This window comes from Prionailurus viverrinus, chromosome A3 (genome assembly GCF_022837055.1).
Source record: "Prionailurus viverrinus isolate Anna chromosome A3, UM_Priviv_1.0, whole genome shotgun sequence".
NCBI lineage: Eukaryota > Metazoa > Chordata > Mammalia > Carnivora > Felidae > Prionailurus > Prionailurus viverrinus.
In genome coordinates this window covers 95,246,212-95,318,300 of record NC_062563.1, presented here as the reverse complement: position 1 = coordinate 95,318,300, position 72,089 = coordinate 95,246,212, and the positions used below count along the sequence as shown (strand labels likewise).

General features: G+C 39.0%; 1 long non-coding RNA gene across 1 annotated transcript; it reads right to left on the bottom strand.

Moving 5' to 3' along the window:
* Positions 1-39,666: 39,666 nt before the first annotated feature.
* Positions 39,667-62,678, bottom strand: LOC125161941 (uncharacterized). The gene is made up of 3 exons (XR_007150825.1): positions 62,667-62,678; positions 49,835-49,897; positions 39,667-39,724 (listed from the first exon to the last, which is right to left on the bottom strand). It is a non-coding gene; the product is annotated as an uncharacterized LOC125161941 (long non-coding RNA).
* Positions 62,679-72,089: the final 9,411 nt, after the last annotated feature.

Below are 72,089 nucleotides of genomic sequence, written 5' to 3'. Positions count from 1 at the left end.
CCTCCCAAAGCAGATCACCGAAGGAAAAGTGAGCTGAGCCTGCCCCTCCCACCCCTGTGTACCTTGCTGACCCACCCCAGCTAATACACCAGATCCCCAGCACCACAAGCCTGGCAGTGTGCAAGTAGCCCAGACGGGCCACGCCACCCCACAGTGAATCCCGCCCCTAGGAGAGGGGAAGAGAAGGCACACACCAGTCAGACTGTGGCCCCAGCTTGGGCTGGGGGCAGACATCAGGTCTGACTGTGGCCCCGCCCACCAACGCAAGTTATTCAAGACAGCACAGGGGAAGTACCCGGCAGTTCTGCACCACTCCAGGGACTATCCAAAATGACGAAACGGAAGAATTCCCCTCAAAAGAATCTCCAGGAAATAATGACAGGAAACGAACTGATCAAAAACGATTTAAACTATATAACAGAAAGCGAATTTAAAATAATAGTTATAAAATTAATCGCTGGGCTTGAAAACAGTATAGAGGACAGCAGAGAATCTATTGCTACAGAGATCAAGGGACTAAGGAACAGCCAGGAGGAGCTAAAAAATGCTATAAATGAGCTGCAAAATAAAATGGAGACAACCACGGCTCGGATTGAAGAGGCAGAGGAGAGAATAGGTGAACTAGAAGATAAAATTATGGAAAAAGAGGAAGTCGAGAAAAAGATAAAAAAATCAAGGAGTATGAAGGGAAAATTAGAGAACTAAGTGATGCACTAAAGAGAAATAATCTACGCATAATTGGTATTCCAGAGGAGGAAGAGAGAGGGAAAGTTGCTGAAGGTGTACTTGAAGAAATAATAGCTGAGAACTTCCCTGATCTGGGGAAGGAAAAAGGTATTGAAATCCAAGAGGCACAGAGAACTCCCTTCAGACGTAACTTGAATCGATCTTCTGCATGATATATCGTAGTGAAACTGGCAAAATACAAGGATAAAGAGAAAATTCTGAAAGCAGCAAGGGGTAAACGTGCTCTAACATATAAAGGGAGACTGACAAGACTCGTGATCGATCTCTCTACTGAAACTTGGCAGGCCAGAAAGGAATGGCAGGAAATCGTATATGTGATGAAAAGAAAAAATATACAACCAAGAATCCTTTATCCAGCAAGTCTGTCATTTAGAATAGAAGGAGAGATAAAGGTCTTCCCAAACAAACAAAAACTGAAGGAATTCATCACAACTAAACCAGTCCTACAAGAGATCCTAAGGGGGATCCTGTGAGACAAAGTACCAGACACCGCTATAAGCATGAAACCTACAAACATCACAATGACTCTAAACTCATTTCTTTCTATAATAACACTGAATGTAATGGACTAAATGCGCCAACCAAAAGACATAGGGTATCAGAATGGATAAAAAAACAAGACCCATCTATTTGCTGTCTACAAGAGACCCATTTTAGACCTGAGGACACGTTCAGATTGAGAGTGAGGGGATGGAGAACTATTTATCATGCTACTGGAAGTCAAAAGAAAGCTGGAGTAGCCATACTTACATCAGACAAACTAGACTTTAAATTAAAGGCTGTAACAAGAGATGAAAAAGGGCATTATAAAATAATCACAGGGTCTATCAATCAGGAAGAGCTAACAATTATAAATGTCTATGCACCAAATACGGCAGCCCCCAAATATATAAAACAATTACTCACAAACATAAGCAACCTTATTGATAAGAATGTGGTAATTGCAGGGGACTTTAACACCCTACTCACAGCAATGGATAGACCATCTAGACACATGGTCAATAAAGAAACAAGGGCCCTGAATGATACATTGGATCAGATGGACTTGACAGATGTATTTAGAACTCTGCATCCCAAAGCAACAAAATATACTTTCTTCTCGAGTGCACATGGAACATTCTCCAAGATAGATCACATACTGGGTCACAAAACAGCCCTTCATAAGTATACAAGAATTGAAATCATACCATGCATACTTTCAGACCACAATTCTATGAAGCTTGAAATCAACCACAGGAAAAAGTCTGGAAAACCTCCAAAAGCATGGAGATTAAAGAACACCCTACTAACGAATGAATGGGTCAACCAGGCAATTAGAGAAGAAATTAAAAAATATATGGAAACAAACGAAAATGAAAAACAACAATCCAAACTCTTTGGTATGCAGTGATGGCAGTCCTGAGAGGAAAATACATTGCAATCCAGGCCTATCTCAAGAAACAAGAAAAATCCCAAATACAAATCTAACAGCATACCTAAAGGAAATAGAAGCAGAATAGCACAGACAGCCTAAACCCAGCAGAAGAAGAGAAATAATAAAGATTAGAGCAGAAATAAACAATATAGAATCTAAAAACACTGTAGAGCAGATCAACAAAACCAAGAGTTGGTTTTTTGAAAAAATAAACAAAATTGACAAACCTTTAGCCATGCTTCTCAAAAAGAAAAGGGAGATGACCCAAATAGATAAAATCATGAATAAAAATGGAATTATTACAACCAATCCCTGAGAAATACAAGCAATTATCAGGGAATACTATGAAAACCTATATGCCAACAAACTGGACAACCTGGAAGAAATGGACAAATTCCTAAACACCCACACACTTCCAAAACTCAATCAGGAGGAAATAGAAAGCTTGAACAGACCCATAACCAGCGAAGAAATTGAATCGGTTATCAAAAATCTCCCAACAAATAAGAGTCCAGGACCAGATGGCTTCCCAGGGGAGTTCTACCAGATGTTTAAAGCAGAGATAATACCTATCCTTCTCAAGCTATTCCAAAAAACAGAAAGGGAAGGAAAACTTCCAGACTCATTCTATGAAGCCAGTATTACTTTGATTCCTAAACCAGACAGAGACCCAGTAAAAAAAGAGAACTACAGGCCAATATCCCTGATGAATATGGATGCAAAAATTCTCAATAAGATACTAGCAAATCGAATTCAACAGCATATAAAAAGAATTATTCACCATGATCAAGTGGGATTCATTCCTGGGATGCAGGGCTGGTTCAACATTCGCAAAGCAATCAACGTGCTACATCACATTAATGAAAGAAAAGATAACAACCATATGATCCTGTCAATCAATGCAGAAAAGGCCTTTGACAAAATTCAGCAACTTTCTTAATAAAAACCCTCGAGAAAGTCGGGATAGAAAGAACATACTTAAAGATCATAAAATCCATTTATGAAAAGTCCACAGCTAACATCATCCTCAATGGGGAAAAACTGAGAGCTTTTTGCCTGAGATCAGGAACACGACAGGGATGTCCACTCTCACCGCTATTGTTTAACATAGTGTTGGAAGTTCTAGCATCAGAAATCAGACAACAAAAGGAAATCAAAGGCATCAAATTCGCAAAAATGAAGTTAAGCTTTCACTTTTTGCAGATGACATGATATTATACATGGAAAATCCGATAGACTCCACCAAAAGTCTGCTAGAACTGATACATGAATTCAGCAAAGTTGCAAGATACAAAATCAATGTACAGAAATCAGTTGCATTCTTATACACTAATAATGAAGCAACAGAAAGACAAATAAAGAAACTGATCCCATTCACAATTGTACCAAGAAGCATAAAATACCAAGGAATAAACCTAACCAAAGATGTAAAAGATCTGTATGCTGAAAACTATAGAAAGCTTATGAAGGAAATTGAAGAAGATTTAAAGAAATGGAAAAACATTCCATGCTCATGGATTGGAAGAATAAATATTGTCAAAATATCAATGCTACCAAAGCTATCTACACATTCAATTCAATTCCAATCAAAATTGCACCGGCATTTTTCTTGAAGCTAGAACAAGCAATCCTAAAATTCATATGGAACCACAAAAGGCCCCAAATATCCAAAGGAATTTTGAAGAAGAAGACCAAAGCAGGAGGCATCACAATCCCAGACTTTAGCCTCTACTACAAAGGTGTAATCATCAAGACAGCATGGTATTGGCACAAAAACAGACACATAGACCAATGGAATAGAATAGAAACCCAGAACTAGACCCACAAACATATGACCAACTAATCTTTGACAAAGCAGGAAAGAACATCCAATGGAAAAAAGACAGCCTCTTTAACAAATGGTGCTGGGAGAACTGGACAGCAACATGCAGAAGATTGAAACTAGACCAATTTCTCACACCATTCACAAAAATAAACTCAAAATAGACAAAGGACCTGAATGTGAGACAGGAAACCATCAAAACCCTAGAGGAGAAAGCAGGAAAAAACCTCTCTGACCTCAGCTGCAGCAATTTCTTACTTGACACATCCCCAAAGGCAAGGGAATTAAAAGCAAAAATGAGCCATTGGGACCTCATGAAGATAAAAACCTTCTGCACTGCAAAGGAAACAACCAACAAAACTAAAAGGCAACCAATGGAATGGGAAAAGATATTTACAAATGACATATCGGACAAAGGGCTAGTATCCAAAATGTATAAAGAGCTCACCAAACTCCACACCCGAAAAACAAATAATCCAGTGAAGAAATGGGCAGAAAACATGAATAGACACTTCTCTAAAGAAGACATCAGATGGCCAACAGGCACACGAAAAGATGCTCAATGTCGCTCCTCATCAGGGAAATACAAATCAACACCCCATTCAGATATCACCTCACGCCAGTCAGAGTGGCCAAGATGAACAAATCAGGAGACTATAGATGCTGGAGAGGATGTGGAGAAATGGGAACCCTCTTGCACTGTTGGTGGGAATGCAAACTGGTGCAGTCGCTCTGGAAAACAGTGTGGAGGTTCCTCAAAAAATTAAAAATAGACCTTCCCTATGACCCGGCAGTAGCACTGCTAGGAATTTACCCAAGGGATACAGGAGTACTGATGCATAGGGGCACTTGTACCCCAATGTTTATAGCAGCACTCTCAACAGTAGCCAAATTATGGAAAGAGCTTAAATGTCCATCAACTGATGAATGGATAAAGAAATTGTGGTTTATGTACACAATGGAGTAGTACGTGGCAATGAGAAAGAATGAAATATGGCCCTTTGTAGCAACACGGATGGAACTGGAGAGTGTTACGCTAAGTGAAATAAGCCATACAGAGAAAGACAGATACCATATGTTTCACTCTCCTGTGGATCCTGAGAAACTTAACAGGAAGCCATGGGGGAGGGGAAGGGAAAAAAAAAAAAAGAGAGGTTAGAGTGGGAGAGAGCCAAAGCATAAGAGACTCTTTAAAAATGAGAAAAAAAGATGGCGGCTTAGGAGGACGCTGGGCTCACCGCACGTCCTGCTGATCACTTAGATTCCATCTACATCTGCCTAAATAACCCAGAAAACCGCCAGAGGATTAGCAGAACGGAGTCGCCGGAGCCAAACGCAGACGAGAGGCCCACGGAAGAGGGTAGGAAGGGCGGCGAGGCGGTGCGCGCTCCACGGACTGGCGGGAGGGAGCCGGGGCGGAGGGGCGGCTCGCCGGCCAAGCACAGCCACCGAATCTGGCTTGCAAAAGCGGAGGGGCCTGACGGACTGTGTTCCCACAACAAGCGCGACTTAGCGTCTGGGAGGTCATAAGTTAACAGCTCTGCTCGGAAAGCGGGAAGGCTGGAGGACAAAGGGAGGGAGAGCTGCTGAGCCCCCTGACAACAGAGCTCAGTTTGGTGGGGAACAAAGGCGCTCGCCAGCGCCATCTCCCCCGCCCATCCCCCAGCCGAAATCCCAAAGGGAACTGGTTCCTGCCAGGGAACTTGCTCGATCCGAGCAAACACCCAACTCTGCGCTTCTGCGGAGCCAAACCTCCGGCAGCGGATCTGACTCCCTCCCGCTGCCACAGGGCCCCTCCTGAAGTGGATCACCTAAGGAGAAGCGATCTAAGCCTGCCCCTCCTGCCCCCGAGCACCTTGCCTACCCACCCCAGCTAATACGCCAGATCCCCAGCATCACAAGCCTGGCACGGTGCAAGTAGCCCAGACGAGCCACACCACCCCACAGTGAATCCCGCCCCTAGGAGAGGGGAAGAGAAGGCACACACCAGTCTGACTGTGGCCCCAGCGGTGGGCTGGGGGCAGACATCAGGTCTGACTGCGGCCCCGCCCACCAACTCCAGTTATACACCACAGCACAGGGGAAGTGCCCTGCAGGTCCTCACCACGCCAGGGACTATCCAAAATGACCAAGCGGGAGAATTCCCCTCAGAAGAATCTCCAGGAAATAACAACAGCTAATGAGCTGATCAAAAAGGACTTAAATAACATAACAGAAAGTGAATTTAGAATAATAGTCATAAAATTAATCGCTGGGCTTGAAAACAGTATACAGGACAGCAGAGAATCTCTTGCTACAGAGATCAAGGGACTAAGGAACAGTCACGAGGAGCTGAAAAACGCTTTAAACGAAATGCATAACAAAATGGAAACCACCACAGCTCGGCTTGAAGAGGCAGAGGAGAGAATAGGTGAACTAGAAGATAAAGTTATGGAAAAAGAGGAAGCTGAGAAAAAGAGAGATAAAAAAATCCAGGAGTATGAGGGGAAAATTAGAGAATTAAGTGATACACTAAAAAGAAATAATATATGCATAATTGGTATCCCAGAGGAGGAAGAGAGAGGGAAAGGTGCTGAAGGGGTGCTTGAAGAAATAATAGCTAAGAACTTCCCTGAACTGGGGAAGGAAAAAGGCATTGAAATCCAAGAGGCACAGAGAACTCCCTTCAGACGTAACTTGAATCGATCTTCTGCACGACATATCATAGTGAAACTGGCAAAATACAAGGATAAAGAGAAAATTCTGAAAGCAGCAAGGGGTAAACGTGCCCTCACATATAAAGGGAGACCTATAAGACTCGTGACTGATCTCTCTTTTGAAACTTGGCAGGCCAGAAAGAATTGGCACGAGATTTTCAGGGTGCTAGACAGAAAAAATATGCAGCCGAGAATCCTTTATCCAGCAAGTCTGTCATTTAGAATAGAAGGAGAGATAAAGGTCTTCCCAAACAAACAAAAACTGAAGGAATTTGTCACCACTAAACCAGCCCTACAAGAGATCCTAAGGGGGACCCTGTGAGACAAAGTCCCAGAGACATCACTATAAGCATAAAACATACAGACATCACAATGACTCTAAACCCGTATCTTTCTATAATAACACTGAATGTAAATGGATTAAATGCGCCAACCAAAAGACATAGGGTATCAGAATGGATAAAAAAACAAGACCCATCTATTTGCTGTCTACAAGAGACTCATTTTAGACCTGAGGACACCTTTAGATTGAGAGTGAGGGGATGGAGAACTATTTATCATGCGACTGGAAGCCAAAAGAAAGCTGGAGTAGCCATACTTATATCAGACAAACTAGACTTTAAATTAAAGGCTGTAACAAGAGATGAAGAAGGACATTATATAATAGTTACAGGGTCTATCCATCAGGAAGAGCTAACAATTATAAATGTCTATGCACCGAATACCGGAGCCCCCAAATATATAAAACAATTACTCATAAACATAAGCAACCTTATTGATAAGAATGTGGTAATTGCAGGGGACTTTAATACACCACTTACAGAAATGGATAGATCATCTAGACACACGGTCAATAAAGAAACAAGGGCCCTGAATGAGACATTGGATCAGATGGACTTGACAGATATATTTAGAACTCTGCATCCCAAAGCAACAGAATATACTTTCTTCTCGAGTGCACATGGAACATTCTCCAAGATAGATCATATACTGGGTCACAAAACAGCCCTTCATAAGTTTACAAGAATTGAAATTATACCATGCTTACTTTCAGACCACAATGCTATGAAGCTTGAAATCAACCACAGAAAAAAGTCTGGAAAACCTCCAAAAGCATGGAGGTTAAAGAACACCCTACTAACGAATGAGTGGGTCAACCAGGCAATTAGAGAAGAAATTAAAAAATATATGGAAACAAACGAAAATGAAAATACAACAATCCAAACGCTTTGGGACGCAGCAAAGGCAGTCCTGAGAGGAAAATACATTGCAATCCAGGCCTATCTCAAGAAACAAGAAAAATCCCAAATACAAAATCTAACAGCACACCTAAAGGAACTAGAAGCAGAACAGCAAAGGCAGCCTAAGCCCAGCAGAAGAAGAGAAATAATAAAGATCAGGGCAGAAATAAACAATATAGAAACTAAAAAAACTGTAGAGCAGATCAACGAAACCAAGAGTTGGTTTTTTGAAAAAATAAACAAAATTGACAAACCTCTAGCCAGGCTTCTCAAAAAGAAAAGGGAGATGACCCAAATAGATAAAATCATGAATGAAAATGGAATTATTACAACCAATCCCTCAGAGATACAAACAATTATCAGGGAATACTATGAAAAATTATATGCCAACAAACTGGACAACCTGGAAGAAATGGACAAATTCCTGAACAACCACACTCTTCCAAAACTCAATCAGGAGGAAATAGAAAGCTTGAACAGACCCATAACCAGCGAAGAAATTGAATCGGTTATCAAAAATCTCCCAACAAACAAGAGTCCAGGACCAGATGGCTTCCCAGGGGAGTTCTACCAGACGTTTAAAGCAGAGATAATACCTATCCTTCTCAAGCTATTCCAAGAAATAGAAAGGGAAGGAAAACTTCCAGACTCATTCTATGAAGCCAGTATTACTTTGATTCCTAAACCAGACAGAGACCCAGTAAAAAAAGAGAACTACAGGCCAATATCCCTGATGAATATGGATGCAAAAATTCTCAATAAGGTACTAGCAAATCGAATTCAACGGCATATAAAAAGAATTATTCACCATGATCAAGTGGGATTCATTCCTGGGATGCAGGGCTGGTTCAACATTCGCAAAGCAATCAACGTGATACATCACATTAACAAAAAAAAAAGAGAAGAACCATATGATCCTGTCAATCGATGCAGAAAAGGCCTTCGACAAAATCCAGCACCCTTTCTTAATAAAAACCCTTGAGAAAGTCGGGATAGAAGGAACATACTTAAAGATCATAAAAGCCATTTATGAAAAGCCCACAGCTAACATCATCCTCAACGGGGAAAAACTGAGAGCTTTTTCCCTGAGATCAGGAACACGACAAGGATGCCCACTCTCACCGCTGCTGTTTAACATAGTGCTGGAAGTTCTAGCATCAGCAATCAGACAACAAAAGGAAATCAAAGGCATCCAAATTGGCAAAGATGAAGTCAAGCTTTCGCTTTTTGCAGATGACATGATATTATACATGGAAAATCCGATAGACTCCAGCAAAAGTCTGCTAGAACTGATACAGGAATTCAGCAAAGTTGCAGGATACAAAATCAATGTACAGAAATCAGTTGCATTCTTATACACTAACAATGAAGCAACAGAAAGACAAATAAAGAAACTGATCCCATTCACAATTGCACCAAGAAGCATAAAATACCTAGGAATAAATCTAACCAAAGATGTAAAGGATCTGTATGCTGAAAATTATAGAAAGCTTATGAAGGAAATTGAAGAAGATTTAAAGAAATGGAAAGACATTCCCTGCTCATGGATTGGAAAAATAAATATTGTCAAAATGTCAATACTACCCAAAGCTATCTACACATTCAATGCAATCCCAATCAAAATTGCACCAGCATTCTTCTCGAAACTAGAACAAGCAATCCTAAAATTCATATGGAACCACAAAAGGCCCCGAATAGCCAAAGGAATTTTGAAGAAGAAGACCAAAGCAGGAGGCATCACAATCCCAGACTTTAGCCTCTACTACAAAGCTGTCATCATCAAGACAGCATGGTATTGGCACCAAAACAGACACATAGACCAATGGAATAGAATAGAAACCCCAGAACTAGACCCACAAACGTATGGCCAACTCATCTTTGACAAAGCAGGAAAGAACATCCAATGGAAAAAAGACAGCCTCTTTAACAAATGGTGCTGGGAGAACTGGACAGCAACATGCAGAAGGTTGAAACTAGACCACTTTCTCACACCATTCACAAAAATAAACTCAAAATAGACAAAGGACCTAAATGTGAGACAGGAAACCATCAAAACCTTAGAGGAGAAAGCAGGAAAAGACCTCTCTGACCTCAGCCGTAGCAATCTCTTACTGGACACATCCCCAAAGGCAAGGGAATTAAAAGCAAAAGTGAATTACTGGGACCTTATGAAGATAAAAAGCTTCTGCACAGCCAAGGAAACAACCAACAAAACTAAAAGGCAACCAACGGAATGGGAAAAGATATTCGCAAATGACATATCGGACAAAGGGCTAGTATCCAAAATCTATAAAGAGCTCACCAAACTCCACACCCGAAAAACAAATAACCCAGTGAAGAAATGGGCAGAAAACATGAATAGACACTTCTCTAAAGAAGACATCCGGATGGCCAACAGGCACATGAAAAGATGTTCAGCGTCGCTCCTTATCAGGGAAATACAAATCAAAACCACACTCAGGTATCACCTCACGCCAGTCAGAGTGGCCAAAATGAGCAAATCAGGAGACTATAGATGCTGGAGAGGATGTGGAGAAACGGGAACCCTCTTGCACTGTTGGTGGGAATGCAAATTGGTGCAGCCGCTCTGGAAAGCAGTGTGGAGGTTCCTCAGAAAATTAAAAATAGACCTACCCTATGACCCAGCAATAGCACTGCTAGGAATTTATCCAAGGGATACAGGAGCGCTGATGCATAGGGCCACGTGTACCCCAATGTTCATAGCAGCACTCTCAACAGTAGCCAAAGTATGGAAAGAGCCTAAATGTCCATCAACTGATGAATGGATAAAGAAATTGTGGTTTATATACACAATGGAATATTACGTGGCAATGAGAAAAAATGAAATATGGCCTTTCGTAGCAACGTGGATGGAACTGGAGAGTGTGATGCTAAGTGAAATAAGCCATACAGAGAAAGACAGATACCATATGGTTTCACTCTTATGTGGATCCTGAGAAACTTCACAGGAACCCATGGGGGAGGGGAAGGAAAAAAAAAAAAAAGAGGTTAGAATGGGAGAGAGCCAAAGCATAAGAGACTTAAAAACTGAGAACAAACTGAGGGTTGATGGGGGGTGGGAGGGAGGAGAGGGTGGGTGATGGGTATTGAGGAGGGCACCTTTTGGGATGAGCACTGGGTGTTGTATGGAAACCAATTTGTCAATAAATTTCATAAAAAAAAAAAATAAAAAAAAAATAAAAATGAGAAAAAACTTAGGCTAATGGGGGTGGGAGGGAGGGGAGGGTGGGTGATGGGTATTGAAGAGGGCATCTTTGGGGATGAGCACTGGGGTTGTATGGAAACCAATTTGACAATAAACTTCATATATTAAAAAATAAATAAATAAGTAAATAAATAAGTAAATAAATAAATAAAAATAAAACAAACACACACATACTTAAAAAAAGAATCATATAAGCAGAAATAAAAGAGATCATAATAATGCCTAAAAAAAGAAAAAAGAAAAAAGAAAACAAAATATCATATTGCTCATCTACAACCCATTCTAGAATTCCCTTATTCCCCTTACTTGACCATTATTTCAACTTGTTTTTGTTGCTGGTGCATGACAACTCAGACTTCTATCCCTGAAAGCTTTGATGCCTCTGTTAGGCTATGATTATTGTAATTGCCCACTTGTAGTTATCATTAAACGAGGATATACAATTCCACATTTTCCAGACATGCTCTCTCCTGCCCCTTATTGTCTCATTTCAATTCAATCTCACCTCATTGGGTGGTGGGTGACATGATGACACTTCGGGCCACCTGATACTTATGCAGTTGTGTACCATGCGCTCACTATAAAACAGCTATTTAATTGGACTCTGTTACTTTTTTTCATATACATCCCCTGATATAAATGTCAACTTAAATTCTATATTCAACACCTCTTGAAAATCTGGATATTCCACTTTTCCTAGTATACAGTTATACTGCTGAATACCTGGGAATCTCTTTGGGAAAGTATTAGAAGAACTGCTATTGTATTATTTTGATACCATTATAGGGTTGTTTCTCAAGAAGACACAGAGACCACTTCAATAGATAGGCTCTAAATCTGAGAACTGTCTGATGTCTGGAAACTAAATGAGAAATTGTGATTTTTCCAGTAAGGTAGGCAACATTCACCTTCTACTCACCAGCTATTGAACATGTTTTGATTAAATGGGTCAATCAAGATTCTTGCTGACTAACTATCTGTCTCATTTCTAGGAACACCAAGTCCTACTCAGCACTGTCACAGATCCTTGTTCATTAGATGCTACTGTCTACCGTTATAACTTGCTGCCTGTTATGGCAATTATGTCCCCTTTGCATCTGATGTTTAAGAGTAGCCACCTGGCCTATCCCAATCTGGAAGCCTATTTATAAATGAAACTAGGTAAGCCAATTCATAGCAGAATTTTCTACCATACACCTGGGCTTACAGAGGACAACCACCATTGATCTTGTCAATATTGCTGGCACCCCCTTCACTAATGCATTCCTTAGTGCTTTGGTGAAGGGAGTCTCCACCAGGCTTCCTGAGGTTCTTTGGTCTTACATAATAAATGCATTCTAGCTTTCTCACCTCGCTGAGCTTTTTGGCCCCTTCATCCATACCCTGTATACTCCCAAAGGACGTTCTGGCATCTCCATCTCATATACTGTAGGCCATAGTTTTTCCCAAGCTCCAAGAAGCTGTTCCAAAAACATGTTAAGATTATCTACAGGGAACTTCCAGGACATTAAAATATGAGTCAAAGGAGGATGCCCCTGTATCAATAAACTCTGCTTATTCAGCTTTATACCCTTCCCCCCATTACTAGTCTAGCATCCTCAAGAATCATTCCCAAGTATTTTCTCTAAGTTCTATTGTAGTTCTTTGTGAATGATAAGAGTATTTATTTCTCAGGAAGGTCAAGCTAAAATTTGAGTCTAGCTATTGGTCTATAAATGAGAAAGTCTATCTTTAGGAAGACAAGAATTCTCTTTTGAGGCACCTAATTCAATGAAGCATTTTCACAGTCTCCAGGCAAGGAAGCCTGCTATGCTCCATCAAGGCGGAATGGAACATTTCTGCTGCAAAACAATCTGGAGGTTCAAGGTCCTAAAGCACATCTATTCAGATACCCTCATCCCAGATCTTAGGGCTCATCCCTTTCCATTAGGGTCTTTACTTTAGCATAGTAGACTTGCTGGGATTATGAATTTGCCTTCTTTGTAATCCAGCCACTCTTGAATCCAAGTATTAGGGTTGATATCCAGTGCAGTCTATTCTTGGTTTAAGGAGAGAAGGATCTCTTTAAATGATGTCAAGAAACTCTACTGCTCTATGCAATGCCCTGATTTGTCTAATCTAAGCCTGGGTTTTCTTCCCTTGAGGCATTTAACATTAACCAAGAACCCTGTGTTCATATCTCCCAAATACTGGAGGTATTAGGTAAACCAATGCATCCTCTGCCATCCAGTTCATCACAAGTAAGATTCTTAGCAATCTGATACAACAGCAGGCCAATGGTTATCACTACCTTCACCTACTACCAGAAATTCCTGCCACCTGTTCTGAAAATGATCTATTTCAAAAATTCTCTTCTGAGAATCTTTTCCTATAACCACACTGAATACCAATTTCCTTAGTTTGGATATTCCTAGAAGTGAATTCTAAGAGAAATGTTTGAGCCAGGTATTTTACTTATGATCTCAGGAAATACCCGTAGGAGAGTAAGGAGATGAGATGGGGAAGGAAAAGAAGTCAAGAAGGATTTGTTACCAGACACATTACCACTGTGGGTAATTGAAGCTTGAGCCCAATGGGACCAAAGTAGAAATGCATCTCTGAGACATTTCCACTGAAGAAGTTCAAATATTTATTACCCTAATCCAGACAGTCATTGCTTGAGAGGAATTCCGAAGGGCTGTTAATTCCTTAGCATTTCAGCCCTGCTGTGAAGGTAGTCAAAGCAAACCTTAGCAGCCAGAGAAGCAAGTAAATGAAGGTGCTGGCCCTTGGAAGTCAGGTTGACATACACCAAAAGAATAAGGGTGAGCTGGTAAAGATAGGACACCAAGAGTAACTGCTACAAAGGTAGTTGGTAACTTTTATGTTTGTTAGCCCTCAGTAATTTTCAAACGATTTTTAAAATACACAAACCAAGCCAAACAAACCAAAATAATTGTTCTCATTAACTGCACTTCTACCCATTCCACTTTGGATCTCTTTTTTCTGTAAGGATCTCTAAGAGAGTGCTAAAGTCCCGACTGACTACCGTAAATATCTCCCTTATTTACAACTCTAGTTTTTGTACAAAAACCAAAAATTCAGCTTTGGAAAAATCTGTCTGCTTCAAGGCTCTTTGACTTTTGTGTTCATGCCATGCTTATCCAAATGGATAGCAGCATTTACTAGAAGGTAGAAAAGAGAAAGTTTGCTGGGCTCTAGGCTTGCCTCAACCTTAAGGCATGTCTCACAATGCCTTCATTTTCAGGATGAATGTAAGACTTCCTAGGTGTGACAGTCTGACTTAACGATGTCCAGACAGTACTAGGCAGAGGATTTCCATTCCTCCAAAAGTCCAGGCAGGTTGTCTTGGCTCCAGATGGAACTGCTTTCTATTTCTCTTCTTGAATATCTCATTCCATCTCAGCTCTGGACTGAAAATATATTATCTTTACTAATTACTGGGGCTGCCTGACTCAGATTTATGAAATATTCTGGCTTTATTCCATATGTGGTGTGTTATCTGTTGCTAATATCTGTAGTGACTGGCGAATTTGTCTCCATCTGGCAATTTGGAGCAGAGGAGATTTAAGTAGTTGTGAGTAAAACTGGGGTTGTGATTCTTCCTTAGAACAATTCCCTAAAGTTCAATAATGTTATGCTTTAAGCATTTGAGTATGATGAGAGGTCAAGTGTTCTTTATCCTATTATTGTATCCTTTAAAAAGCTAATGAAAAATGTAGTGTGAGGACTGTGTACTGGCAGAGCAGATTGGGCCAGAGGACTAGGGACAAAGCTGCTGCATTGTATGCAAAAGAGGGTCTTTTATAATGTGAGGCAGTATCTGGTGTAAAGGCATTAGAAATTCCACTCCATAGCTTAACACACTGAACTTCAGTTAACAGAATAGCTTCAAGGAGGTTCCTGATAACTATCTCCTACTTACAACTATATTACTTTGCAAGCCATCATAGAATACAACTATTGCTAATTTCAAAACAAAAATAGATTGCAGTAGAATATGAAGTATGAGATCCAGGGTTCCTTTGGTTCTAATGACTTCCGAAAAAAGTCAGCATTCTGTCCTCTGAAGAGATTATAATGGTAGATATGTTCTATAGCTTTAAAGAACTGAATGGTGAATAATGAATGAATTCTGTTCAACCTGGTGATTTCACATCAATTATTACAATATTACCTAAACTTCAGGTTTTTTTTTTCTTTTTTTAAATGATCACTTTATATCTGATTATCTCGTGCATTCGGGAGATATAGAACATGTATCATTATTTGCTCAATATTTTTTTTTTAAATTAACTTTTTTCTCATTTAGCCTCATTATAAACAATAATGCCCATAAAATCATAGGCTTGCTGAGCTAATTATAATTCCCATTAAGTAAATACATATTTAAAAAATACATGTACCATTTACAAGGGCTCCTGGGTGGCTCAGTCTGTTGAGTGTCTGACTTCAGCGCAGGTCATGATCTCATGGTTGGTGAGTTCAAGCCATGCAGCAGCTCACTGCTGTCAGAACAGACCCTGCTTCAGATCCTCTGTCCCTCTCTCTCTCTGCCCCTTCCCTTCTCTCTCTAACCCTGCTATTCATGCTCTTTGTCTCTAAAAAATAAATAAAACATTAAAAAAATAAAAATAAATAAATAAATAAAAATACATGTATCACTTACATAATCATCTGTGCTATCAGTTGTATGAAAGGCAGGGAGTATTTAGTTTTTGTACTCTATCCTTACCCCTTTAGACGCAACTGGCCCTCACCCTAGTACGTCACACCCCATAGGCTCTTAAAGCCAGCTGTGTACAATACTGCTTATTCCAAGTGGTACCTATATGCCCCTGCTCTATTCCAGATAGAATAGGAATATAACTCTTCATCCTGAGTTATATTTTCTCTGAAATAAGTGTTGTTCCATCCACTAGATTTTCTTTGCATTTTCCTGGAAAATCTTTAACAATAGTAATAGTAATAATAATAATAGCAATAGTTATTAACTAATAATAGTAGTTATTAACTATATTATATAGTATTAATAATATTAAATTAATTATTAATTAAATATTATTATTATATTATTCTTATTTTGAGCCTGTCTGCTTTAGATATGTGTTTCCTAAGGGGTAAGTTGTTGAATATTTTTTTATACAATCTCAGATTCTTAGTGTTTCAATTTTTTAAAGTGCAGATTCCTTATATTTACTGTTATAAGTTGTTTATTTATATGTTAGCTCTTGTAAGTATTGTTTTTCCTATGTCCTTGCTCTTTCATTGTTTAACCTTTTCTATATAGCTTACAGACTGCTCTATGACTCAAGCGTTTACTACTGTATTCTCAGCACCTAGAGCGTAGTATGGACATGAGAGTCAGCCCATAAGTTATTGAATAAATGAAAAGAGAAATGAAAAACTTTTTTGGTTGTGGCTTATGCTTTTTAAGTTTAAATTATCTCCTCATTTGGAAGGTGTTTCACTAGAGCACTGATTCTCAAATCTCAGGATGTATCAAATCATCTGTAAGGGCTGTGAAAACACAGATTGTTAGGCCCCACTCCAGGTTCTGTTTCAATAAGTCTGCAATGGGACCTGAGGAGTTGCATTTTTTTTTAATTTTTATTTTTTTAACTTGATAGAGAGAGAGCACTTGTGAGAGAGAGGGGCAGAAGGAGAGGGAGAGAATCTTAAGCAGGATCTACACTCAGTGAGGAGCCTGATGCAGGACTCATTCCTACCACCCTGAGATCACAACCTGAGCCGAAATCAAGAGTAGAGACACTCAATGGACTGCACCACCCAGGTGCCCCATGAGGAGTTGCATTTTTAATGGATCCCAGGTGATGCTGCTGCTGATCGTCTGGGCCCATACTGAGAACCATTGAATTAAAGGTTTTCTCTGACTTTCATAAAACTCCCAAGCCTGGATTTTTTTCTATATTTTTCATATTCAAGAACAATATCATAACTTTTGACTACTGTGTGTCTAGAGAATACTTTTGAGAATTTAGAGTTCTTTCCTTCTTCTACTTTCTATCTTTGGGTTTTAGACCCACATTATTGATACCATTTAATTTAAAACTAAATTTTCAACCTGTTGTTTAGTGATTTCCTCTTTCATATTCTAGTCTATGTTTTCTAGAATTTCACTGAGAAAACAAAGCAACTATATTCTAAAACCATTTTCATGGCTATGCTTTTACTCTGCATGTTTAGATCATTTTTCCATATACAGGGATCTTTCCACACATCGCATGTTAGCTTTTCTCTGTTTTTTTCATCTTTACACAAGGATGCCTCCCTCTATTCAGTGTCAGTGATGTCAAACGGAAGTGTTCTTTTCTCTTTGATCACCTGAATGATTTTAAAAATCCCTTTGCCTAATCCTAAACTGCAGTAACAATTATTTATATCCAATCCTACTCATGCTCCTGAGCTGGGAAAGCATTAGCCAAAGGCAGGAATATAGTTTACTCCTATGGCATCCTCCTCTTTTATTATAATGAGGTTCATGTATGGCTGACTAATTTTGAATAATTGTCTTTTGACACAGGTACTATATAAAAATCAGCCTGCTGAACAATTCCAGATCTTCTCCTGGTCTGCTTCTGCCTTTCACTAACTGATATGGACGGAATTGTGGCCCTACAAAATTCACAAAATTAAGCATGGACCCCAAAGTGACTATATTTGGAGATGGGCCTTTAAGGAGATAATAAACATTAAATGAGGTCATAAGGGTAGAGTTCAGTTACAGTAAAACTAATGCCCTTACAAGACAAGGAAGAGACATCAGAGAAAAAGCCATGCAAAGATAGTGAGAAGATGCCATGTACAAGCTGAGGAGAAAGGTCTCACCAGACATGAACGCTGCTGGCAACGTGATCTTGGCCTTCAGAACTGTAGAAAATAAATGGCTGTTATTTAAATCACTTTATGGTTTCTTCTTATGGCAGCCTTAGAAGACTAATGCATGCTTTGGCACTATGAAATGGGATGCTGTGTAACAAATACCTAAAAATGTGGAAGTGGCTTTGGAACTGGATGATGGATAGAGGCTAGAAGAGTTTTGGGATGCATGCTAGAAAGCGCCTAACTTTCCCTGAAGAGAATATCAGTAAGACCTAGGGAAGTTGAATGTGAATCTGGTGAATACCCAGAAAGAAAAGAGGAGAACTATAGAGACAGCCTTTATCATCTTGGATAATACATACAACACCATGAATAGTGGGTATAAATAAGATTAAGGGTGCTTCTGATTAAAGGTGCTTGCTGATTGAAATGAGGAGCATGTTATTGGAAACTAGGGGAAAGGCGATCTTCATTATAAAGTAGCAAAAATCTTTCTGAATTATGTTCTAATGTTTGGCGGAAGGTAGAACTTAGGAGTGATGACCTTAAATATTAGCAGAGGAGATTTCTAAGTAGCATCAAAGGTATGGTCTGGTTTCTCCTTACAGCTTATTAAAAAAAATACAAGAAAATATGAATGAATTGTTAAGCAAAAAGAAACTAGAACTTGAAGGTCTGGAAAATACTTAGCCTATCCATATTACAAAAAAAAAAAAAAAATGGGAAAGTGTGTCAGGTTGAGAACACTGGTGTGGCAGAACAATTACTCCATAAAGAGATTATCCTCATAGTTAATGGGTTAACTCAGCTGAAGTCAGTAATACAGAGAGAATTATACCAGCAGAAACTCTACCAACTGAGACTAAAGGGAACAGAGAAAAGGGATGGAATGAAGGAAGGCTATCAGACGTCTCAGATTCTACACGTTGGGACAATAGAAATATGTGGTTTTGAATATGTGTTATCCTTCAAGAAAAGAGAAGAATGACCCAGAAGGTGACTCAGAGGTCATCGGGACTGCCATTCCTACCACAGACCCTGGGAGCAAGGCTTGGGTTCAGAGGGTGGGGTCATTTCCTTGATTGGCTATCAGAGGATGCCACCCAGTGCCCCAGAGACAAGGCTTTCCTACATAGCCTTGGGGCAGGGTATTCCATCTAGGTCCGAGGGTGATGCTGCCTTCTCAGTGAACCCCAAGGGCAGAGCATTGAGCCAAGTAGGGTCATTCTCAAGCCTTAAGATAGTATAGAATTTGCCTTGCTAGGTTTGGATTTGCTTAGGATTTTCTCTTTCTGATTTCTCCCTTTTGGAATGGAAATGTCTATCTTATGCCTCTCCTACAATTGTGTTTCTGAAGCATGTTAACTTGCTTGGTTTTACAAGTTCACAACTGGACAGGAGTTTTGCCTCAGGACGAATCATACCTCAAGTTCACCTCTACCTGATTTGGGCTTGGGATTGATGCTGGAATGAGTCATGACTTTTGGAGTTATTGGGAAAGAGTGAATGTATTTGGCTTGTGAGAAGCACATGAGTTTTGCAAGGCCAGAAGGCAGAGGATCAGGGATTGAGTTGTGTATGCACATTTCCCAAATTAATAGGTTAAAGCATTTAATAAATAAATAAATAAATAAATAAATAAATAAATAAATAAATTGAACCCTTAACACATCCTGTGACTATATTTGGACATTGGGTCTTTAAAGAGGTAATTAAGGTTAAATGAGGTCGAAAGAGTGGTGTCCTGATCCAATAAGATTGGTGTCCTTATAAGAAAAGGAACAAAAACACCAAAACTTTCTTTTTCCAAGTATGTGCACAGAGAAGAAGCAATGTGAAGACACAATGGGAAAACATTATTTACAAGCTGAGGAGAAAGGACCTACCAGAGGCCTTTGCAGGCACTGTGATCTTGGACTTCCAGCCTCAGAAATGTGGGAAAATAAATGTCATTTAGGCCATCCAGTTTGTGGTATCTTGTTATAGCAATTGAGCAGAATAATTTACTAACTTTGCATCCTAAAGTTTGATACATACTCCATGGTTACCACTCTAGCTATTACAAAACTTGCCTCCTAATATGTGATGCATGTCCCAGGGTCTCCACTTTACCTATGGGTAACCTTACATCTTTTTTTTTAAACTTTTATTTTTTTAATGTTTATTTATTTTTGAGAGAGAAAGAGAGAGAGGTGGGTAAGAGCAGAGAGAGAGGAAGACACAGAATCCGAAGCAGGCTCCCTGCTCTGAGCTGTCAGCAGAGAGCCCATCACAGGGCTAGAACTCATGAACTGCAAGATCATGACCTGAGCCAAAGTCAGACACTCAACCTACTGAGCCACCCAGGTGCCCCATAATCTTACATCTTATAGTGCAATGCATGTCATTCTCCTGCCTTTATCGCTATTGTGTTTCTGAGAGCTTGTTTTCCAAGCAGATGAAAAACAAGTGGGATTGGGAGTATAGATGAGGAACAGAGAGCCCTGAATGCCCTGAAGTACAACTTCTGTACCAGGGTAATGAGTTGGCAGAGAACTTACTGATGGGTAGCACCTCCTGAGCCTCTGATATCAGAATACACAGTAGACTGGATTGAGGTTCTTTCCTGTCTATGTTGAGAAGTCTAGATATTTAACTCACTGCTCACTTTTCTCAATTCTACTGTCAACATGTGGCTAAAGCAACTTTTTTTTTCTTCACATATTGGCATTATCATTGTTACCACTACTCTTTTGCCATGTTTTCATAGGTATTACAGGGAAATGTGGTGAAGAATAAATTAGACATATGTAAAGTAATTTGAATGTCCTCTCTCTCTCCTCTCTCTCTCTCTCTCTCTCTCTCTCTCTCTCTCTCTCTCTCTCTTTCTCTCTCTGGAACTTGGTTAAAGGTCCAGTTTGAGTAGGCATGAAGGCTTAGTTGTAACCATGATAGGGACTGGGATTAGAGTTCAGCTTCAGCCTATGACTGGGCTTCAGGTTAGTTTCTGGCCAATATTGCTTATCAATGTGATCTGTGATGAAAGTGAACTCATCATTTTTGTCTTTAACCACTCAGGACACTAGAAATTCCTTTGCATTAGACATTAGAATGTGAGACCTTGGAGACCAACTTTCTGGGCTTGTACAAAGGCAAAAAATGCAATGTTGTGAAGTTCCTACATTTTCCTGACACTCTTGGATCATTGTAAATAACTTTAAAATACCTTATCATAGTTCTGGCCCTTATTTCTATTTATCAAATTCTCTCAGCTCAATAGGCTCAAGTTACTAAGAAAAAAAAAAAAAGAGTAACCAAAGGCAGAGAGAAAACCTAGATTTCCTCAGATACTTCTGAGGTAATTTTAGACTGATATTCAGTAGAGACAGAAGAATTTGCTTTGCCTGAAGACAGTGCCCACTCCTTTTACAAATGGCTCATGTGTGTGGTCCTGCTCAGACAACTGACAGATTTGCTTTATACTGTAGAGACAAAAAGCAAGGAGGGGCCTCTGTGTGGGAGGAAGCCTGTGGGAGAACATTTCCATGAGCTGAGAGGCATGAATGAAGGTGGGTGATGCCTTCCTCAGCTGTCAGATTCAGCAACAGTTGCACTCAGAAGACCTTCCATGCAACACCCATGGCCAACAGGCCAGCTTCAAGGAGAAGAGGGGCACTGGTGAATGGCTTGTCTAGTTTTCTGGTTTATTTTTGGGAACTTTAAATTAATAAGGGAGAAATTACTATGTGGGGAAATCTACCAGGAATACCAGCAAATAAATTTCTAGGTGTCATCTCTTCCTGTCTGTCGTTACTTTCTCATTTTCCAAAATAGTTCTAATCCTAATTTGATCATTTCTTGTCTCAAAACTAACCAAATAAAGGTTCTGTATCACAACTCTGGAGCCTACCTGCATAGGTTAGGGCCCAGACCATCTCTTGTTTGAAGGGTCCCACCTGTTCCCAGAGTATTTTGATGCTTCATGCATTCCCCATGTTGCTTCCCAGTCATTCACCACAGGGCTGACTGCAGCTGTCCTCACTATGTCATCCTGACAATGAGTAGGATGGGAGATGCTGCAGGCAGACAATCTGCATGACCTCCTCACAGCCTTGTCCCCATGCTCTGCATTCTCCACCTCATGCCCTGGGCCCCAACTCATTCTTGTCTCACACCCCATCTCCTCCAGGCCCCTGGGCATAAAAGGATCTCCAGGTGTGTGCGCCTTGAAAATTACTGGCTAGTGGGATTTTTGCTTCTTTAAGGTAAACATGATCCTGCCACACCAGAGCTGACTCACCTCAGGCCCTTTTCCTGGCCACCTCAGAACTCATTCTCTCTACTGCCTCATTGTTGAGATGGGATTTGCCCCAGTTGACTTGAGCACTGTAATCTTGAGCTTTTTTTCTATAGCTCAGCTCAGTCTATTATTTGGATATTGAGGAGGTAGGCGTATACTAGGAGGAGCTGGGGAAGGGAAGTAGGCTAATGGTTACCACTGCTCTCCACAGGAATCTAAACAATAGAGAGAATAAGCACAAAGAGCATATGCCCAATGGGGGTCAACACATTAGTTTTATATACTGGTCCAGCAAGTGCTAATAACTGACAAAACACAGGGCTCCCTGGTGTAGCTGACTTTCTAGAAGTAGGGATCTGGTCATTCTTCCTCATCTCTCAAACTTAAGAATTATCTATTTGATAGTTGAGTTGTCTGGGGAACCCTGAGGTGCCCAGCAAGCTATTAGGGTCATAGGCCTGCCGTTTTACACCTCTAACTGGCAGGATAGAGAGAACAAAAGATCAAAATACAGCCTAAGTTTTCTTGTCACTTCCTGGGAAAACTGAAACCTACTGACCATCTGAAATTCTAACCAATCAGACTAGTCTTTTTGTGTGTTGGAATTGGGCTGGGCATGAGAGGAACCGCCTGAGTCCTCCACCTTGTGGGCAGAGGTGCACAAGTCCCTCCTCTATGGAAACTGAAGGACTTGGAGAAGAAACGTAGGCCTGTTTTCAACAGCAGTGTGCTTAGTCCTACATTTTTCTTTAAGCCTCCTGGACTGCCACTGTTTAACACCCTCCACTGAGCAATCTATTCTTTCTCTTTGAGACATCATTTTAAGATTTTATCAAGTGTGTTCTAGAGACAAAGCTTTCACACATAGAAAATGGTCCCAATCATTGGGATTTCCAGTCTTATCTGTATAGAGCCAGTGAATGCCATTTGGATAGAAGGATCAGTAATAACGGCACTTTACAAAATTCAGGTCCGGGGCTCTGAGATTCTTAAAGTGCTTTCCCATCATCATTTCATTTTATCCTCCAAGAACCGTCATTTGTATAAAACAGGTAGTTCTGTTCCATAGGTTCAGAGAACTTGAGGGGAATTGCCCAAAGTCACATGGATAAGAAATGAAAAAACCAAGACTAGAACCCAAAGAGTTCAGTTGTTTCACGAGGCCAGTTCTATAGTACACCCTCTTCCTTTGAAAAGATCGCTGATTTGGCATTATTATGGGTTGAATTATCTACCTCTCCCCCTCCCTGGCCAAAAAAAAGATACATTGAAGTCCTAACTCCAGTTCCTCAGAATGTCATCTTATTTGGAAATACTGTGATTGCAGATGTAATTAGTTAAGTTACAATGAGGGTTGTACTAGAGTAGGGTGGGCCCCTAATCCAGTATGACTGGTGTCCTTATAAGAAGACAGCCATGGTGAAGACTGGGACACACAGTGAAAGCCATGTGATGATGAAGGCAGAGGCTGGAGTCATGCAGCTGCAAGCCAAGGAATGGCAGATTGCTAGGAAACCACCAGAAGCTATGAAGAGGCAAAGAAAGATTTCACTACAGGTTTAAGAGGGAGCATGGCTCCACCAACACTTGATTTTGGATATTTAGCCTCCAGATCTGTGATCAAATAAATGTTTGTTATTTTAAACAAACTAGTTGTGATACTTTGTTATAGTAGCCCCAGGGAACTGATAAAGGCATCAAATGAGTTCCTCCCTATGACAGTTCAGAATAATTGAATCACTTCATATTCCTCTTCTTCTCACTTGTCCTTTTCATCTTTTTGAATCTCTTTTTACGTTTTGATACAGGCTCTCTTCAATGTATTCTTGGAGTTGTATTGTTTCTACAACTACTGTTGAAACCCTACCTATTTTTCAGTACCCTATTTAAATTTCACCTTCCCCATGAAGGTGCTCTGCCATTGCTTGTCATTTGTATCTCTATGAAGGCACTAATGGCAATCATGATGCAAAGTGTTTTCAAAAATTATTTGTGTGCCCCTACTTTCTCCAAACAAACCAACAAGCAAACAAGCAAGCAAACACACTGTGGGCTCTCCTTGAAGTATTTACTATTGGAGTTCTGTGTCTCCTAGTATTGAGTACAGTGTTTGGCACAGAACAAACATAACAAAGTAAAGTCTAGATGCGTTGGACTGATTAGGAACCAGAAACTTCAGCATGCTATTTTTATGTTCATATATGTATGTGTCATGTTGACTATTTTAAAACTTCTATTATGGAACTTTTAAAACATATACATAAGAGGGTAGTAAAGTGAATACCTATGTATGAGTTGCTAAAATAATCAATACTTAATTTGTAGTGAGTACTGTGTCATTTTTGGTCCCTTTACCCATCAACTCAGATATTTTGAAGTAGATCAAAATTATTCCATCAATAAATATCTCAGCTTATACCTGTAGCAAATAAGGGTTTTCCTATAAATATACAAATACAGTATAATCACTATACCTAAATAAGTGAAAAATAATTTCTTATGTAATCAACTACCTAGGCAGTATTTAAAATGTCCCCTACTTTACAAGTGCTTATTTTTTAATTTTTTAAAAAGCTTTTTAAATGTTTATTTATTTTTGAGAGAAAGAGACAGAGCATGAGGGGGGGGGGGGGGGGAGCGGCAGAGAGAGAGAGAGAGAGACACAGAATCCAAAGCAGGCTCCAGGCTCTGAGCTGTCAGCACAGCTGTGCTTTTCATATGAATGGTATACTAAAAATAATAGGATAATTACAAAAAATACTATATCAATTAATAGTACACACTGTGCCAACCATTATGTGTAAGCATTATATCTCATTTAATCTTCAAGTGGTTTTTATTCTAATTTAGCATTATTATTACCATCTTAACTTTACAAATGAGGAAACTGGGGTTTAGAGAGGGTGACTTCTTGTTCAAGGTTGGAGAGCTGGGCTGTGAGAAAAGCATTTCCAGGATCCAAGTGGCTGACTCTGGGTATGTGCTCTTTCTAGGATACTATATAGTAGTGTCAGCTCAGCTACTCTACATGGGAGCTCTGACAGACATTTTCTTGAGCAAATATTGGATGGGATCCATAATAACTTGTTTCAATATTACTTTCAGATCAAATGTGTCCTAACATGTACATCAAAATATTGTACTCATGGGGAATTAAACAGTGATTCATAATTTTTATTCTCTGATGCTGGTAATAATCTACATATTCATTCATTCATTCGTCATTCATTCATTCATTCATTCCAGTCTTTAGTGATAATCTGCTATGAGTCAGGCACTGGGGATACAAACCCTTGACTTAGAGGAGCTACTGAGTTATATATACATTTACTTAAAACTAGTTAATGGCTTTTCAGTAAAGACAGAGAAATGTCCATATTTGTAATAGTGGGAAAGTGAGATGGTTGGAAAGAGGGCTCACATAATTGATGGTATGCATCTCCTTCCCTCAGGATCCTGGAGCTTAAAGATATCTGTCACAGTACCTCACCTTTATCAGCAGCCTCATTTGTCTTCTCTTCACAATACCAACTTATAGTACCAAGTGCTAATGTGACAGTTGCTGGTCTAGGCACTTGTCATGTATTTACTTATTTAATCTTCATAATAACCCTGTGATATAGCTAAATAGTATCTCCATTTTACAATTTATAGTACTCAGGTAGAAAAAATTTAAGGTAAAAGAGTTTTGGGATAAACAGTTTGTCTCCATAGCCTTCCTTCTCAGCCAATACAATAGGCTTGTCTGGAAAATTAATTTGCTCTTGACTTTAAGCAGTATTAGGACCCAAACTCAGTAGAGTGTAGAATGAAGCTAAGTAACAATCCTCGTTCAATTATGTGAACATTATCAACTGTCAGAATCCCATGATATTTATGTATGTCTGATTTTAAGCAACAGAGGAAAATTTAAATATACTCACCCATAAGATGTTCACAGTAGTTAGACTATTCCAGATTGTGCCAAGCTGTTCTAACCTCTTCCTGGAACTTCCCTCTTACAGGATTAGCCTTCCTATCTCTCTTCTTTTGCTAAACTCCTGTTTTTTCAATACCTAGCTGTCTTTATTTCCTGACCACCATCTCAATTGTAACTTCACTCTATCTTTGTGCCATACCCTAGTATTTATATGTTTCGATCATAACTCTGCACTGCTGACATTTCCTTATTTGTTTCACTCCTGTTCATTACTTGAGAGACAAAGGGACAGCTGATGCCTTATTTCTATCATCACAGATGTACCAATAATGTATTATCTATAATGAACTTCTACTTAGTAAATTTAGAATTGGGAGCTCTGATTTGGAATCTCTGAGAATGCACTCAGTTCTCAAATATAGCAAGTATCTGTGGTTGGAAAGAATTAGTGAAGCCCTGAATAAAAGTCATCTTTATTAGGAATGATAATGCTTAGCTGAATCTAATGCATTGACTACAGGAAATTGCATATTAAACTGGATCCTGTAGTGAAATACAACCTGTATGTAATATAAAGGTCTGTTTCTATGTGAAATTATTAGGAATTTTTCACATTTTAGGGAAATTTGATGCCATCTAATACAGAAGTTCCTAAAACTGATTATACATGAAATCTCTTCAGAAGTTTATTTATCATATGAATGTCCTCCTCTTAGGTCCTGGTAAGGAAGGGAATTCTGCTTCAGCCAAACCATGGACTACTGTTTTGGAGTCACTGGTCCTTGCCCCTACCCTATATGCTTTCCTTCCAGGCTGGTAACTCTTTCTAGTAATGGTGAAACTTCAAAGATTTTTCTCCCCATTTATGGGCACTAGTCACATTAACAAAGGCAGGATATCTTAATTTGGAATAAATAACTTTGTCATTAGAGTTATATAAATTTGGATGTACTCACTGGTCTTTTTGCTGCAGATATTTGTGCTGTGGCTAGTCCTCCTTCCTCTAGGTCACTAACATACATGTAATAGAATTAGTCTAAGTGCAGCTCACTTTCTGCCCTACAAAGAGTAACAGGATCACACAGTCTCTGGTGTGGAAGGTGCCTTAATGGTCCTCAAATCAACCTTGAGATGTTTTTCTTTGGCAGTTATAAAAAATAGTCATTGAACAACTGACTGATCTTGTTTACTGAAGTCTGGAGTAGACTGTTCCAATCCAGGCCAACTCAATAAATTTTAATATAGAAACTTCCTCTTCAAGTTAAACTAAGAGCTCTTCTCTAAAACTTTTACATCTTGGTCCTAGAAACCACAAACTACAAATGTGCTCGTTCTTCCATAGGCAGCCCAACTGAGCATTGATAACAGCTAACAAACTCTGTCAATCCCAGTCATGAACTATATGATGAATACACACAGTCTTCTTTTCTTCTAAGAAAAACAAGTAGCAAGATGATCAGACATGTTATCTCTATATATGAAAGTTACTAAGAAATGCAGATATCACCTCTGCCTGAAGAGAGTTTGGACAAATGAATGTAAACAAAATTAAAATATGCAGCATAAAAGAAAGGTGGTAGTTCCTTCTTTGCTGTCCCTCTCTTCCTCTCCATCAGAATGAGCCTCCCTGGTAACCAATGTCCACCATCAGGTATAAAATCACTAGACATTGGTGAGCTGATTTCAGGTTCCTGGCACCATGCCAGCACAGTTATACAAGTCAAGTTGTTTGAAAGCTCACCAAATTACAATATTAACCTTGGAAGATAGATACAGGCCGATTTGCAAATCTTATTTTGATCATTAACATGCACTAGCAAGAGAAAACAAACATCAGCCTTTCCCTGGACATCTATTTCTTGTTTGCCCATGCTAATTAGGAGAATTTGCATAAATACATAAAAATCTTGAGTTTTCCTCAATGTATTCAGAGCTCATTTCTCATTAGCTTCAGTAAATATTCCCACACTGCAAACAGATTTACTCTCGACTTCTGACCAGGTCAAACCGAGGAGCACACTGCCTCTTTGACTTTTTTTTTTTCTGGATATGCTCAAGTGGAGAATAAGTCAGCCATATGAGGAACCTTATGAAACATCTAACTGACCCCAGCTTAGTTTGTGGATTGAGAAACTGAGACAGATACGTTAAACAAATTGCCCCAAGGGGTACCTGGGTGGTTCAGTCAGTGAAGCATCTGACTCTTGGTTTCAGCTCAGGTCATGATCTAACAGTTCGTGGGTTTGAGCCCCACATCGGGCTCTGCACTGGCAGTTACAGAGCCTGCTTGGGATTCTCTGTTTCCCTCTCTCTGTGCCCCTCTGCTCTCTCTCTCTGTCTCAAAATAAACATTAAGAAAAAGAAAAAAAAAAAGTAAATTGCCCTGAAATCACAGTCCTAGAATTTGTGCCTCTAGAGTAACCAAATGAGAATGTGCTTCCAAGATAATGGCCCTAAGGAATGGCATTATAATATGCATTTTCCTCAAATTGCTCCCCCTTTCTCTCTGCTACAATCAAGGTTGGCCAGGGCTGTGGTCACCTCAAGACCTACCTGGGAAGCGAACCACTTCCAAGATGACTCACATAGCTGTTGGCAGGACTGTTGAGACCTCAGATTTTCATCAGTTCTTTCCCAGGTGGGCTACTGCATAAGGTTGATCATAACATGGTGGCTGGCTTCCTCCACAGCGAGGAATTTGAGAGAGAGCAATAGAGGACCCTAAGGTTTTTGTTTTTTTTTTATAATCTAGTCTCCAAGGTGATTATCACTTTTGCTATACACAATTTGTTAGGAGGTACTAAACCCAGCCCATATTTAAAGGGAAAGGATAACACATGGGTGTCAATATCAAGAGGTTGGGATCTGTGGGGCTATCTTAGAGGTTTCCTTCCCTAATATCCCTCTGAACACTGCCCCCACTCCATGCTCTCCCTGATCTACGATGTACTTGCTTGCTCCCAGGGAGGCAGGAAGGTCCTGCAGCAGAAACAGCAGGCTTTTTGAATCATAAGTCAGTAATTGGGGTAAACGGCAACTGGATTTAGCCTGACTCAGAGCTGCAGGTACAATGCAGTTATGTAAAATCTCAACACTTCTCTTGATGACCACATCCCAGAAACTGGCATCCAGGGCCTGGGTGGCTTTGTGAAAGAACAGAACTGAGCTAAGCTGTTGGTTTGTGGTAATACAAAACATGGCAGTAAACAGAGGTTGTACAAATAGTCTGATTTTAACCATTGCTACATAGACATACCACTTTGATGTCAGAGTAAATAATCCACCCCCCATAAACCCACTTCCATTAGTAAAATGGGCCTGAGGTGGTTGTTTTCTTTTCATAATCTTGAGGGTCAATATCTCTACAGGTTGCACCTGAAGCCAAAAATTCAAATGCCTCCAAGGCCAAGTGTGTGTGAATTGGGCCAGACAGAAATGGGATGGTTGGGATTGTGGGGGATGTGAAAAGGCAGGCTTGGCAGAGTCATCCTGTGATATTGTGATTTTCAATAAGAAATAGATATTTAATCTTTGTAATTTCTAGCACAGAACTCCTAAAACCCTTAGGATTTCCTAAGTGATAAGAACCTAAAGGTATAAGGGGCCTTTTTTTCTTCATAATAAGCCCCTTTTAATTACCTATGAATTTATGCTAATGAGGTGACTTTTGGAAAGACCCTCTGGATAGAGGTTGGTTGTCAGGGAAACCAACCAGGATTGGAGAGTGTAACTTCCAGCCCTGCTCCCTGACCCCAGGGAGGAAAGGGAGGCTGGAGATTTCCAATCACCAGTGGCCAATGATATAATGAACCATGCCCATGTAATGATGCCTCCATAAAAACTGAAAATGACAGGGTTCAGAGAGCTGCTGAGGGGGTGCACAGGTGGAGGTGCTGGGATTGTGGTGCTCCTGGAGAGGGCACAGAAGTTCCTCACCCATTCCCACACATCTGCCCCTATGTATCTCTTCCATCTGGCTGTTCCTGTTAAATCCTTTTATAATAAACCAGTAATCTGGTAAGTAAATGTTTTCCTGAGTTCTGTGACCCACTCTAATTAACCCTGAGGAGGGAGTTATGGGAACCTCCTATTTGTAGTCGATTGATCAGAAGCACAGATAACAACCTGGACTTATGATCAGCCTCCGCAAGGGTGAGGTGGGGGCAGTAATGAACTCTTCACCTGTGGAATCAGATGGTGCCTCCAGGTAGCTAGCGTCAGAATCAAGTTAAATTATAAGACACTCAGTTGGTGTCGCAGAATTGGTTTTTGGCATTGTAAAACAGATGTTAGACATCTGAAATTAATTCAAAACAAAACACTGTGCTTGCCAAATAAAACATGACAGTGAGGTGAATTCTGCCTAAAGATTGTTAAAATGTGAGCCTGCAGGCCTACAAGTAGAGTGGAATTCATAAAACAGATATCAACCAGATATCCAAGCAACCCCTCACCAGGGCTTTAGGATGTGACCAGCCTAACACAGACCCAGAGAAATGCATGCACAGCTCAAAGGAAGACTAGAAGTCAGGCCTCCTAACTCTTGAGTCCAAGTCTCTTTGCATAAATGAAGCTTAAAATATCCATATTTCTTTCTGATCCTGGCACCTCTGATGCTAAAGCCCTTTGTGAGTAAATCTCAGTAATGACAGACTTGGGGCAGGATGTTTATGAGTCTACAGGAGACCAGGTGTCTTCCCAGGTATGTGTATCAGGACAGCAGGATATCAAAGATATCAGGGACCGAGACAAATAGGTGGTCCAGGTCTTCACAATGGAGAATGTACTGGAGCCCAATATGGAGACAGGTCCTAGAGGAAGAGGGTTTCCTCTACCAGAAAATAGGAGAACCTAAATAGGCTATAAGCAGCAAATCATTCCCTAATAAACTGACTTAGATGGCCTCAGGGATGAGACATATTTAATCTTCATTATAAAGTGCCAATATAGAGGGTAAAAGAGACAATGATGGGCAGTTTCTGGCAGTAGTAGGCAGCTTTTCTAGCCACAAGGGCTGATACTAGTTCTGTCAGTAGGTTGCAGCCTGCTCAGGAGGAATTTAATCATTAGCCTGGTAAAAGAGAGCCCAGAAGTGGCAGATGCAGCTGATATGAAATACTTAGGTGCCAGCCAGCAGCAGTTCCCATAATCCATAAATGTTAATTTCCAAACAAAAGACCAGGGATGGGAACAAAGCCCTAACCCTAAAAGAAAAGGGATGACAAAAATTAGTGGGGTGTCAGGGACACAGACCAACAGAAGCTGAAGGTGAGCTCCCAGTCCTAGAGAAAGGCACTAAAGATCTAAGTGGAAAAGCATTCGGAAACTATGGAAGAGGAAGACCTGGTGCTCTGTATGGCATAATAAAATGAAGATAAAGTCCTGTGCCACAGGAACATAGAGACTGTGGAACTCTAAGGTCTTCTACAAGCTGGTGGGCCAACTCACACAATTAGGTTTTAGTGGTTTGCTCTGCAAGGTCGAAGCATAGTGTGCCCAGAAGAAGGATTTGGGAAAGGGTCAAGGACTGCTGAAGACTGAGGATGACACAGAGGAAGAAGGCTCAGTCAGGAGTTCCTATTTCATTTTGGAAGCTCTAAAGGAATACTCAGGGAAAGCTGGTAATCTTCCTGCAGATTTGAGTTACAGTATTGAGTCATGAAATTAGATGATTTGATTAATGTCCACATGATGTGACAACTTCCTTGGTTCCAATGAAATCTTGCTCTAAATTTGTGGCCCAAGAACTAAAATTAGCTCTATGGACAAAAATTTCAAACACTTGTTGGATTCTTTTAATTCTTTTTTTGTTTAATGTTTATTTTATTTTTTGAGAGAGAGACAGAGACAGAACGTGAGCAGGGGAGGACAGAGAGAGAGGGAGACACAGAATCCGAAGCAGGCTCCAGGCTCTGAGCTGTCAGCACAGAGACCGACATGGGGCTCGAACTCACGAGCCTTTGAGCTGGAGATCACGACCTGAGCAGAAGTGGGCCACTCAACCGACTGAGCCACCCAGGTGCCCCAAACACTGTTGGATTCTTAGTGTGTTGGGTAAATAACAGTGGTAGAAACTGTATCCTAACCTTAAAAATAGAGAAATCAAAAATCAGATTTGTTCATTAAAAAAAAAAAAAAACAACAACCTTGCAATTATAGCTAAGGTTTATTAGGCATAAACTAAATATGTGGCAGGCATTTTACAGTCATTGTTTCTATTTAGTTCCCTAAGTAATATTATTATTCCCATTTTAAAGACATAGAAACTAAATCTTGAAAAGATTAGGTAATTTTCCAATGACTCATAGCTAGTTAGTGGAAGAGACAGGGCTTCAAATTAGGTCTGTCTGACTCCAGAGTCTAGGAAATTAACAGAGCCACATTAGAGCAGAGGCCTAATTAGTTCCCTGTGTTGTCTACAGAAGTTCCAGCCCAAGGCACGTCAAGGGGACTCTCTGTTGGAGAACTGGTTAAGAAACTGTAGACAGCAAGGTGTTGAAATCGTTGGAAATAATTTAAGAGGGGAAGAAAAGGAAAAGCCTTGGGATTAAGTGTCTCCTTCACATAAACACATTCTTGCTCTATTCCTACAAAGTAGTCATTGGAACCCAACTTCTAGAATCTATACATCATTATCTATCACTGCGGGGGGGTCATGAGGGATGAAAAGAAGCCCAGGGCTGAATCACACCTGGAATTAGATAAGACTTCAAAGGTCCAGGCTAGTGAAGTCTGGAGGTTGGAGACTGGAAAAGCCTGTCAGGAGATGCAGATGGTATGGGAGATGCCCAGTAATTGAAGAGACAGGATAACATCACTGCTGTCAACAGACATTGGGCTCCAGGTGTGACACAGTGTGAAGCTGAAGTTTTGACTCCTCTATGTTTCAGACATAGGATAGGAATTCACACTTTCCATAATGATAACTACTGTTTACTGAGCATGTATTAAAAGTTATTTTGGGGGCATGTAGGTGGCTCACTTGGTTACACACCCAACTCTTGATTTGGGCTCAGGTCATGATCTCACAGTTTGTGAGATCAAGCCCCACTTTGGGCTCTGTGCTCACAGGTTTGGAGCCCGCTTGTGATTCTCTGTCTCCCTCTTTCTCTGTCCTTCCCCCACTTGGGCTCTCTCCCAATGAAATAAATAAATAAACATTTTTTTTTAGGTCATTTTGTCAGGTCCTTTCTGTGCATGCTCTCATGTAGTGCTCAGAACATGCCTGTAAAGTCAATGCTGTTATCCCAAGTTTGTAGATAACAATAACTATTTACTTACGAAGCACTGATCCTGGGTCAGAATCACTACCCAGCACATGTGACTACTGAACATGTGAAAGGCAGCTGGTACCAATGAAAATGTGTCGTAAGTATAAAAGACACTAGATTTCTAAGAGGTATGAGAAAAAGAATGCAAAATTTCTTAGTAATCAATATAGTGATGATTAAGACATTTTGCATTCTTGCATAATATATAAATTTTAAATGATCCACATATGTGTCTTGCATTATATTGCTAATGGACAGCCCTGGACAAGATATCATCTTGTAATGTATCAAAAACCTAAAAAACCCTATTAAGTAAACCCAGAATTTACAAGTGAGAAAAGCAAGTGTCAGAGAGATTAAGTAATATTCCAAGGTCAAACTGATTAGTAATAAATACAGGCTCCTGACCCACACATGGCAGCTGCCCTGCATTCGTTTCCTATTGCTGCTGTAACAAATTAACACAACTTCAGTGGCTTGAAACAACAAACACTTATTCTCTTATACTTCTAGAGGCCAGAAGCCTGAAATAAGTGTCACTGATTTAAAGTCAAGGTGCTGTCAGGAGACTGTTGGGGAGAATTTCTTTCCTTGCCTTCTAACCTCTAGACCTGTATTTAATGCATTCCTGAGCTCAGGACTTCCTCCTTTACCTTCAAAGCCAGCCCCTAGAACACTTCCTACTCATCTTTTCTAAGGTCTGATAGGTACTGAAAGCAATAGAGATAAAAAAATAAATAAGACACAGTTCTTATTTTCTACTAAGGGGGAAATATATATATATATATATATATATATACACACACATATATATATGTATATATATATACATACATACATACATATGTATACTTAAATATATATATATTTATAACTATAACTATATATGTGTGTGTGTGTATATATATATATATATATATATATATATAGTTAAAATGCTCCGAAATTAGTACCTTGATGAAGGTATTCCCACAGTCATAATTGGACAAGAGCCAATAGCAACTTAAATATGTTTCCTAAATTCAAAATATGTTCTCATGTTTAACTCATCTGACACTTGCAAACTCCTATAAAGCTAACATATTTTCTTTAAGTCTAAAATTACTTCAAATTAAAAGTTCCTAAATGGGGAAAATCCTGTACAACAGTTCTGGCTGAGGAAGAATCCAGGGACCTGAAGTGAGTTGTGTGAAATTCTAGTTTAAGTCAGTAAGGTGATCATAACTGGGGTCTGTTGACACTTGGTCCCAAGTCCTCTCAGTTCAACAAGTGCTTTCTGAAGGCTTTCTTGGCCCAATAAGGTACTAAGCATCACTAGAACACAGAATAGCTCTGCTGTGAGTGCACCCAGAATCTCAGCAGAAAATGCAAATGTGCCACACCTATGCTGTGCCTCACATATGTTTCTGCAAAAATGTCCAAGGATAATTGTCTCCCAGGGTGATATACTTCCAAACCCTCAACCATGGAATCTTTCCTCTTTTCTTTCAGATGTCTAGATATTATGCATCCTTGGCTTCTGTCTCAGCTGGAGCTTGAGTAATTAGAAATTAGGAAGTATGGTGTCAAAGACATTGTAAACACTTTCTTCTTAGATTTTGAGGTCAACTGTGATTCCTTCCCTCTCTATGGAAGGAAGAAATAATTACTTTGGAATCCACTTAGTATGGCTCCTCAGCTTTATCAGATCAAACCAGCAGAGTGTTTATATATAAACCTGTTTATAACACAATTACCACCTAAAACCTTAACTTTGATGTTTATTGTATCTTCCCTCTGTCTCATCCCTTTTGCTGTTCGTCACTCCAATCCTCACTGATACTAGAAATGTTAACAGAGGGAAGGAAGACACTGACAGCTAATTCTTGAGGATTTGTATGACAGTTTGGCAGATGGTAGAAAAAACCAAAATATATCATATACAAACAATGCCTCACATGGAGACTCAGCTGTAAATTATAGAAAATGAAAGGGACTCAGGACAGAAAGCAAATTAAATATCACCAATGGGATAAAAAACTTTTTTCCAAGCAATATCAATGGAGCAGTGTATCCTGCTGTGGATCTTCCTAGGGTCCAGGATAGAATCATAGGGTGTAAGCGCCTTCAGAAGAGACCTTAGAGACCTTGTCCACATCCTCAAACAAGTAGGGAAAATGAGGACCAGCAATGGTAAAAGACTTACCCAAGGAGGTACAATTCTGGGACTGGAATCCTGAACTCCTATCTCTCAGTCCCAAGTTCTTTCCATGATTTAGAGTAATTAGTTTGGAAGACATTATATTAGCTCCATAAAGCAGTAATCAAAATGCTCAGCATAATGATGGTGTCTAGGTGACAGCTTGGATTACGGAGAGAGCGCCAGACATCAAGAAACAGGGCTAGGGTTGGTGGCCACCCTCAACTCTGAAATGCCTTGGTTTGCTATGACTGAGTACCTGAGATCTGGGGTAAGGTCTCTGCCACCTTAACTGTGGATAGAATGGCATGAAAACCACAGTTCATGCTTGGAGAAACCCAGTACCTTAGTAAAGTCATTTGGGGATGGGATCAACCAAGCCAGCAGTATATATTTCATGTGAAAAAGCCACTTATCCATTTGGTCCTTCATTGGTCATTTCTGCGACAGTTTCAATGACATAAGTCAAAGAAATTGAAAGAATAAGTCAAACAAAATTCCATTTCCAGTGATGGAGACAGTTTGAATTGACATCAAATGCACCACCCTGAAGGTAAACCTGATCTTCAGCTGATCCCCAGAATAGACCTTCCTAGAAGTATTTTGACCCAGACCCATCCTTGGGAAGGCACAGAACTCACAGACTCATAAATAGATAATATATGCTATGTATAATACATCTCTTCATGAGAAGAAACCCTATGTAGTTTGTACACTGATTTCGTTACAGATTATTGTCTCTAAATTCTACTATTGCTAGTTGTGTATCCATTTATTCAACAAATATTTATTAAATGACTACAACATGATGGATATTGCTATAATTGCAAGACACAGCAGTGAACAAAGTCGATGAAATCCCTGCTATCATGGAACTTCTATTTTAAAGAACTCCAGTCTGTTGTTAGAATCGACAGGTTGTTCCTCTTTTCTGGAATCCTGTGAATGCACATGGTTGTCTTTATACGTATTTACTATGCTAGGACTCTTCCTCTGCTCCCTAGAACCTATCTGGGTAGTTGTACAAATATCCTTAAAATGAATTTACACTAACTGGAGCCTGTGCCTGAATCAAACTAGCCAAATGAAGCAAGAGCCAAAAATCATAGTAAAAACAAAATAAAAGCCAAGTCAGTTATTTGTGTCAGTCTGTATGTGATTAGCATCCAAGGAAGATCTTACAGTGTTGGATCAAATGCTGCACTAAAATAAATTGTTTATGGCATGCACATAATGAACGCTTCCCCCGAACACCAAAGAGATGAGATTGATGAAACACAGAAGAGTTGGTGTTAAACTGAAGATGGAGTTCCCAGTGGAAGTTCTCAGGAAGCGATTAAATGGGAAAGCATGTAACTTGCATTGAAACAATCCACCTACAGACAATATGCAAGCAAAACACAGTCTCCAAAGTCTACACAGAAAATGAGGCCCAGAGCCGATGAGTAATTCCCCAAAGTGAAGAAGGGCAAAGATGGAAACAACTGAGCTAAAAGTGGGCATAAGTTCTGCAATTAAGGTATTCCCAGGGGCTATCAGGGTGAACCTAGACCTTTCCTTGCACTATTAGACCCTGCCATCTGTTCTTAGCCACTGCCTAAGACCTCAGAAACAAGCAAAAGAGCTAACATGGAAAGAAAAAATAAAGGAGAAGGAGATAAAAAAGAAGTAGTAGCAAATTGGCAAAGGGGGACCACAGAAATGTAAGGGAAAAAGAACAAATTTGCCATTTCAAAAATTTTCCCCTCCATATGGAAGCTTCTTCCTTACCTCATGCATCATTCTCGTATGTTGGTCTCTGTTCCTTTTTCCTATTACTTATGCCTCCTCCCTTTCCCTGGTTCATATTAATCTGGGTGTTTCAGCTTAAAGGTTTCTTCCTTGGAAAAGCATTCCCTTACCCTCATCAAGATCCTGGTTAAAAGCATCTATAGTACTCTGTATTTCTCCTTCAAATAACCAATTATAGTTATAATTACCTGTTCAGTATTTTTTTTCTTTTCCTTTCTTGAATGTGATTTTCAGGAAGAACCTTACATGTGCTTTTGCCAGCATGACCCTGATGCCTGCCAAATAAGTGTCTAGCACATGAAATGGGCTCAACAAACTTTGTTGCTTAAAATGGGTACACCAAGAACAAGATTTTGAGATAAAATGGTAAAAGGTAAGAAACACTCAGATCCTGCAATTTCTCACTTTAGAGACGGCTAGCAGTTTTCTGTAATATTAGAATAACACATCCTTAGTTTTCCTTTGACTTTTGCTATCCCAAATAATGCCCTTTACAGTAATACATGCTGTTTAGAAAGAAAAATATTTTGTTTAAGTTGAGATTATTATAATTTCAAAGCTTAAGTCAAAGCAATCTACAGATTCAATGTAATCTCCAGCAATATACCAACAGAATTTTTCATAAAACTAGAAAGAATACTTACAAAATTTGTATGGAACCACAAAAGACCTTGAATAGCCAAAGCAATCTTCAGAAAGAAGAACAAAGCTGGAGGTATCACAATCCCAGATTCAAGATATACTACAAAGCTGAAGTGATCAAAACAGTGTGGTTCTAGCCCCAAAACATACAAGTAGATCAATGGAACAGAATAGAGAGTCCAGAAATAAACCCATCTTTATATGGTCAGTTAATCTACAGTAAAGAAAACAAGAATATACAATGAGGCAAAGATAGCATCTTTAATAAGTGATGCTTGGAAAACTGAACAGCTACATGCAAAAGAATGAAACCAGATAATTTTCTCACAACATACGCAAAAAAAAAAAAAAAAAAAAAAAAAAAAAAAAAAAAAAAAGAAAAAAAACCTCAAAATGTATTAAAGACCTAAATGTGAGACCTGAAACAATAAAACTTCTGGAAGAAAACATAGGCAGTGATTTCTTTGGCATTGGCCTTAGCATTATTTTTCTAGATATGTCTCCTTGGGCAAAGGAAATAAAAGCAAAAATAAACCATTGGGACTATACCAAATGAAAACTTTTGCACAGCAAAGGAAACCATCAACAAAATGAAAGGCAACCAGGTGAAAATGGGAGGAAATATTTGCAAATGATATATCCAATAAGGGGTTAATATCCAAAATATATAAAGAACATATACAATTAATGCCAAAATAATAATAATAATAATAATAATAATAATAATCTGGTTAACAATGAGCAGAGGACCTGAATAGTCTTTTTTTTTTTTTTTTGCAAATAAGACATGTAGATGCCCAACAGACACATGAAAAGGTGCTCAACCTCCCTAATCGCCAGGGAAATGTGAATCAAAACTATGAGATATCACATTATACCTCCCAGAATGGCTAGAGTCAAAAAGATAATAACAAGTGTTGGTGAGGATGAGGAAAAAAAGGAACCCTCGTGCACAGTGGCATTGGTGCAGCCACTATGGAAAATAGCACAGAGGTTCCTCAAAAAATTAAAAACAGAAACACCATATAATCCAGTAATTCCAGTATTGGGTGTTTACTCAAAGAAAACAAACATTCACTTGGAAAGATATATGCACCTCTATGTTTATTGCAGCATTATTTCCAACAGTCAAGATATAGAGGCAACCCAAGTATCCATCAATGGATGAATGAGAAGGAAGATGTGGCACACACACACACTGGAATATTAATCAGTCATTAAAAAAATGAAATCTTGCCCCTTGTGACAGCATGGATAGACCTGGTGAGTATTATACTAAGTGAAATAAGTCAGTCAGAGAAAGACAAACTACATGTGATTTCACTTATATATATAAAACCTAAAAAAAAAACACACAGAAAAAAACAAAGCAAAGAAATGAAAAATAAAGAAACAAACAAAAAACAGATTCTTAAATACAGAGAACAAACTGGTGGCTGACAAAGGGGAGGTGGGTGGGAGGATGGGTGAAATAGATAAGAGGGATTAAGAGATACAAATTTATAAAGTAAATAAGTCATGGAGATTAAAAGTAGAGCATAGGGAGTATAGTCAATAATATTTTAATAACCTTACTTGGTGACAAATAGTGATTACACTTATTATGGTGAGCACCGAGTAATATATAGGATTGTTGGATCAATATGTTGTACACCTGAAACTAATACAACATTGTATGTTAATTATACTTCAATTAAAAAAAAAGTATCTTTCAATACTTTCCCTTAATTACAATTTTCTCTGCCTTAATGAACAGCTAATGTTCTTTCACTCACAACACATCTATGGTCATCTTCCCTGACTGGATTTAGTCTTAAAATGTTTTCCTCTTCATAACTATACTCCTCTCTGTTCTTTCCATATCTCTTCTCTGGGAGTTTTCTCTTTAGATAAAATAGAGAGTAAAAAAGAAAGCAAAATATTATTTCTTAGTATCAGTTTTATCATGAATATTTTGAAAACCAATTAGAATAGCTCTAAAATGCATCTGTGGTACAACTGGGGAAATCTGAATGTGGATTGTATGTTTGGTGATTTTATTTTATTATTGTGATTACAGAGGAGAAAATCTTGTTTACAGGAATAAGTGCTAAAGGATTCAGAAAGGAAATGGAAGAATATTAGCCAGAGACTCTTCAGTGAGGCAAACTACAAAGTCAAAACCCCCCACAAGACTGCCCTCACTTCAGGTATAACAGAAAGTTAGAAGGGTTCCCTAAATCACCCTTAAGTTTGATAACTCGCTAGAATGACTCACAGAACTTAGTATAGCTTTATACTTATGATTACAGTTTTATTACTTAAAAAAAAAGATACAAATCAGAACCAGTCAAAGGAAGAGGCACATAGAACATGGTGTGGGAAGCTTCCAAAAGTGAAGCCTCCATTGGGTGGAAGCATCCTTAGGATGTGTCACTCTCCTATCATTAACATATGAAAATCTGTACAGAGTATTGTCAACCATGGAAGTTCACCCAAGCTTTAGTGTCCAGAATCTTTACTGAGACTTTATTACATAGGCAAGATTGATGGTTCATAGCCTATACAGTGGAACTCAATCTCTAGCCCATTCCCTCCCCTAGAAGTAGGGCTGATATCACATTGCCTAAAGATGGTTAATCAATGAAATTATCATATTTCTATAGAGATAAGATAAAATCTCTTGATTTATCCTTACAGTCAAGATGGAGACATGAGGTATGGACATTAAATAAATAGAGTAGCTTGATAATTGGCTCAAACATGATACCCAAAGAGTGTCTGTAAATAAACTGAGATCCACAGGTGACAAGATTTCTGGTGGATTGTCACTGAATTCTATCCTTTGATCAACCAACCAATTGTTGGTACCTTAACAAAAACAATAACAAAAGCTCAGAAAATTGGGCTTGACTGATATGTGCTGCACTTCATGAACATGGTTGGTCTTATAATACCACCTTGTTCCTCTTATCATTTCTATTTGGTATTCTACTTTAGACTATATCATTTGTCAGGGCTCGGAGTTGTAAAATATTTTAGAGTATCTAGGGTCTCCTTTTCAGTTTCCTCACTGAACCTCTATGTCAAATATTACACCTTCTTTAGTTTAATACTACTTTCCCCCATGGAGGCCACAAAAGCACAATGTGTTTGAGGATTTCCCTTTCTAACTGCAGTGTGCCAATGCTACTTTAGCTGTCCCAATTAACAAACTGATCTTCCTTCTTTTGGTCCAATATTAAAGTACAGTAAAACCTTGGTCTGTGAGCATAATTCATTCCAGAAGTATGCTTGTAATCGAAAGCACTTGTATATCAAAGTGAATTCCCCCATAGTAAATAATAGATGATTCATTTGATAACCCAAAAATATTCACATAAAAATGATTACAATACTATAATATAAACAAAATAATAAAGAAAATACAAAATATAAAAAACAAATTAACCTGCACGTACCTTTGAAAACTTTCGTGGCTGGTGTGAGGGAGACGAGAGAGGAGGGTTATTGTGTAGGACAACTTTCACTATCATTAACAGAATCACTGATATCTATTGGCTCAATGGAATTTTTTAAAGCTTGTTTACTTATTTAGAGCAGAAAGAGGGAGAGAGAGAAATCCCAAGCAGGCTCCCCACTGTCCAGCCAATGCTGGGCTCTAACTCACCAACCATGAAATCATAACCTGAGCTGAAATCCAGAATCATATGCTTAACCGACCAAACCACCCAGGCATCCCTCAGTGGAACCTTTTTGTGACTGGGGGCCATTGCTGACTCACACGGATGTTGACTACAGTACAGTATTAATAAACTCTTGTTATATACTGTATTTAATGTAACTGGCAGCAGAAGAAATGGTCTGTATCTGCAGGCAGCCTGACCTAGAATGAAGCAAAGCATTCCTAAGCTTACTCCTGTATGGAAAAGCAAAAGACTGTCCATAGGTGCTTTGAAGTGACAAAAAATATGTGAGTGCCAGTTGTGGGCCCCTTCCAACGTTCTGAAAAATCACTGATTTCTGCCAAACACCTCTGCCTGAGACCGAGTATCTGAGCATGGGAGATCACCCGCAATCCTGCAGTGTACATGAGAGAGAGAGAGAGAGAGAGAGAGAGAGAGAGAGAGAACCATTAGCTCATTTTTGATCATGTGATGTTTGGCGTCACATACTACTCATAGTGCAAGACATGCTCTTTATCAAGTTAAAATTTATTTGAAATGTTTGCTCATCTTGCGGAACTCTCACAGAACACGTTACTCACAATCCAAGGTTTTACTGTACTTTTTTGTGGTGCCTGGGTGGGTCAATGTGTTGAGTGTCTGACACATGATTTCAGCTCACGTCATGATCTCATAGTTAATGACATCAAGCCCTGTGTCAGGCTCTGCACTGACATCTCAGAGCTTGCTTGGGATTCTCTTTCTTCCTTTCTCTCTGCCTCTCCCCCATGCGTGTTTTCTTCTCTCTCTCTCAAAATAAATAAACATTTTTTTAAAAGTAATAAGCACTTTTTTTCTTTTAGTTTCTGTAAACTTCAGCTTCTTGATATTGACCACGCTATTCTGCCAGCAGTGGGGTACAGAGAGAAAAGATCCTGCACAGGATGACTTTTTGGTGTTGATTTTGACATTCTCATCAATAAAGAGGGGATAGAAATACCTGTCCTGCCTAAATTGCATGTGTTCGTAAAGCTCAAACAGGGTAATGGTTGCAATAGTAAAACACAATCTTAAAACTAAACTACTGGTAAATCAAATACCACATAGACATTCTTTCTTATGCTTACCTATTTCAATACTTCAATAGGCATTTTCTCACCAAGATTCTACGTTAGCAATTATTACAAAAGAATAACATTGTGTTTTATATCTGATGAATTTTTGTATCCAGAGGACTTTCATGTATATTATCTCATTTAATTCTCACTAACATCCAGAATATTAGAACAAAAATACATTTCCCCACTTTGTAGGTAAGGAAACACAGGTTTCAAGAATTTGAAGGCTAAGTCTACACACACTAAGGCTACACACACACACACATCAAATTGTAGAATAAAATCTAAACCCATGTCCTCTGCCTCCCAGTCCTGCCCCCACTTCACCCCGAGCCCCGTTATACACACTGAACCATAATGCTTGCTATGCCCAAATGAAAACTCTTATTTGTGCTGTCTGGGAACTGCTACAAATCCAAAAGAATTTCCTTTCATCCTCTACCAAATACCTTGCACTTAAGGTCAGCTGGAAATCCATCTGATTAATAAGTTTACTCTAAGGTCTGAAGGGCTCAAGAGAATGCTGAATGTGTTAAATCTCCCAGGTATATATTCATTTTAACAGAGAGTTCCTCAGCAATTTTGGGCAGTATGCCAGCCAGGTGGTGAGGCTTGACATTTTTTTAGCAGAGAGTTTATCCCAGAGTCCCTCAGATCACGCCATCTGAGCAGCTGGTTGTTTTTGCAATTAATAAAATAAAGACCATGGCAGTACCTTGAAATACAAATCCATGTTGCATTAGAGCCTGTTACTAGAGATGAAGTTACTTGTGTCTCAAAAAAAAAAATCCCCATGAGCCCTGCCACCATAATCATATGATATGATAATCTCTGATCTAATATTTCATATTCAATGTTCTTTTCAGGCATGACTTTTTAAAATATTACAGGCTTATAATAAAGCAAGTTATATTTGTTTATTTACTTCATGTTAAAATATTCCAAACTATGAATAGACTATTCTTTTAAAGAGGAGAAATCAGGAGAAACATATGTTAATTGGGCTACTGGAAGATATAAGAAGTCCACTAGCAAATTCAGGCATCCGGTTATACTCACTGCATATACTTTCATATTTAATACTTGAGAACTAGCAATAACTGAGTGAGGGATCAGGTGAAATTGGCAAATGTGATCAAAGAGAGTAATAAAAATAAGTGACATTAATGAGCCAGGGGCTGTGCTAAGCACTTATCACGCATTATCTTGTGTAATCCTCTCAACAACTCTATGAGGTTGGTTCTACCACCATCTCAATTTTAGAGATGAGGAAGCTGAGGTATATGGTGCTCAAGAGATGGACTGTGATTTCAGGTGTATCTGATTGAGGGTGAAGTTTATTTTCTCATGTACTATGTCATATATGCTCCCAAGGAAAAACAGCATGAAAGCTGATGGAGGAAGTTTCAGGCACATTTTAAAAAGAGCAAAAATGAAATTGCAGTCATCTCAGAATGCCGCTTGCTTATGTATAAAGAGCTATCCATGGTTCTTCCAAGTCCACAATAACAGAAAATATATATAAGTCTTTGTCATTGGCATTCATTTGGTTTCTCACATAAGGCAAGTCCTCTATATGTCACTAGAACACTGAGATATTGGTTTGGATTTTGTGGTATAAAATAAAAAAATAATTTAATTGCAAACAGGTAGCAAGAAAAATGACCAGACAACTAAATCTTGACATGGGATCTAATGGTGGTGTTACATTTGTGAAAGCCTGAGTGTCGCAAAAGTCTTCACATGGAGCATTTCCATCTCTTTTTCATACTACTTGCTTGTTCTGAGCTTAGGGCCTCATTCTGGCTATTTTCCCAGAGAAATGCTAACCTCTTTTCTCACCTTATTTTAAAAGCTAAATAGCACTAATTTTCAATCTGTAGCTTAAAAACTTCCCTGGCAATTAACTCTAGTAATGACCATCTTTATACCGATCTTGCACCTTGAGTCCAGTTTAGTCACACAGACCTTGTATTTTATTGCCTTGTGTTGTAGATGTTAAGAATGCAAGCCCTTTAAGGATGGGCTATTTTTCTCTTTCACTTTTTGCACACCTCACAGTAATTCTTTTTTAATTAATTAATTAATTTATTTAGTTTGAGAGAAGAAGAGTGTCTAAGTGAGGGCCAGACTGAGAGAGAGAATCCCAAGCAGGCTCAACACTGCCAGCACAAAGCCTGACATGGGGCTTGAATCCATGAACCGTGAGATCATGATCTGAGCTGAAGTCGGATGCTCCACCAACTGAGCCACCCAGATGCCCCCACATCTCCTAGTAAATATACACAGAAGAGTAGACACTCAAACACGTTTTTAGAAGTTATTTTTGGATAGCTCTGAATATAAAAACAAGCCACAGAAGTCATTAAAAAAGGCTGACACTTAGGTCAGTTAAAGCCTAGATATTGTTAGATAGATATGAATATGACTAAAATTAAAAAGACTGACAATGCCAAATGTCACTGAGTACATGGAACAACTGGAACTCTCCTATATTGTTGGTAGGAAATCAAAATGGTTAAAATGGTAGAACTACTTCATTAAAAATTTTGCCAATTTTTTCTAAAACTACACAAAGACCTCCTTTGTGACCTAGCAATTCCATGACTAAGTACTAATCCAAGAGAAATAAAAATATATTTCCACAAAATATTTGTACCTGAATGTTGATAGCACGAGTATTCATAATAGTCCCAAGATGCAAACAGCCTGGTTTTCCATCAAATATAGTAGATACAAAAACTATTATATTTGTGGATTGTAATATTATCCAGTAATGCCAAAGGAAAAAAAAACTACTGATATTCACAACAACATGGATGGATCTCAAAAAACATGCTAAATAAAAGACTTACACACAAAACATTCTTAATATATGACTCCATTTATGTGTAATCTTAGAAAGACAAACCCAGATTATGGTGGAAAATAATTAGAACAATGGCTAGATCTGGGAGATGGAGTTCAGGATCCACTCATATGGGAAGGCATATGACAGAACTTCTGGGATGATACTATTCTGCATGTTGACAAGGAATTGCACAGGTGAATATGGTTGTCTGAACTCACTGAATGTTATCCAAAAGATTCCACTGTATATAAATTTTACATTAAAAAGCATAAACAATCTTGAGCTCTAGTTAATGAGATACATAGTGAAATATTTGTACTTCTGACTCCAACCTATATTAAAATAAGATATATCAAAAAATAAGATGGATAGATAACAGAGGAATGTATAGATATATAGACAATTGATGAAATAAGGATAGCAAAATATTCATTGCAGAATCTAAGTGGTAAGGATTTGGGTGTTCATGATAAAAGTGTTTTAGCTTTCAGTGTAATTTAAAATGATCATAAATGAATGTGAAATGTCAGAAACACAGTTAAATACACACATATATAACAACCTCAGCCACTCACTGGTTTAGTGGAATTAACATTCATTTTGATCTTGCTCATGGATGGAAAGGGAATCATTAAGAGAACTGAGACTGATAATTAGCAGGCCTAAGTCTTTATATATACATATCACCTACATTTGGATATCACCATATCACATACATACGCACACATCACACACACACACATACACATACAATATATATATTATATACAGACAAGCACAATATCACAGAAGACTTTGGCAAACCTCTCAGATCAGAAAGATACTCTTTAAGGAAAATTTTATCCCATCCTATTCTTGAGTTCACAGCCCTGTTATCCCATGTCTTAACCTCCGAAAATGTGATTTATGTACTACCTGAATTGGAACCACTTGGAACACTAGCCAAACCTACAGATTTCAAGACTTACTATGCTATTTGTTCTAAGGGTTTGGGTTCAGAAGTCTGTTCCCCTAGCAATTCTCATGTCTTAGAGTTTAGATCACCTCTTGTGGTAAATAAAGAGATAAAATTTCTTATTCTTATGCTTTAGGAATTTTTGTTGAGAAGCAGTGCCACCAACTGTCAGTTTAGCTCATGTACCAGTCAACAATATTGCATTCATATTTCTGGGCATGGGGAAGTGGGTATGAGAATAGAAAGGAGAGAAACAATTGGTGGCTATGGGGGCAGTTCACAGAAAGAGTTCTATCTTCCGAGTCCATTCTGATCAATGGATATATTGATAGCATGTACAGGCGGGAAGCAGTTTAGACCCATGAGGGAGATATAGTCCTACTGCCTCATGTAGTTAGGAAGACATAGTGTCCACTCTGCTAAACCTCCAGTCTGAGAAAGGAGACCTCGTAATGTACTCTGAAATAGTTCACAGACTGATGAGAGGAAAAGGATAGATTGAGAGAAAGAGGAGGGAGGGAGGGAGGAATGATGGGAAGAAAGAAGGAGAGGAGGAAGGAGAGAAAAGATGAAGGCAGGGAGGTTGAGAGGAACCTCTGAAAATGATACAAATGCTCTAAGACTATACTGTACATGAATTATTCTACCTATTATTTTCCTGGCTAAATTTTAAATCCCCCACCTGTTCTATCAATAGAAAATTCAGTATCTACTGAAAGTTGGATGAAGTCACATTGCCAGTGCCAGTGTCCTTCATTGTCACATGGTGTCACTGTTGACACTGGTCCTCTCCATACAAAGAACCTGAGTGCCCAGCATAGAGAATGCCTGACCAGATTCCTACAAGGTAGGGTCAGTTGCAATTCTTTGAAGAAGGAATAACTCATTAACTCACTGGCTGCCTGTGGACCTTCAGAATATGTCAGCACACATTTCATGGCAAACATTATTGTCTCTCTGTGTTGCACCCAGCCTGATACAAACTTTTATACTGCCTGGTTGGCGGTATTTGTGTTTACCATCTTAATCATGGTGCTAGGTTTAATCAAAGAAGCACCATACTTTGACTCTCATATTATGGATCTCTGAACTTGGCATTTTCAGGTGATGCATAACTTGTTTTCAGAACTCTGTCCTGGAATAGGGCATCATCTCCTTCTCTCTTCAGAGATCAATGCCAGGAGCTGGACAGTGTCCCATTTGATCTCTTGACACAGAAAAGACATGATTAAATCATTTTTGGAACAACAGCCTATACCTCTTACATTTCTCAGAGTGATTATCCTCCGTGATCAGAAATATCCTCAGGGATATTTGCTGGTGGCAAATAGGGTGCTCAACTTCAATGACTGAAATCAAAGTGAATTTCTGGGCATCTTTTCTCACTAGAGAAGACTATCTCTGGCTGAGTTGTCTACAATCTATATAGATACAAACTATTATCTTTAATACCAATTCCTAGAGTGACATATTAGTAGATCTAATAAAATTGTTCTCAGATTTATTGTTTCATGGACTGGTGAGTCTTTAGTGTTGGGAACAATAAAGAGTTGTAAGAGAGTGTTAAAAATTTGCCAAGTTAGCACGTTTAAAAACATCCATCACCATAATTCTATGAGGATGATTATAAACACTTCTGTGATGAATATATATATATAATAAACTGTTATGTACAATGGCATGTACATCCTTAGGTTGAATTCTTACAATTAGAATTTTATACTTTTATTGCTGTTGTGAATGAGGTATTTCTATTTTATGTTGTAGCTTCTTATTATTGCTATGGTGCTGTTATGCAGTCACTGAATTTTTCCCTTTATATTGTAACTGAAAGATGTTTAAACAGTTTTATGATATAGTTACTTTTGAGCTAATTCTTTTGTATTTGAGCTGGAAGTTTCCCAGACAAACTCAGTTTTCAAAGTTTTCCAGACAAACTGAAACAGCATTTTGAGAGGAATGAGTCTGACGTCAGTATTTATTCTCATTTTAGAGTCATTTATTAAATTCACATAATTTATGTTCCCTTCAGGTTGGAAAAGATGAACAATGATGTATAGAGCTGGGCAAAGGTGAATAAAAATCTGTTTTTCTCCTCAACAGCTCTCAGGCAAAGCTGAAATTACTTTGCCAAAGAGCTAAAATTTTACCCACATCATGTTAGAATATCCATTAGTGTAAATACTTTTTCTCAGTCTTCCAGTTGCTATGAGGAGGGAGTTTCCCTAAACAATCTGCCCAGCCTTTAATTCTTTCTCCCAAAGTAGAATAAAGTATATCTTATAGAATGTGAGGCATTTGCCCTGCTCATAGTAGACTGTCTTCTTCCCATTCTCCCTCCTCCAACCATCTCTTCTCCCTGGAGCCAGATGACTATAGTATGTGCCCCTCTGTTATGCCCCAATGTCCTATAATTTTTAAAGGGACCCGCCATTAAAGGAAGGCCCATGGTTTTCCAGAGCTGTTTGTAAGTTGGTAGAAATGTCTAATTCTGAGGTTCAATATTAGAATTTCCATTATTGCCATGCCACAAAGTCATATTTAAAAAAATGCCTCGATCAGAAAACCAGTTCATCCACTGTAGAAAACAGTATGAAGTCTTCTCAAAAAGTTAAAAATAGAACTATCATCCTATGACTCAGCAATTACAATGCTGGCTATTTACCCAGAAAATACAAAAACACTGATTCAAAGGGATACATGCACCTATATGTTTATTGCAACATTATTTACAATAGCCAAGATATGGAAGCAGCCTGTGTTGATCAGCTGGGTATGGATAAAGAAGTTGTGGGGTGTGTGTGTGTGTGTGTGTGTGTGTGTGTGTGTGTGTGTATACACATACATACAGCAGAATATTATTCATCCATAAAAAAAGAATGAAAGTTTTCCATTTGCAACAACATGGATGGAGCTAGCAAGTATAATACCAAGCAAAATAAGTCAGTCAGAAAATAGACAAATAGCATATTATTTCACTCATATGTGAAATTTAAGAAGCAAAACAAATGAGCAAAGGGAAGAAAAAAGAGAGAGACAGACAAATGAAGAAACACTTAACTATAGAGAACAAAGAGATGTTTACCAGAGGGGAGGTTGTTAGGGTGATGGGTAAAATATGTGATGGGGATTAAGAAGTACACCTGTGATGAGCACTGGGTGACTTATAGAATTATTTAATCACCATATTATATACCTGAAACTAATATAACATTGTATGTTAACTGTACTGGAATTAAAATAAAAACTTAAAAAAATACTTCTATCAGTAATAAACTTATGTTTTTGTCTTCACCTATTTTCCATCGTTGTCTATCTTTAATTAGAAACTTAGTTGGGGTTACAGGGGAGATCTTAATTTTATTCCTCTTTAAATCACTAATAATTCATATTCAGAACACATATAAATACACTTATGTTTATATCTATACACACACACACACATATATAGTCATACACTTACACATATATTGAGCCAATTTTGTGAAATGCTTGCTAGATTTAGGGAAAGGATTAGGAGTTGAATCAGTCAGAGTTTGAGCCCCGCATCAGGCTTTACACTCAGCACAGAGCCTGCTTCGGATTTTCTGTCTCTCTCTCTCTCTGCCCCTCCTCTACTCTCCCTCCCTCCCTCCCTCCCTCTCTCTCTCTCTCTCTCTCTCTCTCTCTCTCTCTCTCTGTCTCTCTCATAAATAAATAAACTTTACAAAAAATAAGAGTTGAATCAGTTAGAAATATTGGGCAGATATACTAGAATTTACAGTATGGACTCCATAACAAAAACACTGAGTGGATCTGTAGAACAGGAATATCAGTAGACATATGTGAAGATAAACAGAAAAAGCTGGTAGGAGGATAAATGTTTTAAATAATCTAAAACAAAGAGGATTTTTGAATATCAAAACAAATAAAGGGCCTAATTTTACATGTCAATAACTCTTAGAGATTTCAGCTGTTTATTAAAAAATCAAAAATAGTGACTATCCCAAATGGCAAAGCAAATATGCCTATTCTTAGGGTTTGTCAAGGCACTAAATGTCCCCATGTGAATTCATTCACCCTGAGAACCTACTGTGTTTTAACAATGTCAATCTTTAAATTTGCAGATACTTTATACAAACTATTCGGTGTACTCTTGTGATCCACAAACATTATGAAATTACAACCACAAATTGCGTTCCTAGTTACAAATACTCCTTGGTTTCAAACAATTTTAAAGGCAATATTCCAAAAGGCCACAAGATGGGGGTATTCCTGCATACAAGTAAATACCTAAATTAATGCACTGAACTCAAGTTCTGCTTTGAACAATAGAGTCACTTGGGAGTACTTAAATTTAAATTTATTCAAATTAAATAAATGAAAAATCCAGTTCCTCAGTTGCACTAACCACATAGTATAAACTCAACAGCCACATATGGCTAGTGGTGACCAGACTAAAGCAGAATAAAACATTTCCATTATTACAAAATTTTCTACTGATTTTTCAATGTTTTTTTTTCTTTTTGGTTGTTTGTTTGTTTTTAGAGATTTTTTTAAAAATTTATTTAAAACAAGTTAGTTAACACATAGTGTAATGATGATTTCAAAAGTAGAATTTAGTGATTCATCACTGACATATAACACCCAGTGCTCCTCCCCACAAGCGGCCTCCTTAATGTCCATTTAGCCCATCCCCCCACCCAACACCCTCCAGCAACCCTCAGTTTGTTCTCCGTATTTAAGAGTCTTTTATGGTTTACCTTCTTCTGTGTTTTTATCTTATTCTTCCTTCTTCTCCCCTATGTTCATCTGTTTTGTTTTTTAAACTGCACACATGAGTGAAGTCATAAGATATTTATCTTTCTCTGACTTATTTCATTTAGCATAATATACTCTAGTTCCAACCAAGTTGTTGCAAATGGCAAGATTTCATTCTTTTCAATCGCTGAGTTAATATTCTTTAATGTTTTTTCAATTAGAATATGGGTGCAATTAGAATAAAGAGTACTGCTTCTTCCCATTATTTATAACACTAACAAATTTTAAATGTCCTGCAATAGAATTTTGGTCATTTGAATTTGAATAAATGTGTGCTGGAATATTACACAGCCATTAAAATTAGTATTTTCTTAGAATATGGGGGAATGTTATAATTTTAAGGACAAAAAAGAGAAAGCAGAAGTATGTATATACATTTATAAATACATGTATATCCATATATGACTATATGACATAATTCTAAATTTGGCAATTTTATACCATATATATATGTATATATATGGTATAAATATATACATACTTACATAGTATGTATATATATATACATATATATGTACATACATAGTACATATATATATACATATATACATACTTACATAGTATATATATATACATATATATACATATATACATGTACATACATAGTACATATATATACATATATACATACATATGGTATATATATATATACATACTTACATAGAAATAAGGAGATCATAATATTATCAGTGATTAACTAATATTATCAGTTCTTCTTTGAACTTTATTTTCAATCTTTTTCCAAGATCAAAAAGATTAATAACAGAATAACCTATAAAAATAATGTAGAACTTTTAGGATGTGATCAAAATTTAAAATGAGTTTTGGAAGATTCTGGTTCTTCACTTTTTAAAAAACTAAAGTTTCTTACTCATGTACAGTTTTGAGTATGCATATAAATACTCACATGCATAAATCATTGGCATGCTTTTTGTCACCAAGGAAGTTCATAAATTTATAATTTGTAGCATGCCACTGAGGCCTCCCGGGGCAGTTGAGTGGTCTTCAGATTTTCCCTGTAGTGCTGCACCTGTTTAACACCTGAGCCCAATGTTACCTTCATTCACTCATTAGGAACCAAATCAGTAAAACATTTTACATATTCAGAAGTGTTCCAAGTGAGGGTCTTTTCTGCGTCTCTGTCGCTATCCTTTACCTGTCTCTTTTCTGTCTCTTTCAGAAACTGGTTCAAATTAATGAAGACTCTAATCTGTGGCTTATGAAAGGAAGTTCAGACTTTCCTGGGTTCATCTGCTTCTCTCCCTCCACTTGCCGCTTGCAGGCAGGGTGAGGAAAGCCCTGGACACCAGAGGGAGCTTGCCATGGTGGAGCTGGACTGCCTGTCCGGGTTCAGAGCCCTACCAACTTCTGGCCTTATGCCTTAAGCTTTTTGGCTTCAGTATTCTGAATTCTACATGGAGAATTCTGTGGAATTATAATAATTTAAGTAAAGTGCCTGAACCACAGAAGGCATTTAGGTTTTTTAGTTGTTATTGTACAGATGTTCACTAATCAACAAGTAATCCTCTTTATTTTCTCCTTTCATCAAATGTTTTGAACATGTGGGAGATTTTATATTATCTAGCCAGGAGTTAGGCTATGTTTAATATCTGTGTAGCTATAGGTGTCAGAGTTTATGTTGAAGCTCAATCAACTATAATCCTCTCTTAGTTCAGTGTGCTACAGTGTTTCACACCCAGAGGCCATGGAGAGATTAGTGGTAAGGAAATGAATAGTTTGCTTTGCTAAATGACAGGAGAGATTGTGAAACAGGAGATAGAAAAAAAAAAATCATGCGGCTTCCTCAGGCCAATCAGATTTGAAAGGAGTAGCTAAAAGAAATGGAGGACTTGGAGATTTATTTTCTCCATTACTGTATATATGTGCACTCTTGAAAACTCCTTGTACACCCTTTATTTTGGATGTGTTCTTAGATTCTGCATTAGGGAAGTCCTGGGTAGATAAGTTGAAGCAAAGACTTCTAAGCTCTGGTAACTGGAAAGGAAATACATATAGTGAGGAGGTAAAGTTACAGATGCCTTAGTCTTCCTCCTCTGCAGCTGCCAGGACCCTTAGCAGGGAGAAGAGGGACACAGAAACACTGGGATTAGTATTGGAGGGAAGAGAATTTGGGGGCACTCAAAGGAAAGATCAGATCATTTTAGTTAGAAAAAAATAAGTGAACTATACTGTATTTCCTCTGCATATTTAAGTGTAATGAATACATTTGAAGGTGTAATACATACCTTTCTTTTTATTCATACAAACCTGAAATGAAATCTGATTTTTTCTTTTATTTAAACTTTTTCCTTAAGTTATTGGGTTTTTAGGGAAAAAAATGATCTCTTACCATTTGCAAATACTTTCAAATACTTTTTAGGCACCGAATATATGTAACAGTTTGTTACATGTTGACATATCCTGATCTGGATCCCTAGCATGGAGTGCAGACCTGACCTGACTTCTGATTAAAAAAAAAAAAAAAGTAACTTGACTGCATAATCCCAAATTGAGAACCTAACATATGTCATCCGTTAGAAGCAGCTGATAGTTATAATTCCCATTGTCAATCTCCTTCACTTTAACACACACAAGGATGCACGCACACACGCACGAACACACACATGCACACATACACACACAATCAAGAATACCTGTTAATTAGGTAAAAGAGAGATTTTGAACTTAACTTACCATAGCAAGGGTAAGCATCTTTTTAACAGAACCAATGGTTTGTCAAAAGGAGGAATGTAGGGAAAAGTGCTTATAGGATTTTTAGTGCCTGGGCTGAATTATTGAAGTGTAGTATGGCTAGGACCTGATGTAGTTGGGCAGTTTGGGATGTTATTAATAGCTTTCAATTGGCAGTCTAGCAGGTTAATGGTCTTTAAGGGAGCCTTGAAAAGCAAATCTGTTCACCAGACTAAACAAGCAATTTTAATTATCTTCCAGGAGCAGGTTGTTTTCTGGCATAGCTAGTTGAGTACAAGCACAGGAAAGTATTCCTGGTCCCAGTATTGTTTAAAATAGTATTAATGCTTTCAGTTCTCATTAGTGTTAAAATATAATTTTCAGAAAAAGATGAAATCACAGCTCTCAAACTAATATAAAAATGAACATGTATTAAAAGATTATATTTTACTGATTTAATGAGAGGATCAGGTAGATGTCATAACCCAAAGGAAAAGATTAAAAGCATTATTTATTTATTTATTTATTTATGTATTTATCTATTTATTTGAGAGAGAGAGAGCGCATGTGAGGAGCAGAGAGAGAGGCAGAGAGAGAGAATCCCAAGCAGGCTCCACAATGCCAGCATGGAGCCCGATGTGGGACTTGAACCATGACCTGAGCCGAAATCAAGAGTTGGATGCTCAACTGACTGAGCCACCCAGGTGCCCCAAAGGACGAATATATATTGAGTAAATGAATTGAATTGCAAATGGAGGCAAAACTGGTGTTTCCCCCAGAGGGAAGTAACTCAAAACTCTACTGGACAAGGTAGCATTTGTACGTCTAGCAAATTAGAGTCATAAAATATATTAAAGACAACAGAAGACTAGAATCTGATAACTTAGAAGTACTGTGTTATTTGTAAATAATATGAATATGCTATATGTGGACATTGCATACTTTTCCATTGAAACACAATTTCTTTCTCCATTGGTGTCAGGATATTTACTGTTAGCTCAAATTTATCTAAGTTTATTATCATCTCTCTTTATCTCTTCATCTCATCCACAATGAATATCTTTGTCAAATATTTCGATGAGGGTGGAGCCCTGTTTCTACCACATATCTCTGATCTACCCATCTAGTCTCTGTCAAAGAGAAAAGCAAGGTTAATATAAGGTCATCCCTGATAAGCCCCTATTTCCACTTCTCTGCATTCACAAATTTAAACGTGAAGTCATTTTTTGTCATAAAACAGGTTTCGATGGCAAATCATGACAGCTTACTCACACTGATCACTGAGAAGGAGAAATGGAGAGGGTCCTGGACTGAAACCAGATATACCCACTAACACAGAAAAAGCCTAAAATTAGATGTGTGGCTTGAGTGACTGCCAAGATTCAGCTGGAAGAGTAAAAGAAGTATCCACTGGGAACAGCAATTACACGAAGCTCACCCCAAATTGCACTGCTAGTTAGCCACAGAGCCTGGAGTTCAAATGTTGGCCTAATGCCAGGTGCATGCCCTTTCCAATTTATCTCTTCTAGTCTTTTTCCTCTCATTTGTTTTTCTAAAATCCTCCAAGCTAACGAGAAAATAGGTTTTGATGAAAGATTTGTCCTCCTGATTAGATCAGCCTACCCCTAGCAAACATATCCTTTCTCAGCTAGGCGAGATATACTTTGCTCCCAGCCTTGAGTCTATTCTTGGAAAATCTTGAACTGTTTCAAAACTCCAAATATTACTCATTTACATCAATTGTAGAACCAGTCTATTTATCACCTGTGATAGACAAAATTAACTACATCATTAAAGAGATTACTTTATTCAGGCTATTGCAATAGGAGAAATGTTCATTGTTAATAACATTTAATGATGAACATTTTAAATTTTTTTTAACGTTTATTTATTTTTGAGACAGAGAGAGAGCATGAATGGGGGAGGGTCAGAGAGAGAGGGAGACACAGAATCGGAAGCAGGCTCCAGGCTCCGAGCCACCAGCCCAGAGCCTGACGCGGGGCTCGAACTCACGGACCGCGAGATCGGGACCTGAGTCGAAGTTGGACGCTCGACAGACTGAGCCACCCAGGCGCCCCAATGATGAACATTTTAAATACAAGGAAGTGCCTTGAAGATGTGCAGACACAGGTAGACAAGGGAGTCATCCATTTCATATGCAAGTCTGTGGGAGTCTGGAGGGAGAAGAAAGGCTGATCATATCTTAAAATATATGAGGGAAGTGGGTCTGCCTAACTCGGTTAAGTATCCAACTTCGGCTTAGGTCATGATCTCATGGTTCAGGAGTCTGAGCCCCGTGTGCGGCTCTGTGCTGACAGCTCAGAGCCTGGAGCCTGTTTCAGATTTTGTATCTTCCTCCCTCTCGCTCTCTCTCTCTTGCTCTCTCTCTGCTCCTCCCCTGCTCACACTCTGTCTCTCTCTCTCAAAAATAAATAAACATTTACAAATGTGTGAAGGAAAATTAGTGCTTTTTGGTTAAACATTTCCCAGAACACAGAAGGATAGCAGAATTTCTTAACTATCACTGTTTTGGGGGGCACACGGCTGAGGTAAAGTTCAATATCATCTCCACTCAAATCTTTCCTTATCCCAAATTTCAAAAGAAAAACTCTCAAAACACTGCAGTTCTTTGGTGCCCTGCTGGGGAAGTCATGCTCCTAATATGCCTTCCCCAACCCCTTCTGATGTTCTCCTTCATCCTCTCTGAGTCATAAGAAATAGGCAAAGGCCAGCAAATATGACAAAGGAGATTTTCACCACAGCCTAGATGCATCTCCTGAATGGCCATGGGAGGTCAGCCTGCACGGAGCCACTTCTCTATAAAAAGGCTTCAATCACCACAACTTGTTCTTCATGCTCAGGTCACAAACCACTTTCTTCACAAATGGTCATACTGTCTGTCTTATTGTACCATCCTCTTCTAGAAATCTGCAAAAAAACCCTTTTTGTTTTTTGGAAGGGGATAATCCAAATGATGGTAATTTGGGCTGCAGGTATGGTCCCAATTTCTCAGTGACTCTCATATCGTCATTCTGTTCAATGACAAGGCAAATTTTCTTACAATTTCCTCAAGATAGAAAGTTGATGAGAATTTACTTCTGGTTCTCTCTTACTTTTAAGGGGTAGGTTTAGGGGGTTCCATGTTTAAAGAGGTAGAGTTTCCTACTAGACATTCACCTTAAGTGAGGCCTGGGCTTTGAAGTGTATATTCAGCCTTCATGAATTCTACTGTCCTCCCAAAGAAGGGTTCAAAATGCATGCTCAGTTTTGCCTTTTTTGCAAATGTCCTCAGGAAAAAAGCAGCTTAAATGCTCAGATTACAGATTTCACTGAGATTTTGTCTAATAATTTCTTAACATTTTATCATCTGATGCCTATAAGAATATGTTTCTAATATATTATTTGACATTTTTAGTTGACTTCCCTCACAAGGTTGGTCCCAACAATGCACTCTGCCATATTACCAAAAATGGAAGCTCCTTTGGGCCATCATTGATTTTTAGGATATATTTGGTTGCTAGGAAGAGAAAACACAACTCATATTAGTTTATGCAATAACTTATCATATAACTGAGATTAAGATGGGCTTCAGGAGTTGTCTGATTAGGGCTTTATCATCGTTTCTCCATGATTTTCTTGATTCTGTGTGTTGGCTTCATCTACCAGTTGGCTTTATGAAATGAGTGCTAAAAGTAATTGTACTATATCTTCCTTGTTCATGGTTATGGGGAAAGGAGAGCTTCTTTCAACAAACACTGAACTTATCACCGTGTCTCTCTATAAATAAAAAGCCCTCACCACTACAACTTGTTCTTCATGCTCAATATTCAGTGATGTTAGCTAGTTTAAGGTCCTTCTGAAGCTGATTAGGTTTAACTGTAGCAATTAGGGTCCTCCTAAAGCTAGGGGTGTATGCTTGTCACTCATGTAACAAGGTTGCTATACAAAGAAGAGGAATGGGTATTCAGGAGACAATCAGAATGGCAGAGAAGTAGGGGAGAATAATAGGAAAGCTTTGGAGGCTTGAAGTATAAAAGAAGACAGCTGAAGGATTAAAAGGGTACATAAAGAGGATATCAAGACTGACAAAGAAAGAACTCACAATTTTGTTGAGAACTGGCACTATTTATCTTCATCTGGTTTGGGAGACATTATTGCAATGAAATATATTGGCCATGTTGCTCCAAATCAGGGAGCCCTGCTTCTTATCATATTTGAAGCCACTTCTCAGGGTTTTCTTTTTCTTATTAAAACATTATATTAAGGAACTTTTCCCCTTAATTTTTGGATTGCCAACTCAGGACTGGGTGATCTTCAAGTCCCAACACAGAGGTAGGCACTTTCTGTAATAGGAAGATACAATACTGAAGCGCTTGCTTGGAAATGTTTATAAAATAGATACACATCTGGTAAATGAATGAACAAAGAAATGAAGAAACATTGATAGAGGAAACCCTCCACCCTCACTGCTGCTTTTACAATCTCACATCTGTTTTTAAAATGGAGATTTGAAGCTTTCTGCTGGTTTTAGTTTCGTGAGATCCCTAAAAGGCAGGAAACTGAACCTCTGAAATTCAATGGGAGAAAAACAAGAAAGGTATAGGCATTCAAAACCATGTGTAGCAGAAATATCAGGAGACCTCCAACAAATCATTTTATCTCCCTGAACCAGTTTCCATCTGCAAAATGATTGATGTGTTTTTGTGTCAAAAATTAGATCATCTTCGGCTTTTCAAGGTGCATGGAATTGCACTGGGAAGAGGTTTCCTGGGCAAGAATGCTCTATTTCATTATACTGCTACTGTATGAAGCTCCACCAAGCACTGGGGAAAATGGTTTCACTGTCAATGAAGGTTGCCATGGGAAGTAGGGACCTATGTTTAGTTAGTGTCTGGGTCTATCATCACTTCAATCTTTCCTGTTGAAAAGTGAATTACTGTAATGAGCTCTTATATATGCCATCAAGCTGAAGAAACAGGAACAGCATGCTGGTTAACTAGAGACTTCTCTATTCCTTAACAATCTTGTTTATGACTAGACTGAAGTCTTCAGGACTCAAATATTTGACTACTTTTCAAAGTGTCTATTCTGGTTATCACCTAAATGATGTGTAATAAACCATCCCAAACTGAAACTACAATGGCTATTTATTGTTGTTACTTTTCACAGTTGTGGGTGTTTACCAGGCTTAGTTAGGCAGTTAGTTAGTTCTTGCTTGGAATCTGTGTCATTTAAAAGATTTTTTCACTCATGCCCTTTGGAAGATTCAAATGGCTGTAGGCGGGCAGAACTAGGGTGCCTCAGAAATATCTCTCTGTACGGTCTCTCCACATGGTCTTTCCAGCATGGCAATCAGGGTAGCTGACTTCTTCAGCTCTGACCAGCATAAGCACATGTCCCAAGAGAAAGCCATGCAGAAGGCTTATGAGTTTTGAGGCCCCAGCAGAAGTCAGCAGAGTCACTCGGAGTATATTCTAATCTTCAGAAAAATTAAGTCATTGAAGGCATATTCAAGGTGAGGAAATTAAACTCCACTTCTTAGTGACTGGAGTATTAAAGAATTGCAGACATGTTTTAAATTCTCCACAAAGACTGTCATTTCACTGTAAGAAAGTCTCTTCCTTCTCCTTCTCCTTCCCCCTCTCCTCCTCCTGCTCTTCCTCCTTCTCCTCTTCCTCCTCCTTCTTCTTTAATTCTGATGGGTTTTTCAGGAGTCACATATCCAAGGCAAAATAGTCTCTGGAATTAGAGCTTCATCCATGATTGATTTCATATTTAACTTAGAATTATCATACAAATCCATGAGAATTAAGCACTAGGAACATTAGGCGTGGGGAAAACATCCCTGTGGTGGGGCAGAGGACTATAGGAGGGTACCAATGGGACTAAGGTGCCTGGTTCAGATACAGGTGCCAAAAGGAAAAACAAACTGAATGTCAGCCTGGCATTCCTGGGTGCCAGCTTACATGTGCCACTGACCCTTAGTGACCTTCATTGGCAGATCACTTCGCCTCTGGGGTCCCTTCCTCATTTGTAAAATACAATATGGAATCAGATCATTTTTATAGCTCCTTCTGGTTCTGACATTATGCAATGCCATTATTATTGCTTTAAATGCTAAAACATCATCTTAATAGAACAGAAATTAAGTCTTGGCCCTTGGCTATTAATATCATCTGTGGCCAACATTTAATAAGTTGAGATAAATCACTACTGGTGAAAGACACCATAGCCAGGATGTCAACAGACAACATACTCAGGTGACAATGAAAAGAGACAGCTGCCATATTTTATACAATTCAGATGAGAGATAAAAGAAGAAATAACCCCTGGGAAGTTGCACTGGAATAAAAGTAGCCAAAAACATATTGCTTTCTTTGATGCTCAGATACCACCTCTCAGTGTGATCACAGTAAAGAAGAAAGTATAACTTAAGAGCACTCATTAGTGTAATTTTAAGAGCACTGGTGAGGGCTTTGATTCTCAAAGGGAGGATACCCAGACTTGGTGACTTTTTGTCCAGCAGTACAGGACTGTTAATGCATTTTTAGATATGCTAAATACTGAAAAGAATTTGTACTTCATTGAAGTACATTGTCTACTGCCTTCTGGGCAGTCTGTTTCCAAGGCTTTTCATGATCTTTGAGCTATTTTGTACCTGTTTTTAAATTGCAGGTAACTGATAGACATATAAACTCTGTCTTGTCCACTAGAGCCTCCACTGACTTCTCTTCCCACTTTGAAAATCCATTTTGCATCCATTTGCAATTCAATTCCTTTATATGTTTGTTCTTTTTGACATTTCTTCTGAACGGTTCTTTTATATTACATAAATTTACTAAAATCTTTAAAATGTGTTCATTTTTATATCTGTAGGAGAGTTATGATTGTTCCATTTTCTGGAAAGTATCTTTTAACATAAGGTTGGACCTGGGCTTAATTTAAAATAGTGATTGGTGAGAGACCCAAACTGTTCTCCATTAGCAATGAACAGGATTTTGGAGACTGAAGACTGGCAGGTTTAGAAAAGGAGAAAACAACAATCAAACAACCACAGAGCTGTGGGAAGAAGTGCAAGAGACTAAATAATATGGTGACCTATGAGGCTGGAGAGAACTAGGAGGTGGAGGGTACAGTAGGGCAGGGGAAGGTAGCTGAGGAGAAAGACAAATGAGAAATTCTACATGGAAGAGGGAATTTAAAAACTTTAAAGACACTCAAGTCTACTGGTCAGCCAACCATGTTGGTCTGTGTTTGCCATGCTTCAGTGGAACCTTTTCTGTTATCTCAAAGCTTTCGTAGTAAATGACTGTGTTCAAAGCTTTGCAATCATAATATGCTGGGGGATGAAATAAGGAGACGTTGTATTCCACGTCAGGAGCAATGTGAGAACAGTTTCCAGGCTGTATTATGGCAGGGATGCAGGTTGTCACAAAGAAAAACACTAGAAAATCAGAAGCCCTCCCACCTCTGAAACCTATAAAAATATTGAGAGGGGTTTTGCCTAGTACAGGGGATGTAACTTTCAGCTCTGTTACTGTAATAGGAAAGACAGTGTTGACCTCAGAAGTAAGGAAGGTATGCTGACATCAAGTCAGCTGAAATTTAGGTTAAAAGAGAATTTGTGTCTCCAATAATGGTACTTCAGATAGCCTTTCTGCTAAGGCTAGTTAGGAAGAATGGGGGCTTTTAAATAAAATCTACGTGAGAATATTGAAGAGCTAAGAGCTAGGAGGGAATAACTGAGACAACACCCAGGAGATGTTGAAATACAGAGAGGTGAGTATGGTATTGAGACCTCTTTAGCCCTGGGGATACCAGATAATTCCAGAAAAGAGATGAGAGCAGCACATATAACAGCTTCCCAGGGCTGGGGTGCCAAAAATTGGAGAAAAACCAACCTTGTGCTTCGTTTGGACCCCAGGACTCAGAATAAACCAGAAGTTAGACAGCCCTACCTTCTCAGAGGCCCAGGAAAGATCAATATTTGAGGTTGGATTAGGGTAGTTCTATTGTCGGTGGGCTGGGCATCTGGCAAAGTAGCAAATTCCTCTCTGAAGGAAGATAATCATCCTAAATTCAATTTTTCTCCTATAAATAATTTTTACGATACAGTTGTTTAGCAAGCTAGGAAAAGGAGGAGACTCCCTTAATCTGATAAATGGCATTTACAAAAACCTAAACAAAACAAAACAAAAACTACAGCAAAATTAAATGATGAAAGGTTGTACTACATTATGAATTTAATTACTAGCAGCTTAAAACGATAGAGCTTTATTTGTCTTACATAATCAGAAGTCTAGAAGTACAGGGCTGCTAGCATTGATTCAGTGGCTCAAAGAAGTTGGGGCCAGTGTCTTTGTGATTCTTGTAAGAAAGTAGGATCACGTAATGGTTAGGACCACAGCTTCTGCCACCCGACAGTCTTGGTTCAAATCCTGACTCCACTATTTCCTAGCCATGTGACCGTGGACAAGCCATGTCATCAGTCTTTTTGTTTGTGAAATAATGAAATTAATATCTGTCCTCAGGGTAACTAAATAATTAAAAGGGCCGATATATGAAAAGCACTTAGAATACCAGGCACATAGAAAGTGCTACATAAGCTTTAGGTATTATTATGGACTGAATTGTTTTTCCCCCAAATTAATATACCAAAAGTCTAGCCTGCAGTATGACAGTATTTGGAGATGGGGACTTTGGTAGTTAATTAGGTTTAGGTGAGATCAAGAAGGTAGGGTCTTTATGATGAGATTAGAGTCCTTATAAGAGAAGAACTCGCTCTTTCTCCACCAAATGAGAACGCAGTGAGAAGGTGGCTGTCTGCAAGCCAAGAAGAGAACTCTCAACAGGAGTCATATCAGCTAGCACCTTGATCTTGGACTTCCAAGTCTCCACAACTGTGAGAAATAAATAAATGTCTGTTGTTTAAGTCTCTCGGCCTATGGTATTTCGTTACAGCATCCTGAGGACTCTAATACACCTATCACTATTGGTTTTTTTTTTTATGCTGGTCACTTTATGGCCACAAGATGACTGCTGAATTCTAGTAATTACATGTACATTCTAGCTACAAAAAGAGGAAAGGGAAAGAGGAAGGGCTATGCCAGCTGCCACTGAACATTTGTATCAGGAAAGACCAAGATGGATCGGCGGCAAGATGGCGGCTTAGGAGGACGCTGGGCTCACCGCACGTCCTGCTGATCACTTAGATTCCATCTACATCTGCCTAAATAACCCAGAAAACCGCCAGAGGATTAGCAGAACGGAGTCGCCGGAGCCAAACGCAGACGAGAGGCCCACGGAAGAGGGTAGGAAGGGCGGCGAGGCGGTGCGCGCTCCACGGACTGGCGGGAGGGAGCCGGGGCGGAGGGGCGGCTCGCCGGCCAAGCACAGCCACCGAGTCTGGCTTGCAAAAGCGGAGGGGCCTGACGGACTGTGTTCCCACAACAAGCGCGACTTAGCGTCTGGGAGGTCATAAGTTAACAGCTCTGCTCGGAAAGCGGGAAGGCTGGAGGACAAAGGGAGGGAGAGCTGCTGAGCCCCCTGACAACAGAGCTCAGTTTGGTGGGGAACAAAGGCGCTCGCCAGCGCCATCTCCCCCGCCCATCCCCCAGCCAAAATCCCAAAGAGAACCTGTTCCTGCCGGGGAACTTGCTCGCTCCGCGCAAACACCCAACTCTGCGCTTCGGCGGAGCCAAACCTCCGGCAGCGGACCTGACTCCCTCCCGCTGCCACAGGGCCCCTCCTGAAGTGGATCACCTAAGGAGAAGCGATCTAAGCCTGCCCCTCCTGCCCCCGAGCACCTTGCCTACCCACCCCAGCTAATACGCCAGATCCCCAGCATCACAAGCCTGGCACGGTGCAAGTAGCCCAGACGAGCCACACCACCCCACAGTGAATCCCGCCCCTAGGAGAGGGGAAGAGAAGGCACACACCAGTCTGACCGTGGCCCCAGCGGTGGGCTGGGGACAGACATCAGGTCTGACTGCGGCCCCGCCCACCAACTCCAGTTATACACTACAGCACAGGGGAAGTGCCCTGCAGGTCCGCACCACGCCAGGGACTATCCAAAATGACCAAGCGGAAGAACTCCCCTCAGAAGAATCTCCAGGAAATAACAACAGCTAATGAGCTGATCAAAAAGGATTTAAATAATATAACAGAAAGTGAATTTAGAATAATAGTCATAAAATTAATCGCTGGGCTTGAAAACAGTATACAGGACAGCAGAGAATCTCTTGCTACAGAGATCAAGGGACTAAGGAACAGTCACGAGGAGCTGAAAAACACTTTAAACGAAATGCATAACAAAATGGAAACCACCACAGCTCGGCTTGAAGAGGCAGAGGAGAGAATAGGTGAACTAGAAGATAAAGTTATGGAAAAAGAGGAAGCTGAGAAAAAGAGAGATAAAAAAATCCAGGAGTATGAGGGGAAAATTAGAGAATTAAGTGATACACTAAAAAGAAATAATATACGCATAATTGGTATCCCAGAGGAGGAAGAGAGAGGGAAAGGTGCTGAAGGGGTACTTGAAGAAATCATAGCTGAGAACTTCCCTGAACTGGGGAAGGAAAAAGGCATTGAAATCCAAGAGGCACAGAGAACTCCCTTCAGACGTAACTTGAATCGATCTTCTGCACGACATATCATAGTGAAACTGGCAAAATACAAGGATAAAGAGAAAATTCTGAAAGCAGCAAGGGGTAAACGTGCCCTCACATATAAAGGGAGACCTATAAGACTCGTGACTGATCTCTCTTTTGAAACTTGGCAGGCCAGAAAGAATTGGCACGAGATTTTCAGGGTGCTAGACAGAAAAAATATGCAGCCGAGAATCCTTTATCCAGCAAGTCTGTCATTTAGAATAGAAGGAGAGATAAAGGTCTTCCCAAACAAACAAAAACTGAAGGAATTTGTCACCACTAAACCAGCCCTACAAGAGATCCTAAGGGGGACCCTGTGAGACAAAGTCCCAGAGACATCACTACAAGCATAAAACATACAGACATCACAATGACTCTAAACCCGTATCTTTCTATAATAACACTGAATGTAAATGGATTAAATGCGCCAACCAAAAGACATAGGGTATCAGAATGGATAAAAAAACAAGACCCATCTATTTGCTGTCTACAAGAGACTCATTTTAGACCTGAGGACACCTTTAGATTGAGAGTGAGGGGATGGAGAACTATTTATCATGCGACTGGAAGCCAAATGAAAGCTGGAGTAGCCATACTTATATCAGACAAACTAGACTTTAAATTAAAGGCTGTAACAAGAGATGAAGAAGGACATTATATAATAGTTACAGGGTCTATCCATCAGGAAGAGCTAACAATTATAAATGTCTATGCACCGAATACCGGAGCCCCCAAATATATAAAACAATTACTCATGAACATAAGCAACCTTATTGATAAGAATGTGGTAATTGCAGGGGACTTTAATACACCACTTACAGAAATGGATAGATCATCTAGACACACGGTCAATAAAGAAACAAGGGCCCTGAATGAGACATTGGATCAGATGGACTTGACAGATATATTTAGAACTCTGCATCCCAAAGCAACAGAATATACTTTCTTCTCGAGTGCACATGGAACATTCTCCAAGATAGATCATATACTGGGTCACAAAACAGCCCTTCATAAGTTTACAAGAATTGAAATTATACCATGCTTACTTTCAGACCACAATGCTATGAAGCTTGAAATCAACCACAGAAAAAAGTCTGGAAAACCTCCAAAAGCATGGAGGTTAAAGAACACCCTACTAACGAATGAGTGGGTCAACCAGGCAATTAGAGAAGAAATTAAAAAATATATGGAAACAAATGAAAATGAAAATACAACAATCCAAACGCTTTGGGACGCAGCAAAGGCAGTCCTGAGAGGAAAATACATTGCAATCCAGGCCTATCTCAAGAAACAAGAAAAATCCCAAATACAAAATCTAACAGCACACCTAAAGGAACTAGAAGCAGAACAGCAAAGGCAGCCTAAGCCCAGCAGAAGAAGAGAAATAATAAAGATCAGGGCAGAAATAAACAATATAGAAACTAAAAAAACTGTAGAGCAGATCAACGAAACCAAGAGTTGGTTTTTTGAAAAAATAAACAAAATTGACAAACCTCTAGCCAGGCTTCTCAAAAAGAAAAGGGAGATGACCCAAATAGATAAAATCATGAATGAAAATGGAATTATTACAACCAATCCCTCAGAGATACAAACAATTATCAGGGAATACTATGAAAAATTATATGCCAACAAACTGGACAACCTGGAAGAAATGGACAAATTCCTGAACAACCACACTCTTCCAAAACTCAATCAGGAGGAAATAGAAAGCTTGAACAGACCCATAACCAGCGAAGAAATTGAATCGGTTATCAAAAATCTCCCAACAAATAAGAGTCCAGGACCAGATGGCTTCCCAGGGGAGTTCTACCAGACGTTTAAAGCAGAGATAATACCTATCCTTCTCAAGCTATTCCAAGAAATAGAAAGGGAAGGAAAACTTCCAGACTCATTCTATGAAGCCAGTATTACTTTGATTCCTAAACCAGACAGAGACCCAGTAAAAAAAGAGAACTACAGGCCAATATCCCTGATGAATATGGATGCAAAAATTCTCAATAAGGTACTAGCAAATCGAATTCAACGGCATATAAAAAGAATTATTCACCATGATCAAGTGGGATTCATTCCTGGGATGCAGGGCTGGTTCAACATTCGCAAATCAATCAACGTGATACATCACATTAACAAAAAAAAAGAGAAGAACCATATGATCCTGTCAATCGATGCAGAAAAGGCCTTCGACAAAATCCAGCACCCTTTCTTAATAAAAACCCTTGAGAAAGTCGGGATAGAAGGAACATACTTAAAGATCATAAAAGCCATTTATGAAAAGCCCACAGCTAACATCATCCTCAACGGGGAAAAACTGAGAGCTTTTTCCCTGAGATCAGGAACACGACAAGGATGCCCACTCTCACCGCTGCTGTTTAACATAGTGCTGGAAGTTCTAGCATCAGCAATCAGACAACAAAAGGAAATCAAAGGCATCAAAATTGGCAAAGATGAAGTCAAGCTTTCGCTTTTTGCAGATGACATGATATTATACATGGAAAATCCGATAGACTCCAGCAAAAGTCTGCTAGAACTGATACAGGAATTCAGCAAAGTTGCAGGATACAAAATCAATGTACAGAAATCAGTTGCATTCTTATACACTAACAATGAAGCAACAGAAAGACAAATAAAGAAACTGATCCCATTCACAATTGCACCAAGAAGCATAAAATACCTAGGAATAAATCTAACCAAAGATGTAAAGGATCTGTATGCTGAAAATTATAGAAAGCTTATGAAGGAAATTGAAGAAGATTTAAAGAAATGGAAAGACATTCCCTGCTCATGGATTGGAAAAATAAATATTGTCAAAATGTCAATACTACCCAAAGCTATCTACACATTCAATGCAATCCCAATCAAAATTGCACCAGCATTCTTCTCGAAACTAGAACAAGCAATCCTAAAATTCATATGGAACCACAAAAGGCCCCGAATAGCCAAAGGACTTTTGAAGAAGAAGACCAAAGCAGGAGGCATCACAATCCCAGACTTTAGCCTCTACTACAAAGCTGTCATCATCAAGACAGCATGGTATTGGCACCAAAACAGACACATAGACCAATGGAATAGAATAGAAACCCCAGAACTAGACCCACAAACGTATGGCCAACTCATCTTTGACAAAGCAGGAAAGAACATCCAATGGAAAAAAGACAGCCTCTTTAACAAATGGTGCTGGGAGAACTGGACAGCAACATGCAGAAGGTTGAAACTAGACCACTTTCTCACACCATTCACAAAAATAAACTCAAAATGGATAAAGGACCTAAATGTGAGACAGGAAACCATCAAAACCTTAGAGGAGAAAGCAGGAAAAGACCTCTCTGACCTCAGCCGTAGCAATCTCTTACTCGACACATCCCCAAAGGCAAGGGAATTAAAAGCAAAAGTGAATTACTGGGACCTTATGAAGATAAAAAGCTTCTGCACAGCCAAGGAAACAACCAACAAAACTAAAAGGCAACCAACGGAATGGGAAAAGATATTCGCAAATGACATATCGGACAAAGGGCTAGTATCCAAAATCTATAAAGAGCTCACCAAAGTCCACACCCGAAAAACAAATAACCCAGTGAAGAAATGGGCAGAAAACATGAATAGACACTTCTCTAAAGAAGACATCCGGATGGCCAACAGGCACATGAAAAGATGTTCAGCGTCGCTCCTTATCAGGGAAATACAAATCAAAACCACACTCAGGTATCACCTCACGCCAGTCAGAGTGGCCAAAATGAGCAAATCAGGAGACTATAGATGCTGGAGAGGATGTGGAGAAACGGGAACCCTCTTGCACTGTTGGTGGGAATGCAAATTGGTGCAGCCGCTCTGGAAAGCAGTGTGGAGGTTCCTCAGAAAATTAAAAATAGACCTACCCTATGACCCAGCAATAGCACTGCTAGGAATTTATCCAAGGGATACAGGAGCGCTGATGCATAGGGCCACGTGTACCCCAATGTTCATAGCAGCACTCTCAACAATAGCCAAATTATGGAAAGAGCCTAAATGTCCATCAACTGATGAATGGATAAAGAAATTGTGGTTTATATACACAATGGAATATTACGTGGCAATGAGAAAAAATGAAATATGGCCTTTCGTAGCAACGTGGATGGAACTGGAGAGTGTGATGCTGAGTGAAATAAGCCATACAGAGAAAGACAGATACCATATGGTTTCACTCTTATGTGGATCCTGAGAAACTTCACAGGAACCCATGGGGGAGGGGAAGGAAAAAAAAAAAAAAAGAGGTTAGAATGGGAGAGAGCCAAAGCATAAGAGACTTAAAAACTGAGAACAAACTGAGGGTTGATGGGGGGTGGGAGGGAGGAGAGGGTGGGTGATGGGTATTGAGGAGGGCACCTTTTGGGATGAGCACTGGGTGTTGTATGGAAACCAATTTGTCAATAAATTTCATAAAAAAAAAAAAAAAAAAAAAAAAAAAGGAAAGACCAAGATGAATCATGAGGTATCATTAATTCACGGGGGCTGGAGTAGGGAACTCTTCATTTGCCTAAACAAGTCAGGGTTTCATTAGCAAGGAGGGCTGGTAGAGGAGAAGAACATTGAAGGACCAGATAACAACATCTGCCATACATGCTATAAGTTTGTCTTTGCTCTACAGGAACAGAATAATGCTTCAGTAGAAAATAATGCAGTATTTGGAGCATTGTGTTCTTGGTTATCTGATTCTGATTCTATGGGAGCTATTTTACAACTCTGTACATTATAGATAACTGATAATAATGCAAAATAATTCTTGTCTATAAACATGCAAATGAATTCTGTACATTGGCATATTTTCTCTCAGGGAAGCAGTTCTGTTCCCCATTTGCATACTCATTTCAATATTTCTAAAACACAAATTTGTTTCCTAGATTTACCTTTGAACTGCTTGTAACAACTTACCCATCTTATCAGTTTCCTCATTAATAAGTTAAATAAAATCCTTAACAGTGTAATCTTTTCATATCTGTATGACTCAGGATTATACTTTTTTCTAGACAATTATTTTTTAACAACCAGAAAAACCTAAACCTCTTACAGGCCATACTTTGCTTATTTGCTTTTAATCTCAATTACCAACACCATATCTAAAACACATTAGGAGCTCCATATTTGATGGATAGATAAGTGGATAGATGAAATAGTAGTATCAGTTATTTAAAAGCAACAGAGCTCTAAGGGTGCCTGGATGGCTTGGTTGGTTAAGCCTCTGACTTCGGCTCAGGTCATGATTTGGCAGTCTGTGAGTTCAAGCCCTATGTTGCACTCTGTGCTGACAGTTCAGAGCCTGGACTCTGCTTAGACTCTGTGTCTCCCTCTCTCTCTGCCCCTTGCTCTCTTTCTTCCTCTGTCTCTGTCTCAAAAATAAATAAACATTAACAAATTTTTTAAAGCAACATAGTTCTATTATAGAATAGTTACAAAATAAGTAGTCTTTAAACTACTTTACTTGATACAAATATCTCTTAAGATATGCAATCCCGGGGCGCCTGGGTGGCACAGTCGGTTAAGCGTCCGACTTCAGCCAGGTCACGATCTCGCGGTCCGTGAGTTCGAGCCCCGCGTCAGGCTCTGGGCTGATGGCTCAGAGCCTGGAGCCTGTTTCCGATTCTGTGTCTCCCTCTCTCTCTGCCCCTCCCCTGTTCATGCTCTGTCTCTCTCTGTCCCAAAAATAAATAAACGTTGAAAAAAAAAATTAAAAAAAAAAAGATATGCAATCCCTGGGGCACCTGGAGGACTCAGTCAGTTAAGCATCTGACACTTGTTTTCATCTCAGGTCATGATCTCATGGTTCATGAGTTCAATCCCTGCATTGGGATCTGTGCTGACAGCACAGAGTCTGCTTGGGATTCTTTCTCTCTCCCTCTCCTTCTGTCCCTCCCCTACTCACTCTCTCTGTCTCTCAAAATAAGTAAATAAAGTTTAAAAAAAAAAAGAATATGCAATCCCTTTGCTCCTGTTGATTTGTTAATCTGCAAATGATATCTTACTATATAAACCTCCTCAAGAAAAACAAACCCCTTCAAATAACTAATATAAGTTTGTTATCTGAAATAAACTAATTCGTGTGTGTGTGTGTGTATGTGTGTGTGTGTAACTTAAGCTTACAAAATAGTTTATGAATTGGATCCTCAGAGGGAAGTTAAAAGTTTTGTGTAATTCTTTCATTCCTTTTTCTAGATAACGGTTCTAGGATTTGGATTCAGGTTTTTGTACACTCTGTCTTCTAGTGTGTAGCTTTCATCAGCCTTGTTAACATATCTGAAGTTCACCTGGCAAAGACTATGCAAGTACCACTTGATATGCTGTAAGTAAAATGCACAACACAGTATCTACTTTACCATGGACTCACAACAAAAATTAACCTTCAGCACAAAAAAAAAAAAATAGGGGATGAGACCTAAAATTCTTGGTGACAAAAAGCCTTTTTTGTTTGGATTTCTTTAGATTTATAATTATCATTTAACATTATAAAAGGAAGTTAGTGCGAGATTGAATAAGCAAATTGATGATGGCCAGACTATACATCACAACAGAACCCTGGCCCACAGCCTCTGCAGCAAGCAGCCTAGAAAGACAAGTGATGGCCTCTGCAGCAGTAAGCCCAGAACAGTTAGGACTTGGCCAACGACTGTCAGCATTCCTGATTTTTGCCCTGGCTTCCAGTTGACAACCAACTAGAGAAAGCCGAATATATCCTCCAAACCAATCACATAAGATGCACCACTTCTTGATCATCCACTTCCAGCTTCGCCATGTAAGCAACTTCTAATCAGGGCATATCTGAGCCTCCCTCGTGTTTTACTATAAAGCTTTCTTATTCCCCTAGATGACTTTGAGTCTCAGCTAAATGCAAGTGACTCTTTTGCTATAGCAAGCTCTGAATAAAGAATCTATTTGTTCTAATGTGGTGGTCTCTGTTTATTTCCACACAGTGCATATCTCCGGGTGAGAAAACACCAGAGATATGGAAGTTGAGATAATGTGATTTCCAGCACTTTGCATGCTTCAAAGTATGGAAGAATGATTGCAAAAGTTCTTCCTGGGGACTGGTATTTACAAATGGATGAGGAAACAGATCCAGAGAAAGGAAGCAAACCTTGAAATGATGCGGGAAAGAATCTAAAGAGGCATGTCATGTCACCAAGGTAAACCGAACCATCTCACTCTTCATTCTAAAAACATAAATTAGAACCATAAGAGATGCTGAGAAGTATGTTCCCCTAAAAAAGAATCCTGCAATAACAACAACAAAAATATCTGATCATACCAACCCTTGACCCCACGCCATCTCTGCAAGTAAACCGT